Source organism: Quercus robur, chromosome 2, assembly GCF_932294415.1.
Source record: "Quercus robur chromosome 2, dhQueRobu3.1, whole genome shotgun sequence".
NCBI lineage: Eukaryota > Viridiplantae > Streptophyta > Magnoliopsida > Fagales > Fagaceae > Quercus > Quercus robur.
This window is the reverse complement of record NC_065535.1, coordinates 31,624,094-31,687,797: the sequence shown is the minus strand read 5'-3', so window position 1 is coordinate 31,687,797 and position 63,704 is coordinate 31,624,094. Positions and strand designations below refer to the sequence as shown.

The 63,704-nt window shown below is 35.0% G+C and overlaps 1 protein-coding gene, 1 long non-coding RNA gene and 2 pseudogenes across 2 annotated transcripts; 2 read left to right on the top strand and 2 right to left on the bottom strand.

Moving 5' to 3' along the window:
* Positions 1-5,164: 5,164 nt before the first annotated feature.
* Positions 5,165-9,785, top strand: LOC126713343 (uncharacterized). The gene is made up of 3 exons (XR_007651323.1): positions 5,165-5,558; positions 5,763-5,905; positions 9,423-9,785. It is a non-coding gene; the product is annotated as an uncharacterized LOC126713343 (long non-coding RNA).
* Positions 9,786-19,024: 9,239 nt separating this feature from the next.
* On the bottom strand, positions 19,025-35,113 carry LOC126697558 (anaphase-promoting complex subunit 4-like; annotated as a pseudogene).
* Positions 35,114-38,808: 3,695 nt separating this feature from the next.
* LOC126697548 (hydroquinone glucosyltransferase-like) lies at positions 38,809-40,546 on the bottom strand (annotated as a pseudogene).
* An 8,701-nt stretch (positions 40,547-49,247) lies between these two features.
* On the top strand, positions 49,248-57,545 carry LOC126713342 (protein SEH1). The gene is made up of 8 exons (XM_050413079.1): positions 49,248-49,464; positions 53,711-53,828; positions 54,183-54,283; positions 54,610-54,687; positions 55,348-55,503; positions 56,321-56,433; positions 56,684-56,810; positions 57,274-57,545. The coding sequence occupies exons 1-8, from the start codon at positions 49,300-49,302 to the stop codon at positions 57,403-57,405; spliced, it is 990 nt and encodes a 329-aa protein (XP_050269036.1). The 5' UTR covers positions 49,248-49,299; the 3' UTR covers positions 57,406-57,545.
* Positions 57,546-63,704: the final 6,159 nt, after the last annotated feature.

Genomic DNA, 63,704 nt, shown 5'->3' with positions numbered 1-63,704 from the left:
TTATTGATATTAAATTTTTTACCGACTATTAATAATTTTGAGATGGGCAGTTTTTTTTTTTTTTTTTTTTTTTTTTTTTTTTTTTTTTAATGTTTCTACAACTCTCTCTGATGAGAGTCGTTGATAAACGTAGTCTTGTGACATGAGTCACATCTATCACGTCCAAATTCCAAAGAATCGGGTCCCAGTTTATAACTTTCTCTAAAAAGAAAGTGAAAAAAAGAAAAAAGAAAAAAAGTATTGGGTCCCAAAGCGCACTAGTACTTACCAAAGGTAAGAAAAAAGTTTTTACAAAAAAATAAATTAATTAATTAAATATATTAAAAGTTCGTCAAAGTACTACTCACAAGTAGCGTTGAATCTATAGAAAATGGAATGCCCTTGCCAAATTAGCTAGATAACCATAGGGATTAGGGACAAAAAGGACAAGAACTCGGTGGTAGACATTGGTAAGCAAAGTCATGAACATACTGCATGGTATCGGTAACAAAAAGAAGGCACGGTAAGAATAAAGTATGGGTTATAGAAAACTTTTAGGGTAAAAACGGGAAATTAACATTAAATTTCAAATATTATAATTAGTAAGCTAAGTTTTCAAACTATATTTTTTACTAGCATCTCGAGTCTAAAAGACTCGATTTAGGACCTATAAATCGAGTCTTATAGACTCGGTTTTTATAGTTTGATCATGTCTGATGTGGCGTTTTTTTCACATGGTGCACACATGGAAATCGAGTCTTAGACACTCGATTTATATACCCTTTACAAAACAAATATAATGGCACACCCTTTACAGTTTACACCTTCTCATTAGAGAAGAAAGAGAGGGGAAAAAAAAAAAATCCCAAAAACAGATCGGAGTGGGTGGCTTCAGATCGGTGTTGGACCATTGGTGGGTGGCTTCAGCTCGGCATGGGCCGTGTGTGGTCGTGGGGCGTGGGTGGTTGTCGATGCTCGTGGCTAGCCATGGGTCGAGTCAGATCGCCGTGGGTCGCAGGTCATGGGTCAGACCGGCCTCTCCTCCACCTTGCCCGCACCTCATCGGGCTGTAGATTACACAAACAAAACCCAGAAATCACCGACCTCTCCTCCACATGCGTTGCCACTCGATCAGCCTCATTTTTCACCCTTCGTTGTCACCAACAACGGTGGGATTGATTGGTTTTCTGGGTTTTATTTTTCTAGATTTCTGGGTTTTATTTTTCTAGTTTTCTAGGTTTCATTTTTCTGTGTTTTCTAGGTTTTATTTTTCTGGTTCCTGGGTTTTATTTTGTGGGTTGATTAGGTGGGATTGAATGTGATGGTGGTTGGGTTGTGGTAGTCCGGTGGTGGTTGGGTTGTGTTGTTTTAGCCCTAAATCTCTCTGGGATTTCTTAATTTTTTTTTTCTGGCGAGGTGAGGTGAGCTCTCTAAGATTTCTTAAATTTTTTTTTGGGTATTTCTAGGAAGACTTGAGACTTGAGACTTATAATTTGTTTGGTTTATAAATCGAGTCTTAGAAACTCGATTTTCATGTATGCGCCACATGGAAAAAACGCCACATCAGATGTGAACAACCCATGAAAATCGAGTCCCAAAGACTCGATTTATAGGCCCTAAATCGAGTCTCTTAAACTCGAGATGCTAGTAAAAAATATAGTTTGAAAACTTAGCCTACTAATTATAATGTTTGAAATTTAATGTTAATTTCCATTTTTCTCCAACTTTTAGCAAACCATTTTGAAACTCTTATGGAAAAATAAAAAAGTGGTCAAGTGTTTTGATAATTTTTTCAATTTTATATATATATATATATATATATATTTTTTTTTTTTAATTGATGATTAATATATGTTTTAAGAGCATACATTTATCTAACCTTTATTTACCAAAAAGAGTTTTAAATAAAGTTCTTCAATGTACCTCTTGCAAGTAGCATTGAATTTGAATCTCATCTCAAATTATATAATCTTAGAGATTTAAAAGAAAACTTGAATTGAAATTCCCATCATTAAAAAGAGAAAACTACTAATAATGTCAATTCATTTGCACTTATGACATAAAGTTTATTAGAACTTTGTCCTAACTCCTAAGTGCATTTTTTAAAAAAAATCTTTACTCTTTTTCTTATTCCCAAAAAAATTTCTTATATTCTCTCTTTTTAAAATCCAATTTTCTGGTCTATAAGAAAAAAAAATTACTAATTAAGTTGTTGGGTTTTGATATCATTAATTTTTTTTTTCAATTAATAATATGGTTGATCCACTTATTCTTCTTGTGAGATAATTTTGTGATATAATTGATTTTAAGTAGAATCTAATTATTTTTAATTTTGAAAAAAAAAAATTGTAGATTCAATTGTAACAAGTATTACATGTCAAATTATATAAACAATCCATGCATTTGAAAAAAAAAAAGGTCTTTTTATATAATAAAAATTTATCATTATGATTCTTATATTTTATTGTATTATTTCATTATCTTCTAAATCTTTTTGATAAAATTTTTGTCCATTTGAAATATTTATCATGTAATTTTTTTTATATTTCTAGTAACAAATGTATTTGGATATCCTATTTGATATTCAGTTAATTCTCTCTCTCTCTCTCTCTCTCTCTCTCTCTCTCTCTCTCTCTCTCTCTCTCTCTCTCTCTCTCTCTCTCTCTCTCTCTCTCTCTCTCTCTCTCTCTCTCTCTCTTCAAATCTTGGCCTTAGGACTTGAAATGAGCGCACAGAGGTTTATTTGGGTTGTTGAGAGTCCACATGAAAATCAACCAATGCCACTTACTTTAGTGTCCATAGCCTCTGCAAAAAAAAAAAAAAAAAAAAAAAAACCTGCCTATAGTGGCGTTCATAAAAAATGCCATTATAGGTACCCTATAGTGGTGCTTTTTAAAAACACTACTATAGGCTTATCTATAGCCACATTTTAAGGGCTTTATGGTGGCATTTTAAAAAAGTGGGCCTATAGCAGCGTTTGCAATGGCCTATAGCAGCATTTTAAACACCACTATAGGTCTCGGGTCTTACAAGGGCCTATAGCAGTGTTTTATAAACGCCACTATAAGTCCATGAAAAGAAAAAAAAAAAAAAAAAAGCCCAACCCCAAAAAAAATAAAAAATATATATTTTGGAGGACCTATAGTGGTGTTCATGATCATTTAAAAAAAATTAAAATTAAAAAATGACCTATAGTGGCATTTATAAATGGCACTATAGTCATGGGTCTAACAGGGGCCTATAATAGCGTTCACGAATGCCACTATAGATCCTTTAAAATAAATATATAAAAAAAGTCCAACAAAAAAAAAAATTAATTCAAAAAGGACCTATAGTGGCGTTCATGAACGCCACCATAGATCCTTAAAAAAAAAAATAAAAAAATGACCTATATTGGCATTCATGAATGCCACTATAGGTAATTTTTTAATAAAAAAAAGCCCAACATGGAAAAAAAAAAATTTTGAGAACCTATAGTAGTGTTTCAAACAACACTATAAGCCCTTGTATGAACAAGGGCCTATAGTGGCGTTTATGAACGCCATTATAGGTCTTTTTTATTTTTATTTTTTTCGGTTGGGTTTTTAAAAAATAAATTAGGGATTTTGTGTTACAACTTTCAAGTTTCAATCCGCTATATAGGTTGAAAGTAGCTCCAAAAAAAAAAATTCTATTAAATTAATTTTCAAATATTTAATTAAGGGTTTCAATTAAAAGTTGATCTTCCCAATTTGGTCAGATTTTAATCGAAGTGAGGAGATAAAAAAAAACATGGGCTTATAGGTATTAGATTCTTATACCTCTTGAGCAAATTGCCTATAACTTGTTTGATCATGTTTTTATGTAACATTAACTGAATTATTTCCATGATCCATAATTATTTATTTTTCAAGCATCCTTCTATCTTTTATATTTTTCATTCTAATTCAATGTTTCTTTCATTTGGTGTATATTTTGTTCAATTAGTTATGGTTCTGTTAATGGTGGATGTGAAATGAAACCCTAGTGCATAAGGACTTTTGGCATAGTTTGAAATGGAAATTGTCTTTGAGATTGATAAGTAAGCAGGAGTTTAGTTCTTAGTAGGTGGACACTCATAGAGTTAGTTCTTTGAGAGAAATATATGTTAAGGCCCTATTTGGATGCACTTTGTTGTTTATGGGAGGGAGCTGGTACTCGAAAATGGAGAAAATTGATGATACTGAATGACCGGGAACTGTAATTATACATTGGGTGAGTATGTTAGGTCACTCATTAAGTAAATTAGATTGTGATTTGGTTGATGTTAATACCATTGCATATAAAGTAACATAGTGTTTGTTGTTAATTAAGAAAAGAAAAGAGAAGTGTTTTGAAGTTGGGAAACTAAATTTTTTTTTTTTTTTTGATGAATGATGAGGGGGGCGGGGATGACCATGTGTGACTCACTCCCTTGGGCGTGACCATAGGGGCACCCCCTGCTAGGGAATGTTAGATTGAGCCATAGCTACTGTGACTAGGGTGACACAGACCTCACCCTAACACCTTAAGAGAGCTAGCAGTAAGGTGCAACGCGTGAGTGCTCCCACCTCACATCCCTAATACTCGCCAGGGTTCGAACAAGGGATCATTGTGCATGCACGCGGGATCCTTACCGCTAGGCCACCCCTCCTGGGGCTTGAAGTTGGGGAACTAAGATTAATTATTTAGTTCTCTTTAATATTTGCCATTTGGAGTTGCAGCTCAACTCAGATTGGACTGTTTCCAAGTTTTGTAGACAATATATAACGTACCCTATGATACCATAAACTTGCCAAATATGTTGGCTTTCAGAAGTTAGATTACAATTGTGGCCCATGGTTCTTAGCTTTTGAATCTGGATGAGCTGAAAAAGAAAAATCAGTGTATTGCTATTTACATATGCTGCTAGTCTGATTATTAAGAAGACTTATATTAAACTTCGTAATCTATAATCTATAATCTATAATCTATAATATATATAAAAGCAAAAGCTGAGAAAAAGTGGATTCCTACATTTAAGGAGGCATTGACAATTAGGAAAAAAGACTCCTTAAAATGCTGTCACGTATATCGCTTTTTAGTAAAACAGTTGCACGTTACAACGTTTGGCCTTTCAAAACTCTGCCACGCTTGCAATTAAAAAACCTGTTAGAAAAAAACCCAGTTAAAAAAAAAAAAAAGGCGTTGCAATTAAGAAAACCCTACAGATTTCTTTTCATCAGACTGCTTAATATTTTCTCTCTCTGAACAAAAAAAAAAAAAAAAAGCGATACTACGATATAGAGAAAGGGAAGGAGAAAAAAAAAAGTTGCAATCCAGTGAAGAATCATGTGATCAAACGTTCGTCCCAGAGGTATTGAGAGAGAGGCGATGAAATCGAGAGAGAGGCTATGAAGACACGGAGAAAGAAACAGAAAAAGAGAGAAGCGATGAAGACACAGTGAAGCAAACAGAAAAAGAGAGAGGCGATCCTGGTACACGGAGAAAGAAGAGATTGCCTCTCTATTTCTGACAAAATGGCTCTCTGCCCACAAACAACGCCTCTGATGGGTTCTATTCTTTTTCTGATTTATTTATAGGTAAATTAGATCTGTTATATGCATTCAATTTTTTCAATTTGGTTCTAGATTTGGATTCAAAAATTAGGGCTAAGGAAATCAGGTTCTAATATGTGACTATTCTTTTTTTAATTTTTTTCGGTAATAGAATTTTTTCAATTCGTCTGTTTTGGAATTAAATCATTCAATTTCAAAAATTAACCGGTTAAAATACTATGCACACAGAGATAGAAATAGAGAAAGAGAGGCGATGAGGCCTGGGACATGGAGAAAGAAACAGAGAAAGAGGCAAAGTTCAGTTTCCGCACCACCGTCCGTTCCCTTTCCAAATTTAGACCACCAGATTGCTGGAACCGACATCGACAATGGTACATTTTTTTTTCTCAATTTTGTAGGTTTGGGTATAAAGTTTAGATTTGATTTGTTTTTGTTATGGGTTTTTGGATTCTCTATCAAAATGTTTGTTTTCTCAATTTTAGATATTTGCTTTTGTTTTGTATTTTTAGATTACAGATATCACTAAAAATATTGATTTTAGTTTGGGTACTTCTGTTTCTAATCTTAACGGGATTAAATAAGTATAGAGTTGAATGTTGCATTGATATTTATTTTAGGTTTTTTTGCCATATACCCATAACCAGTAAAGTTATTTATTTATTCAAATCTGGGGATTGAATATGATTTAGGTTTGAATTTTTTGGTTGGATTGCTTTACTCTCGCCAGACTTAGACCACCGGAACCACAATCACAAATAGAAACAGTTCTTAAGGTGCACATCGGAATGAGAGAGACTAAAAGTTTTAAGGAAATAAAATCAGTTCTAATTCTTATTTTTAAGATTTGTATATTCCTTTTTTTTGTTAATGCTATTGTTCTCTTCTTTCTTTCTTCTAATTCTCTAAATTCTATTTGTTTTTTCTTTTCTTTCTTCTTAACTTTTTTTTTTTTGTCTGCAACCATTCTATGGCAGTTTCTGTTGAAAGGAAAAACCTCAGTTGCTGTAAAAAACTGTTTCAATATCAAACAGGAAAAAATTCTGGCTTTTAGAATAACGACGTAGAGATTTGAGATTTTAAAGTAGAGAAAGAAAAATCAAAGTCTTCACACATAGTCAGATTGCCAAAATCGTTACCTGTAAAGTTTTGTTTTTAATTCTTAAAATCTTTGAAATACTTTGGTTGATAGGGGCACATTTGCATTAGACGAAAATTTTGAAGAACGAAGTGGATTTTAATCAAAAAGTGTTGAAGCCCAACTGAAGATTTTTGGCAAAAACAAGTTTGAAGAGAAGCCACTAAGCACCACAATTTTGAAATGTTCTAATTTGCATTTTTTTAATAGAATAATTTGCATAAGTTCATGATTTGTTTTTAGCATGGCTCTTCATTAAAATTTATCTTTATACTGTTGAAAGCAACAATGTGTGCTAATTAAAAAGTAGATTTGGGTGTTTTGTTATTTGATGAGTTGCCTTGAATGTGTTTGATTATAGTTGTCAATCGGACTCACATTAGAGTTGTGACTGAGATTTATACTATGAATGAATTATGTAGACTGCTTAAACTATCTTTTGGAATTGTCTTCCCAGTTTTAGGCTTCTTTTTTTCTTCTTCCTTGGGTAAACCATATTGAACTTCTTCTTTTCTTCGTTTGCAGTGGCTGAAAAGCACTTAGCATCAAAACTTTGGTACTTAAGGACTAAAAAAACTTTATTTTATTTTTTTGTGTGCAATATTATAGATCCATATTTCAAAATTTCTTTTCCTTAAATCAATGGTTGTGTTGTAATTCTTAACTAAATTATTTGACCCATGAAATTTATGACTCTTTATGTTTTCTATGTTGGTGTTTTAGCTATGCTTGAACTTGCAAGAAGGATAATTTCAGAGATATCTGAAGGCTTAAGCCAAGGGTTTGCATCTAAAAGATATAATTTTTTTTTCTCCCTGTGGGATCTAAACGATCACATAATAACTTTTAAAGTGGAATATAGACTTCACAAGTCTATTTGCTCAGTGCTATATACCTTAAGTGAACAAATATTGGTTGCCTTAGTATAAATTTTAAGTCGAAAAGAAAAAAGGTATTCTGCATATGCGTAATAAATTAGATAGATAGTTCATTTTCTATTATATATATGAGGAAATAATCTCATTTTAATATATATATATATATATATTTCTTTTTTCTTTTTTTGGAACTTTAATGTTTAATGTTACAAACTTCTTCATCTCTACCAAAGCCCCCAACTCCTTAAAGTCTGCAACAATTTCTATTCATATGAATTAAATATTCTATACATTATCTAAAAAAGAAATTTTGAGCCACTATAATGAGAATTGTTTTGATACTTATTTATTTTTTGTAGCTATGATCATATATTTTTGGATGGTGGGTCATCTTTGTTTACTATAGGTTTCATGCCTCCACAATGCATGTCAATACCATGTAATGCTGAAGTAGGTATCTTAATTCTTTAATTTTTAGGTGTTAGTTCTAAATAAGTTGGCTTCCTGTCAAAATGATTGGATATGGAGTTATATGGTTTTTATTTTTATTTTTATTTTTTATTTTTTTTTCAATTCGTTAATCAAGATAACATTAAGTTTCATTTTCATTGTCCAAGAATATATACTCTATTTTGTGACTTTAGTGTTCTACTCTAATATGTATGGACTTCATTATAACCACTATGTTCCATTTTATTGATCACTTATTGATAGATTTTGTAGCTATCTGAAATCTAGGTTGTACATGAACCACTAACAAATGCAGAATCAAAGTTTGATTAGTCGTGGTCCAAACCTTCATTTTTCAAATTTAAATTTTCACTGAACTGCTGCATTGCTTTTTACAATTCAACCCATATTTTCAATGTTTTCTTAGGTTTCGTTTGCAGTATTTCTTTCATCTTTCTCTACTGCAATTTAAAATTGCTATGCTTTTTTTTTTTTTGAGCAATCGGAAATAATGGCTGCAATTATATGGATTGCCCTCTTTGCAGTTTCACTAAGAATAGTTAGGTATACAAAAGTGCTCACCACAGCCAAGAAAGAAAACCAAAAATCCATAAACTGATACCAAAGCAGTAGTAAAAGTGTTATACTTGAAACTAAAATCTTATGAATAGTGGAGCTAAGCAAGATGTTTTGCACAGATCATGCACCTGTAGAGTAGTAAAAGATAGATCACACCAGTTACACATCACACGCATGATACAATGCACTTGAAATTCCACTAGACATGAATTGGATCTTACCTTCTATTGTAGGACTTTAAAAGTAGGAAGTAAGGCTACAGCATTTGATGCAACATGAAAAATAGTTTGCAATCTCTGCTCTAATGGTTAAGAGATGTCATTTTTTGGTTTCACATGCTGTGCAAACCAAAAACCAGCTCAGCTAGATGTTGCATAGATCACTGTTATCCATAGAAACATCATGCCAAGTTAAATTAAATTAAAGGGAGTAGATATGTCATAGAATCTAAAGAGAATAATTGCACAGATCACTATTACCCATAGAAATCCTTGGGTAAAGTATAAGCGAAAACTAGATTTCACTTATACTTGAGCTCACTACATTTTCTGTTTTAGAGCATTTTGGTTTCTTAAGTTATATTTAAACTAAATTAATCTATGCCTTGCTACTTTGTGTTTTGTCAGTTGGGCATGAAATATAGAGGTGGTTTTGATCTTTGCAATATGTGATGAGCATGACAGTTATATCATTTTTGTGAAATGAAAGTTATGTTTTTCTCACCTCTTAAGTTTGACTACTTGATTGTCTGGGTGTTTCTTTTAAATATTATTAAATATTATTCTCATATACTTTAAATGAAAACATGACAAATATTAATGCCTAACTGATTAAAAAAATTTGTAGGTAACTATCGACTGTCATTCACATAGGCAACAAAGCTCTACATCAACTTTGACATTCCAAAAGTCACAAAGGAAATTATGCCAAAAGGACGTCCTAAAGGACTGGATGGATAACTTTCTTACATAATAGAAAAATAGTTGCTGAAATAGAAGACTTGGAAGCATAAAAAATGCTTAAGAATTATGCACCAAGTTCTATTCTTCATACCCTTTTCTTATTTACTTAATTTTCTGTTTTATTTCAGATTATGAGAGATTTAATTTTCTGTATTTAGGCTATGGTTTTGTAATCTGAGCATCCTAAGACTCTTATATCAACATGAATTTAAGTTTTGTAATATATGTGATTCTAATTTTGAACTTAGTTATAATTGTAGATTGTAATTCATTTGTCTCTGTTAGATGGCCGCATTGTTCAATGCAGCCTTATTTTGGGAATACAAGATTGATGAAAATTGAGAATGCTATGAGTATGCATTTTTATAGGTGCTACATTAAAAAGCTTATAATTTCAAGTAATGAATCTGAGTCCTAATTTTAAGTACTGAGCTTGATTGTTGACCTTCTACGTTTATATTATACAAATAACAACTGAAGACCATGAACAAGGCAAATATTTGGAGTTGAGAAAATCAAAATGCAAAACATTACAGGAGATCTCCAACTTTTGGAAAACTAAATATCAAGAAACCTATTAAACTATTGTGCTTGGTCTCTTACTTTTTTCCTTTTTTGAAGTCAAGTTGTTAAAGTAATAGGAAAGCTGTTAATATGTTAAATAAATAAAAAGGAATAGCATAATCTTAACATATGTACAATTTTATCACAGCTAGATCAAATTAATTAGTGACATGCAAAGCCAAGATTGTTAATGTTAACAACAGATGGGGTATTATTTTTGCATGTCTTATATGCGACACAAAGGTCAAACCTATCAAAGGAGTTTTGTGGTGTGAGTGATGTAAAGGTGAGCCTAAATTATAAAATGATCCCGCGCATTGCGCGGGTTAAACACTAGTGATAAAATAAAAGGTGATGTCTATCTGCTGCCTTTCTAATCTTGTCCAAATCATGAAATCATAGATGTGCTCCACTTCATAGGCAACCAGAGATTGCATCCCGAAAGTTTAGTTGTGGATTAATGATTCATCAAATATTTCTCATTTTGAGTAAATATGTCAACCCAGGGAGCTTACCTACTGATCTTACCCTCTTTCAATGTAAACCAGATGGCAGCAGAAGTATTGAAGATGCTTTCTGACATACCCAATTTTTTTTTTAATTAATAAAAAAATATGGTACAACAAGAAATTTTAGGACATTATTGTTCAACCATTCATTACGTTTTGACTTTTGCTAAATCATTATTTTATGTGCTTGAATAAAGTCAATAAACTTATGAAATCTTTTGCTCTTTTGTTCATGTTCTCTCTTTAAGCTCTATTTTCTTTGACTGGGAACAATATTTTACTCATGTTCATTTGCAATTTCAGTTTTTAAAATTTAAAAAAAAAAAGTCAAGAAATTGGTTGTAGTGAGTCTCATGAATATGTGCCATATATTGATATGCTTATTGAGTGAGCAAACCGTGCTGCACAGGTCCTTGCATGTTCAAATTTCTATATGGGGCCATTTAAGGGGGCTATGTTGCCTACATAATCATGCTGGGGATTATATAACCTTTAGTCCTTTTTTTGAGTTAATCCATTGAATCTTTTTTTGTTTCTCAAATTAGAGGCTCTCATTAACCACTATAGTTTCCTGTGATGTATTATAAATTGCTATCCTGATTCCTATGTTTTGCTCTTGGCAGGAGTTCATCAAGCGTAAACTCATAAATAGTTCTTTTAGCCAACAATATTGATGGCAATTTCACCTTGTGGAAGTACGTGGGTTGCTCAATGGGGAATTTGCCCTCAGTGCATGCTGAGGTCTTATGTCACAAACAAGATTACAACATCCCGACATTGGTGAGTATTAGTCTATATGTCTAAGTTATCATCAATCGATTATACTTCCTAGATAATTGTATAGAAACCCCTTTCTTATTATATTTCTTCAAAAGTAGCTTAAATGGCACCCTCTCCCCTTGCAAGTGCAAGGTGGAGGATGAGATCATGGGTTCAAGAGAAACTAGGTTCATGTGTAATTTACGAATTAAAAAAAGGATTTCAATGTTAAGGTTCTGCTACAAAATAGAAGAAACATACTAGGCTACTAGCTAAGTGCGAATACAAGTTGTCACTCCTAACATCCCTAAAGTGTGAAGCAGCAACTTGCAGCTAATTTGAAGAGAATTTGAGTCTGTGATGTGCTGATGAAAATTAACACACTCCTAATTTTACATAAAAATTGTCATAATTTAGATTCTTCTTCATAAAATCTTTTAGTCTTAAATTCTTCTTAGAATCTTCACAAAAAGGTCTTCGAAGTATAATGAAGGAGTTCTAGATGCACCATTAAAGTTAGCACAAAGGAGTGCAGTAATTGAATCGTCTTGTTTTGGTCATATACTTGTATTAGTTTAGCTGAACCATACCTTGGTGATTTGATAAATTAGTGCAAAACTTATTCTTGTAAAGAAATTATTTTGACCTTCCACCTTTCCTTTAAGCAGACAAGCTATCTGTTTGTAGGTGCCTTTCCTTTAAGCAAACAAGCTATCTGTTTGTAGGTGCAGGGCTTTCAAAGAGTAGTTTACTAGGAATTGTGGTTCAATTCAAGATCCACCATCTACTTTGCAGGAGTACCAATTAAAAGGATCCTAATTGTTTCTATAGGTTTGGGTTTCGGATCATTTAGATCTCCCTAATGAATTGACTCTCTTGAGGGAATGAACATGACCCGATAAATTTTAGGACACCTACTCTCATGTATCTACTTCCATGAAGAGAGGCTTTGGAAAGCAGTCCTTGGGAGGAGCTTTTCCACTCCACCAACCCAACCATAATCAGTTTTCCATTCTTGAAAGGATCATCATTTCTGTTTGATATGCATGAGGTTGGATGGGGAAAATTATGCAATACTTAGTGTTACGATTCAAGGAAAAGTGCTAGCCACGTCTCTATACTCTAAAAGGACTAGTCTAGTCACAATTAAGACTCCTTGTAGACTCCAAAAGTATCTCATTTTTATTTATTTATTATTAAGTTTAATTTTTAAGTCATATATTTGACTTGTATAAATTTGGAATGTTTTGACTGCAACAATGAAGAGATAATAACGGAAGTTGAGTTGTTGAGTGATAATTGCTTGTATGTTAGAATGAGGATCAACTTGTTTTCTATGTGTGATTATCCCAGTGTGTGTTTTATAACTGTAAATTGGTTTTGATCTCTACTCTCTCTCTCTCTCTCTTTGAGACTCTTGTTTGAATTTGACGTGTGATTTTCATTTTTGTGGAGATTTATTGTTTGAGTTTAGTGTTAGATATTGCTGGCTTATTGTGATGGAAATTGATTATTGGCATGCTCTCTAATATTTTTATCTGAGTGTTTATATATATACTTTAAAATTTACTTGGTATTTGTTCTCCATGTACATGCATGTAGTCTTCTCTTCAAATAAAATTTTATTTACATGTCAAAAAAATGTTACTGACATTTTCAGATTTAGTAAACTGTGGAAATGTTTGATGTGCTTATATCAACTTCTTTGCAGTACTACAAGTAGTATAAGCTTTTTATCAGCACCAAGTTCAAGCTTATTTTCTCGCAGTTCCTTCCTTGTGGTATCATATCCAGGTTCATCTCTAACTTCACAACGTCGTAGGGGTGCATGTTTCACAGTTAGAGCAGATTCTGTGAGTGTAAAATTGTTTTGTTTTTTCTTTAAAATGATAGTTGGGGCTAAATAGTTTTTCAAATTTTTATTTTAATTTTAAAAATAGGGTATGTATGTTTCCATATTTATTTATTTGAAATTCATTTGAAGGAATACTCTATTTGAAGTAATATTTATGCCTTATGTGGTGTGTTTGGAGAGAAAAAAAATGTTTAATGCTTCAGAGGTTGTGCCTCTTTTCTGATTGACGAAATATTTCCATTGTGTTCTTTTCATTGTATTGTCACCAAATTAAACAAGCACACACACACATATATATTATTTTTTTTTTTTTTAAAAGGCCTATAGCAGCGTTTTAAAAATGCCATTATAGGTCAATTTTTTTTAAAAACTTTTATATGACTATATTGGCATTTTAAAATGCCACTATAGGTCTATACTCTATTCCTTCTCAAAAAAAAAAAAAAAAAAAAAAAAAAAAAAAAAGGTCTATACTCTATAGTGGCATTTGAAATGCTGCTATATGTCAAATTTAAAATTTTTGTTATTGGCTATAAAACGCCACCATAGGTCTATACCCTATAGTGGTGTTTAAAACACTACTATAGGTCAATTTTTTTTATTGGCTATAGTGGCATTTTAAAACGCCACTATAGGTCCATACCCTATAGTGGCGTTTTAAAACACTACTATAGCATACTTTTTTTAATATATATATATATATATATATTCAGCCTATAGCAATGTTTTATAAATACCACTAGAGGGTATGGACCTATAGTGGCGTTTTTGTAAAATGTCACTATAGGTCTATAGTCATGGTACAATAATGACGTTCATAAACGCCACTATAGCCTAAAGGGACCTATGGTGGTGTTTTTAGGACTTCTAATGGTGTTTTACGAATTCTACTATAGACCAAGTTTTTTGTAGTGCTCGAGGATTCCTTTGGTTTTCTTCCCAATGGATTCTTGGAAATGACCAAAGGGGTGGGGTTAGTGGTGTCCTCTTGGACTTATCAAATCAAGAGGGTTCTTGACTCATTGTAGGTGGAACTCAATTACAGAGAGAATTGTGCAGGGTGTGCCTATGATTGCATGGCCATTCTATGTGGAGCAAAAGATGAACACTGTATTGGTAGCAAATGATTTGAAGGTTGCAATGAGGGTCAAAGTGAATAATAAGGGCCTTGTGACACAAAGACATCGCAAACTACGCAAGAAGCCTAATTGGGGGAGAAGAAGGGAAATTGATCTGGAGCAAAATGAAAGAACTTAAGGATGTAGCTGCAAAGGCTTTGAGCCAAGAAGAATCGTTAGCAAAATCACTTGCCATGGTGACTCGGTTATGGAAGAGACACCAAAAATGATGTACTTACGTGTAGAAATGACAAGCATGTGTTCTTGTGATTTGTCTTGAATTCTGTTCTATTAGAGTATCTATTTTCCTTGTTAAATGCCATTCCATCTTATTTGTAAGGATATAACATTTGTGGTTGGAATGAGGACAATAAAATATTGGAACCCTATGCCAAATACTTAATCTTGTGGATTTGGACAAATTTTGTTATATTAATTTGTTAAATTCTTTTTTTAAAATCTAAAATTATTCTCTTTCCTACAAGCTAAACCATATTTGGATTTAGGGCTTAAAAACATTAATTGATGTGAAGAAAAATTATTAGAAAATATTAGTTTATATTAACAAAAATAAATAAGCAATTAAATAATGGAGTCCTCAAACAAAATGTAATATAATATAAACATAAATTATAATTTATTTTTCATACCTAGGTTAATTTACTTTGCTGCCCTCAACGATTTTCTATATTTTTAAAATGCTTCATATTTTTTTTGGTCCTAATAGTTTTGAATATATCTTTCTCAATGTATGTGAACAAACCATCATTCATTTTACCATCTTTTTGATAGTTGTTGCAATTGATAAGATCAATGTCAAAGTCTCTAATGAGTAAATCAATGGATATAAAATATTCATTTTCACTTCTATCATCTTTTCAGCAAGCTACTCAATCCCTTTTTAAGTGTTGAAAACTTATCATTGGATCACTTGTTAAAGATGCATGTCTCAAGCATAATTAGTATCGTATGATACGTGATACATATTGTATTGTATACAAAAACTTCTGTATCATAAGGGTGTATCAAAAGTGCTCATAAATCATATGATTCATATGTGTGTATTAATCATATAGTATTGTAGAATCATACATATTGTATGATGAATAGGCAAATGGGTTTAAAATATATATATATATATATATATAATTGTGCTTTTATTTGAATCCAACAGGTTGTTAGACTTTTTTTTAAAAATACAAAATTATTGGGCTACTTAGTCAAGCCCAATAAAATAATATTTCCATGATTTTTCTCCCTTTGTTCTCTCTTTCACCTACAAAATTTGGACTACACACTTAACACTTAACTTTCATATTAGCAAATATATTTTCTATATAATGAATAAGGCATTAATTGACAATATAATTATCTTTTATTTTTGTTATTATTGTTATAAGTCTAAGAAGTTAAAATGCCAAAAAGAATTGTTAAAATAAAAAAAAGATTAGATGATATAGTAAATGCTAATGAGGATAAATAAAATGTTAATGAAGAAATAATTTTATATAAGATGATGACATTGACTTAGATGGAGTTGATTAAGCAAGATGATGAATATGATGAAAACAAATTATTATTTTGGCTCATATGTTATGTATTATCACTTTTGAATTTCATCAATTTGAATGTGTATGTTACAAATACATGTTAATTTGATTTATTTAGATAGCTTTGTTAGATATTATTACATACGTAATGATTAAATTAGTCATTAATTAAATATATTTTGAATTTATAATGAATATATCTTTTATATGTATATCTATAATTTCTTATATAAATTTTATTAGATATTTGTGTATCTTACAATATACAATATGATACAATACACGATACAGAAAAATAAAAAATCAATTCACAATACAATTCACGTTTTGACAGCCATGGTCTCAAGCTGGTTATCCAAAGTAGTAATTTGAATTACTGAAAAAATCATTTGGATAAAACCGAGCAAGCTGAATATATTTCTCCTTTCTTATTTAGGTTCAAGCATGCAATATAGAGTAATAACTCATAACTATTGAAACAAATATTAAGTTATTGGAGTTCATCTGTAATAGTATAAAAAGGCTTCATGCAATAATTATTTGAATTTTTCATGTTTTGAGCTTGTTTTTGTTGCTGATGATGATACAGATCATCCATATCAATGATTTTACTATTATTTTTTGCACAAAATGTAGAAAGCTCTTCAACTGAAGATTTTCATTCATCATCTTTCATGATCTGTAAACCTTGTTTTGAAACTTCAACCAACTTTATAGCATTCTCAATATCTTGATATTTTCATTGTAATGCATGTAATAACTCGTTACTTATGTCAAGAGCACCTTTTATCAAATGAAAATTAAACATGAATTCAAATGTTTGGAGTGAATTAATTAAGATATTTACCTTTTCTCTTTATTCTTAATATAAATCATCTTCCACAATAGTTTCAATCACATCAATTACAAAAGAAAACATGTGAATAAGACTAATAAGCACACCATCATGAAAACTCTAACATGTATATCTAGGTCTTTTTAGATTCATTTCTTAATTCAAGCCAAAAATAAATTTCTTCATTTTGTAGTGGTTCTCCCCAAAACATATATAGATTTTTTTTTCCTTCTACACAATTAAATCTAGGTAAAAAATGAAAGAAGTAGATGTTAGTCAATCAATAATATAGCATAAAAGGGAAAATTAATTAATAATGAATGTATAAAAGGAAAACTTACTTTTGATGGATTTTTTTTTTTTTTTTGAGAAAGTGATGGAATTGTTTATACGTGTCTATAAGTGTAAACCGATCAAATATATAATTTAACATTGTATAATTAACTTATAAGGTACTTAATTTGTATATGGAATTGTGTTTATAATATTATTTTAATATACTATATATAAAAGAATTATAATATATATTGAGAGAAAGAAAATATTTAATCATCTCAATATTTTATTCCAACCACACTCACATTTTTCTTTTCTCTTTTTTGGCTCTGCCACCAGTCACTACAAAAAACGTAGCTATAGACCCTAAAAATGCAACTAGCCACGTTTACAAACACGGCTTTTACTGCGCGACAATAGCCCCTACGGGGCCTATTGCCACTTTTTTTTAAACGTGGATATAGGTCCCCTATAGCTGTGTTTTTCCACCCCCTATACTGCGTTTTTCCACTCCCTATAGGCTGAGACTTATAGTTGTTTTCTTTGGTAAAAAACACAGTTATAAACCCGCTTTGGGCTTCGTTTAAAACAAGGTTATAGCCTGTAGGCTCAGGCCTATAGCTGCATTTTTTAAAACGCGACTATAGATCATCTTTGGCTGCATTTAGAAACATAGCTAAAGCCCCCTACATTGGGTTTTTCTATAGCCGCGTTTTTAAAAACACAGCTATAGGTGTTTTTTTTTCCTTACTAAACCTGTAATTCTTGCCCAAAACAATTGCCAACACTCAACAGATGCAACCAATTGGAACCAACAAAACAATTGCCAACACTCAACAGTTCCCAACCAATTGCCAGCAAACAAACCAAGATCATTGCCAAAAGATTGCATTGCCCAAATAATTTACATAAACAAATAATTACATAAACAAAACAATTCCCAACCAATTGCCAACAAACAAATAATATGATCAAAGATATATTTATGAAAAGGCAATTGTGTTTACTAGCATAGGATGAAATGTAATTTCCATTTGTATGAACATTTTCACATATTTGTATCAAGGTAAGCAAATCTGACCCTTCTTATGCTAATATTTTATTAAATATACAAAACTATAATACCTTAATACTAATGACACCAAATACAAACTTTTTCTTTTCTAGATAGGTGCTGCAAAACAAAGATAACAGTTTTTTTTTTTTTTTCCAAGTTTTATAATATATACAAGAGAAAAAACTACAAATTTGACCCAAGTGTACTTGTGTTAAAACTTTAATACTAGATTGAGAATCAATCCCATATCATTTAATGCTTCTAATTATACGTGCACTCCAATTGGCTTGGGGGATGTGAACATAACAGAAGGCCTTCAACCTCCACTTTCCTAGATTGTTACATGGTATATAGCAAAGGAAACATGGATATAAACAAATATATATACACACAACCATATTATGAGACCACAAATATTCTTTTCCCAAAATAGAAACAACACTTCTGCAAAGGGTACAAACATCTTAGCAGAAGTAGTGAAATTTCCAAGTATGTTTTTTTTTTAGAAAATAGAAAATACACAGAAAGAAGTGAATGCCTTTATGTATTTTTTTTCTTCTCTCTCTCACTTTTTCCCTTAGTGGTAACTTCTCTCATGCACCCAATGGATTTTGAATCCATGATCAAACTTAATGGGAGTTGCTAATATTTCTAACGTTGAAAACACTTGAGAAGTATAGAAAAGCTTCACAGAAAAAGCAGGTTTCAAATGCCTAGTAGAAGTTTGACTCCAATAAATGAAATGTCACAAGTCCTACAAGAAACCAGCATCAATAGTGCAATGGCCAAAATGTTACGACAAAATGGGATAGAAGTCCTTCAGAGAATGTTCCCTTGTTCTCTGAGCCAAAATTCCATAATGCTCACACTTACTACAACACCCCCACAATGATGCCTCTTCAATGAGCAGTCCTAAATGCTTAGGTGCTTATCATCTTCTATATGTGTTGTTAAAGTAAAAGATCATAATGGAATGCTTTCAGATGTGCTGTTTTGGAAGCTATATACCAAAAACGCATGTAAGGCAATAAGCTTTGACGCAAATGCATAGATTGTAATTCTTGCCATACTATAATACGCAATGCATGGGAGGCTCAAACTTAGATATTTCGAATACAAAACAAACTCAGTCAGAGATCAGTTGGACTTATCTTTGTAAGGAATTTACAGATGTGCTAACAAGGCATGCACATAGGCACAATAGGATATTGAGAACATTTTTTTTTTCTTCTAATCTTCTTCAATTTAAATTTTTTATTCCCATACAGTCCGTGAAGCTTATTCCTAATTGACTAATTTGTTTCCTCTAGCCGACCTTCCTCTTTCCTTTTTTTTTTTTTTTTTTTTTTTTTTTTTAATTATATATATATATATATATATATATCTACGTGTGTGTGTTCTGGTTCTTAATTTGTTGTGTTTCTTTTGCCCTTGTGATTTTTTGTCCGTGTCTTTGCAAAAGCCAAAAGAGAATAAAGAACAAAAAAAGGTTCAACTATGTTAATCTTGTCTTAAGATGACCTCTAAAGTCAGTGGTGTAGCCTGTAGGGTAAGTGTTGAAATATCGCAACTAGTATAGAGGATTGGAATTAAAATATCTTTGAGTACCAATTACATGATTTAGTTATGTTTACTACATATTCTTTTATTTCTCAAGGATAAACTAGTTTCATCCTTCTAGAGGCCAGCAAAAATGGACTAACTTTTTACATTAAAAGAGGCGAGAGATGGGGGAAGAAAAGTCATACACAAGATTGAAGATAATTTTAAAGAAAACCCTGCTTATTTTGAAGGATATAATAAGAAGACATAGCTTACCATGATCATATATATATATATATATATAGTTTTCTTAAGGGATGCAATAAGAGCTCTCTTTTCATACTTGTTGAGATTCTCTAAGTCATAGAATGAAACTAGTATTAACACTACAATTTGATGGAAATGAGAAGGAGCAAGAAAGAAATACCTAGATTCCATCTGCTGAAATTCTTTAGCAAGTGTCCTTCACAGATATTCACAATCTAAAAATCCCCCAAAATGAACTAATTCCTTAACTCTTTGCATTGTTTCCCTAAAGAATTTAGCAACATCAGATTGTTTGAAGAGCACTGCAAATACATATTGACATATTTGATAACATGCAGAGACATGAATGCATGTAACCATGTGTAAAGACATGCACACACACATCTGCTGCAAAAATGAAAAGGCTTTCTAGAGTGTTAAATATTAGCATTGATACACCATGTTGAATATGCTAGTATAGATGCGAAAGCGAAAGTATAAAGTATAGAACACAGTAACACACGAGGGTTACGTGGTTCAGCCTAACGGCCTACATCCACGGAGGAAACCCTAAAGGGTTACATCAATAATATATTAGAGTGTAGTACAAATCCTGTGTTACAATGAATCATAACATGTGTATATATAGTAGACTAAACCCTAGACTAATAGACTTCTAGTACAAGTAGGAGACTTGGCTTGCACACAAAGTAGAATTAGGCTTGGGCCTATGCTAATGGGCTAATATATCTCTAACATAGAGAACTAATGGCATTAGTTCATTAAGTTGAAGCAACTTTAGAATTCCTATGTAAAATAAACATATTTGAAAACATGCAGAGAGATGCATTCATGTAACCATGTGTAAAGATATGCATACACACATCCACTGCAAAATGAAAAGGCTTTCTAGGGAACTAATGCCAGTAGTTCATTTGGATCTCATTAGAGAAGTTAAAGTGACTTAAGAATTTCCTATGTAAAATAATAGTGGATTTCTCAGTAATATAACCTTTTTTTTTGAAGACATACATAAGTCACAGACCCGTATGGAATTCAACTGTGACCTTTCCCCCCTGCCTGTTATGTATGGTGGGGAGCAGATCCCATTTGGTCCAAAGACCATGAATTTTGTATAAGAAAGTAGTTCAGGAGACTCATTCTTACATGTTCATTGATAATCTCAATCTGCTTTCACACAAAAACAATCTCAAATGTCAACCCATATGCAATTACCATGTAAGTTATATGTAAGCCAAAACTATAATATGCCTAAATGATGTCAGATAAGGCTGTAAGTGACAGAAGTTAAGGACAGATTAAACCTTTAATTGTTGAAAACTAACTTACAATTCAATTTCAATATCGCAATCAGCCTCAGATAGCTCCAGCAACTTTCTAACAGGATCTTGATCATATAAAAATTTCAAAAATATTACAGCAAGTTCACTACCAAAATAATAAATAAATAAGATGACAGCAAAATATTTGCCCCTAACCAGATGGAACAAGAAGGAAAATCAGAAAGGCAAACCTATTGTATAGTAGAAGCTGATCACTGGGTTCTGACATTAGTAGCTTTATACATTCTAGAAGCCAGTTGAAGAAATTAGAAAACTGAAGGAAAAGACAAAATTAGAATCAAACACAAGATACAAATCCAAAAGGATTGTCCTGGTAGTTATTTTGGCCAGTTTTCAAAGTAAAGTAATTATGTTCCTAAGCCCATCCAACAATTTATAGAAAGTCCTTTTGGAAGACAAGTAATATCAAAAAATAAATATTATTTTAATTTCCTAATTTCACAAGCACCAAGTTTCTTGCTTCTTGAGATGTCCATTCACTGCAGCCTTATTGGTGATTGGGATTATATAAAGTGAAGTTCATAAATTTATGCAAGGAAGAAGCCAAATTTTGAGAAACAGCTTCCATAATCTCATGTAGAATATAGGCATGGTCATCCATAAAGATCAGAAAGTTCACTATGAAAATTGTACAATGTTTAGTAATATTTTTCATTAGATATATGATAATGGTGAGATGGAGGAAAAGAACACACCACAGGCTAAAACCAACTCTCTAAATTAACAAATTGCACTTCTGATACAATCTCTCCTCCAACCTCTTAAAGCAGAGGCAATGAATAACTACTTTTGACTCAACTAAAACGAAATACACTGACCAAGTCTCATCAATTGTTAAGATTATGCTATTCACCTTAAGAAACCATCCAATTTTGTCTAGTTTTTGTCACATAACTAAGTCAAGCAAAACCTTAACTAGCCATCGAGTCGAGTGTTCCAAGATTGAATCCATATTAGTAAATAAGAATAAGCAAAAGTTTTAAATGCACATACTATAAAACAGAAAGCCTACAAGTTGGGAACTAAAACTTGTTTAAGTGATTCAGTTGTTTCTAATCTAGGTTTTTTGTTTTCCTTCTCAAGTTTAGGTATTGCTTAGGAGTTAATGATTCTGACTACAATTTTGTCATTAATATATGGTTAGGAACTTAGGAAGAAAGGAATAGAGAATTTGAATGTCAATAGTAGTAGGAAGCTACTGCATAAATCAAACAGTTATATGTCCAAAAATACTTGTGCCCAAAACAATAACTATGGAAGACAAAAGGATCCCAAACAAGCATACATGCTGGACCACAGATGAAAGCACTCTCATAAACCGTTCCACTTGAACAAGTAACATACCAGCTTTTTCTGTCGCGTTATTGATGAGTGTCTCGTCCAAACCAACACCCTAATAGCATGCACGCCATCTTGAAAGGCCCCTTAGTTCCCCCATCCTAAATCCAATAATTTCTACAGCGGGCTGGAAAATAGATATCTTTCTTTTAGTTTCCAATTAAGCGTCTTGTTATAAGGAACATGAAGAATCAGGCACATAGAATTTAACCATATAATAACTAGAAAAAATTATTTATAAAAGAAAAATGCCTTGGAAAAAAAAAAAAAAAAAAAAAAAAACCTAATTACTTTGTAACTTGTTGAAGAAGGTTATAATGCAATCAATTTCAGTTTTTACATAACAAGCATTACTTTGCACTTGCATGCAGCTTTTGACAACGATATGCTATAAAAAGATTTATCTTGGTTTTAAATTTTAAGATGGTTATAAATTCTACTGGCCTTTGACTATTATATTCATGAAATTAACTTTTTCCTACTAAAAATTAAAAGAAAATTACACGGTACATCTTTTCCCTGTTGATGTCTACATACAAAATAAAGCATTTTGACACTAATTCATGAACTCAACCAACTCAATTCATAGGATTGCTTATATATCAATTTGAAAGAATCAGATATACCAGTGAAATTTCATGAATGGAAAGTACCAAGCAATAAATTGTTTGTTATAAGTAAATAACACACCTGTAGATGATTAAGGACAATGAGCTGAAGTTCTTTTCCAGCACCACAAACAACCTTTGACACACGCTTGGCACCCTATTGAGTAATAAACTTACCATATCAAATACAAAATTGCAATGTCCTTCATGAAATAATAATAATAATAATAAAATAAATAAATAAATAAATTTACACAAGGCTGAGCATACCACTTCACCGAGAGAGTTAACTAGAAATTGATGAACTGGTGGACTGGTCCAAGCACCTCCTAAAAGGCTAAGAAACTCCTCTTGGGGGGATGAGTCAAGTCCTATGTACAAACGGTAGAAACCAGTAAATATAAAAAGAAGAGATAAGATATACATCAATGAACTGTGGTTTTGTGTTATTATTAGTAGCTGCCATGGTCAATAATCAAAGTAGACAAAGGATTAAACTTCTCATGAAAAGCGTGCATAGCATCAAACCACTGCTTACACATTACTGATAATGATGCCCGGATAACCTCTGTTAGATACTCAATATTAGATGCTTGTTGAGCAACCTGATGAAGCTCATTTTTCCTACAGTGAGGAACAAATAGAGTGAGAGAGGGACGTAGGGGCCAGATGGATGCAGGGAAAACAAATGCATAGATAAGTAATTGCATTTTCTACTGCAAAGTTACCTCTTCCAAAATATAGTAGTATCGAGCATTAAGGAATGCAAGCCATGCATACCATGTCCAACTGTTCTTCTGTCTCTTGATGCATCATTATCTTCAATAAGTTCTCCCGAGCACATGACTATCAAATGACAAAGATCTTTTGATAAAGCAACCTAATGACAACAATAATGTAACAAGATCAAATTGCACTGATAAACTAGATCTGTGAGCTTTCAAAAATGAAATGTATAAGAGGATTTTTTTTCTATAAACATTACTAACACTAGAACCCTACATGACTATTTAGTTTGATAGAATATAAAATAATTCCCACGGCTGGAATTTGCAATTAAAGAGACTGAAATTTGCTACTGCAGCTGTTATTATTTTTTCTTTAGCATTAATCTTTTATCCATGAGAGGCAACTTAACATGAAAAACTAGTACAAAAATTCCTGGTTCAAGATATGCAAGACTCTCAAAACAATGAGCATCTGATTTATATGTCAATCTTCTAAATCCATACTGAGTAGAATATATTAACTTTTATAGACACCAAGAGCAAGAAGTCCCAATTGAATTGGTATTTTACAAAATAAATTAAGCATAATTCTCCCAAATACTTGAATTGTGCGGAGAGGGGCTTGGCTAAAGCAATAAAAATCTCATTTTGGTTAAAAGCAAATGCTGATAAAACCTTAAATTCCAACAATTTAGTGTAATACAAACTCTGAACCAGAAATCGCAAAATTGTAGTGTTAATAGTCCAATGTATAGAATACCAGCACATGGACCTGACAACATGCAATAAGAGCTCTCTTAACAAAAAATGCTAACTGATGAAAAAAAAATTCATCTTTTGTCTGGTAAATATCCCATCAACATTTCACTATTAAAGAAAATTATAATCATGTGTTTCTAAATCAGCTGAGCTAATAGGTCCCACTCAAGTTTCACGTCTCACATCCCAAACTCAAAAGTGTAAAGATTAATTTGTCCAATATATAAGAACCGAAACTCAAACAAAACAATAATTGCTACCTGAAACCCAGCATGACTAATGATAATAAACCATCTAGCAAACACACAGTGGGTGTGCTCAGTATGGTAAACTATAAGCCATCTCTTGATATACAATGGCAAACTCGCCCCCCCCCCCCCCCCCCCCCCAAAAAAAAAAGTCAAATTTAGTTATATTACAAATTGGTAAACCCTGAAAAATTTAAAGCCTCATGACTTAATGATGTTTACAGCAAATCATGGGAATCAAAATACAATTGAATTGTATTTGTATCATAGTTTCATAGGAAAATGGGCAATGGATAATTTATCAGATTTGCAGATTTCAAATCTTTTGATTTGATACTTTTTAGCAAGTATAATTTTTTTTATTAGAAAGTCCGTAAGAGGACTGCTCTAGTTCAAATTACATGTCATTTACCAAGTGCTTACATAGTAGAATCCCCACAACTTTCTTCTGATTTTCTTCTTTTATTAGTCCAGAATTAACACAAAATTCAAATAAAAAGCCCAAGCATATGCACGCACCAACATGTTACACAGACTGATTTTCATAGCAAAATCTTTTCAAATCACAACTATCAATAGGGTAAATTACAAAAAATAACATGATAAGTGTATAGGTAGGAACCTGTCCAGTGTTGGCTTCCTCCTCACCAACAACCAATTTATAGTTGTACTATGCTAACTGAGCTTCTCGTACCTGCAAGAAACCAAAACTATCAGTAAATGAATAGCATTCTCTTTCTTTTACCCTTATTGTAGAGAAGCAAACAAGTAAAATAAAATAGGCGGTTTTTTTTTAAAGGCAGGCCCCACTCAAAACCATAATAGGGAGGCTCAGAAGGGAAAACAAAGCTAGTAAAAATTTTAAGCAAACACCATTTACAGGCAAAACAGTTGTTGGATATAGGAATCCAAATAAATAAATAAAACAAAGCAAGGCAGGAGATTAGTTGCAGCTTTTTCTGGATCTTTCTATCAGTTGTATCAATATCAACATGATAACCAGCTTTAAATATCTCATCTTACACCTGCAAAAACACAACAAAAGAAATTATAGATAAAAACAAAAGAGAGCCTCAAATATTTTACTCATGAGTGCCTCTCCCACTCAAGCAAGTGAACAATTTACAACTCTAAATATTAAATATAACACAGCTACTTAATATAACCAAGTAGCAAATTTTTTCTAAAAGCCATTACCCTTAGTTATGTGGACACACTATAATATACCAACAAATAATTAAACCTACTGCCAAAAAACTAAGGAAATCCATAACAAACTAACCCAGACTCTCATTTCAAGATCTCTGACAAACATGGAAAACAAAATAGCCCAGAGATCAATATTATTTAACATCCATATAATCCAGTGGGTTTGGATCGTGGTGCAATTAGCTCCATCCCCCTCACAATTTTTTTTACCATTCTCATTTTCAATTTTAAATTTTTACTTTTTTTTACTTTTTTTTTTATAATGGCTGATGATAGGCCACAAACTAAATGACTCATTGTGATAGAAATTAATTAATTAATTAGCCAAGTTATTAATTAAACAATTTATCATGCAAACGCGTGGTAGCACAAACAAATCATTAATAAACTAATTATGCAGCGGAAAATAAATAACACGGTGATTTGTTTACGAATGGGGAAAACTTAACGGCAAAAACCCCACAGAGTGATTTTTAGGTCACCACTCCTGAAACTCCACTATTATCACAGCAAGCGATTACAAGTAAAGGAATCCCAAGTATCTCACCAACCTACAGTTGAACGCTTACCCCAATACCCAATTGGACTTGTTCTGTAGTGACAGTTTCCCTTTTTGATGCACGACTCCCAAGTATGTGACTAACCAATTGCGCGGATCCCAGTATGCGACTTCAATCATCAACTAAGAAGATTGTTGGTTGTAAAATTCTTCAGTTCATCCACACAATGAAGATCAAGAAGATGCTTGGTCACAAAACCCTACAGTGCACATACACAGCAACTTCTTCAAGAGAAAGAGATGAACTAGGGTAAGAACTTCGTCTCCGATCACAATTTGCTTGAACAGAATTTGCTCAATGCTTGTGCAACTTGTGAATTGTTTGACGGCCCTTAAAACAATCTTTTTATATGTCTAGGGTTGGGACAAAAGAAAACCCAAAGACATATTCACGGATCCCAAGAAAATCATATCAAAATTCTGACATTCTTAAACCTCAACAGATAGTAGGTGTCGAGCAACTGTCGAGAAGGTGTGGAGTACACGGGGCTTGAACAGCTTTCTTAAGCTCGATAGATGCAGCTGTCGAGCTAACTGTCGAGTTTTAATGAATTTGCACTATCAACTTGTTTTCTTGGATAGACTTGAAGGCTTCAACACTTGATCTTAAAATATAGTTTCTTGAAGTATTTAAACACATCCTAAATCTACCCAAATACAAGTAAAGTGCGTTTTGTCAAAGGATAAGTCAATTACATAAAATAGTGACATATGTTCCTAACAAGTGAAACACATATGTCCTAACAATCTCCCCCTTTAGCAATCCGTGACAAAACTACAAATAACAAATGAACATATAAGAGAAGTCAAAAATCACTCAACTCATATTCACTTGTTGAATATAATAAAATCTATCCTAACACAAACTCTTGAAAAACTTTGCAAGAAGAGAGTTTATGGCAAGTAGACTTTGACAACCTGTATTTCTGAAACACTTTAAACAAAACTCATCAAGGCATATTTGTGTGAAACAAAAATAATAGATTGCATATAAGTAATAAGAAGCATGTGTATAAAGGGAGAAAAGAAACAACACATGAACGGATAGGTGAAAGAAAAATATACATCAATATAAATAGGAGTAAAGTACAATGTATGTCTATAAATGGTCACAAGACCTCATGTACAAGAATAATGTATCTAAAAAGAAAGAAAATAAAAGATACATAATATCCTCACTACATCCCTCAAAACATATCAACACTCACCCTAACAAAATGGTCCTATACTAACTCTCTCCCTAAAAATGACTACTCTCATATCCAAAACTACTCCCCTTTTTTGTCACGAGTAACAAAGGGTAAGAGTGTCAAGTAGACATCTCATCGGTAGAGCTAACATCTCCATCAACATCATCCGAAACATCATCCTCATCGCCATCATCATCATCCTCATCCTCAGAATCAGAAGCCACGGGAGGAGGTGGTGGAGGAGAAGCCTCAGAAGCAAAACCACCCATGGACGCCTGTCGCCGTGCAATACGACCAACACGAACGTTCACCTGATACAACTCTGTAGAGAGTGTATCTAGGCGAGCATCCATGCTCTACAGCTGCGCCATGATGTCTCCTAAAGTCACATCGCCCGAAGAAAAGGAAGGAACGGATGTGGATGGAGCAGAACGGGATGGAGCTAAACGGAAGGGAGGAGCTGCTGAATCCGACTGTCTCGACTGTAACTAGGCCTCGCTACGTTTAATGGTAGCGTAATCCATGGTACACATGATGGTGAAATGGTCGGAAGAGAGAAAAGGAACAGAAAAGTGGAGTAAGATCCTCATGATAGCGGAAGGAAAAATGAGCTTATCACAGGACGCCGAATATAAATGAACATCTATAATAGAAAGAATGAAATGAGAAGGGAAGTCTATAGTAAGATGCTCAAGAAGAGATAGCAAAAATCGAGCACGAGGCTCAGTAATGGAGTTGTAGTGAGAGAGTGGATGCAAAACAAAGGTCATCACCATGTTCATGAATCTAGGACCTTTAGCAAAAGGTCTACATGGTGTAAATTGACGCTCACCCCAAACAGAAGGGTGCTCACAGAAAGAAAACATGAGCTCATCCCTGGACACAGTCCTCAAACGCTCACAACTAGGATAGTCAGGAAACTCTATCCTAAGGACCCGAAGCACATCCACAACAAGTTGTGGTGTGATAGGAATGCGCATACCTCGAACGCGAATGAAGAAAAGAGGTACTGAACAATCAATCTCATGCATGTTGGAGTAAAACTCCTGGATAAGTACGAGAGGACAGGTGACCGGGACGTCACACAGTGACTCCCATCCCCGATTGTGAATGACAATGGGAAGGTCAGTGTCGGCAAAATCCGACAAAATGACTTGGCATTCCGAATGAAGGCCTCGTCTAGAAAGTTCTCCGAGAATGCCTTGAAGGCATCATCATCACGGAACTGAATATGAGACAAAGTAGGATCAAAGGAAGAAGAAGCTCCGGAACGAAAAGGGTTCCGAGCTGGAGTAGATTTACGCTTAGGTGCCATAGACATGACTAATCGTAAACAGAAAGAGAGGGAGAAAAAGAAAGACAATCAGAAAAGTCCCAAGCAATTTCAAATATAACAAGTATATTGAAAAGAGAGTACGTATGCATGGGAAATGCATGAACATGTGACATGCAAAAGAAATTTCATCATGGGTTCAACCTAATCCAAACCTATCAGCATACAAATATATAGCACACATCTAAATGCATGACAATACTATTATAATGCTAATGTGATGCAATGTATGAGGTTTTAAACTCATTTAAGTGAAAACTCATCCCAAAATTTCAATAATAACTCATCAATTTTGAAAAACCCTAAAATTTTTCAAAAACCCCAAAACCTAGGTTTCAAAACATGAAATGCATGAATATGAAAAGATTAGAAGCTTACCAAGTGAAGAAAATCTTAAAAAATCTGAAGAAACCTTGAGGAACAAAGATTGGAGTGAGATGAGATAGTTTGGGAGAGAAAACAGAGAAGTATCGAGAGAGATAGATCGAACAAAAATCAGGTTCGGATCGCACAGGGAGATTAAATAGTGCATCAGTAAATCTCGACAGATGAAGGTGTCGAGAGGTGTCGAGACATCTGTCGAGGAAGGTATCGAGAAAAATGGTCTTCGACAGATACAGGTATCGAGGAGGTGTCGAGAAACAAATCATCAGATACAAGAATAGAAGCTCGATCGATCTACCAAGTGTCAAGAAGCTATTAAGGAGGCAGAAACATTCTCGATCGATCCACCAGGTGTCGAGATGCTATCGAGGATGCAGAAACATTCTCGATTGATCCACCAAGTGTCGAGATGCTATCGGGATTGCGATAAGAAAAAGCTAAAGAAGCTCAACAGACAGCAAGATATCGAGGAGGTGTCGAGCTAGCTTTTTAAAAACAGTTTTTCGAGATGTGAAAAACACAGACATGAATGCAATCCAACATGCAACTCAACTAATGATCCAATCAACATATTAAGCTCTCAAAATCATCTCTCAATAAAAATTTTAAGCACATGGATCTTCAAAAACACACACACACACACTAAACAAGTCTAACCAATTTTATATTTCAAAAATAAGTCAATACAGTTTAGTGAGCATACATTAATACATATAAAATCTTGTGATGACCAAATCACATTGTACCTACACATGTATTAAGAATAGCAAAGAATATGGCATATTGTGTGTGAAAAACATTGCAAGATTGCATAAGTGTATACATGTTATGACGATTTGAGATATGAGAAAATCACTTTAACTCACACACAATCATAACTGCTTGATGGGGATTATCACCTTCAAGGTACATCCTATAACTCTCAAATCTCCTAGAATACACGCTTGCAATCATTTTTGAAACATTTTTTATCTTCTTGCTTTTGATTTTTCTTTTGCATGTATATATATATATATATATATATTAAGCATATCATGCATAGGCATATTAGAGAGAAAAGAAATACCCAATGATATTTGACATTCCAATTTTGCTATGCCTAAGCACATAAATGTCATTAACACTGCACTTTTGCTATACCAAAGTATACAAGTGTCATATTATGATTGGCGGGCAACAGTGATAAGATGGTTATTAATGCCTTTCTCTTAGGATTTTTTAGTCCTTCCCGTCAAAAAGAGTGATACGAGTGTTAAGTACAAAAGATAACTTAATCTTACTCGTCACTAACAAAAGCCACAAAGCTCACTTACTTAGTTGTGCATAGAGATGCTCATCTAAGTTACAAATGATACAAAATTTAGAAGACTTTGTTTTAATGGCCATCCAAGGTACACAAGTACTAATGTACACATAACACACACTGTTTTTGTATTTTTCTGATTTTTCAAAATTTTTTATTTTTTTATAAGAAAAAAAAAACAAAGCAAAACTGAAAAATAACCAAACAAAAACATGTTAAACAACCAAAGCATAAAAACTAGACTGACTCAAAACTTGAAAGCAAAACACATAAGTAATGCACACATAAAAACAAGAAGAATGAGAGTAAAAGAGAGAAGTGATAGAATCACTTGAAGCCATTTTCCTTCTACACCCTGGAAGAACCTTTCCTTTGATTATACTCTTGAATCAATGGTGAAGGGGAAGAATTAAAACCATTCAAGTTCGAAAGGAACATGAGGGCTTTGAAAAGATCTCCAAGGGGAGCAAGAGAGGATTGAAGCTGATTCTGGTTCCCAGATGCTATCATGCCGTTGCTCTGTTGAGTGGCAAGCCACTTGTAGCAATTTAATCGAGTATGACTGGCAACTCCACAATGATGACAGAGATTCTGCTTCTTTTGTTTAGGCTTTTGAGAGTTAGCCTTCTTAGCCCTAGGGTTTTTAACATCTTTCTTCTCAAGCTTAGGGGGTGCTCTTAAGATAGATTTACCCTTGTCTATGTTCTCACTAGCTAATTCAATTTTAATCTCATTGTTCTCAATTTTAACATTATTAGCAGGAGGAACAAAAACAGTAGTACTAAAAGAAACAATATTAGAGGAAGAGAGACTATACCCTAAACCTGTTCGGTCAGAAGCAGATTTCTGAAGGCTGAGCATCTCATCAAGCTTCGCACTTGAAGTCCTCTCTAATTGAGCTCTAACTTGAAATAGCTCTGCTTCAAGCTTCTTGGTCTTCTCAGCCAAGAAATTGTTCTCAAACCTCAGTGCTCCAATAGTCTGATTAGCCTCATCAAATTTTGTGGAAAGCTCCTCACGGTCAAGTTCCACATCACTGAGCTTTTTGGTGGTTAGCCTATGCAGTTTCTCATATTTCTCAAAAAGCTTGTACAGTTTTTCATAGGCTGTATGAATGTCATCTTGATCATCCATCTTCTCAAATATAGATTCCACAAATTCCTCTTCTTCAACCACATCTTCAACAATCCCATCAGTAGGATTAATAGTGGCCGTGAAGGCATTTAAGATTCCGTCATCCTCATTGTCGGAATCATCCTCAAGCTCAGTGTCACTCAAGGTAACAGCAAGTGCCTTGCTCTTCCTAATGCTCTTGAGATATGTAGGACACTCATGTTTCATGTGACCGAAGCCTTGACACCCAAAGCACTTATGTCCTGTGGGAACAGTGTACTAACCACCTTCCTTAGCATCCTTTTTCCCTTTGTCTTGGCCTTTAAACTGAGAAGAACTGGATTGCCTGCGGTCCTTGTCAAAACCCTTTCCATTTACGTTCTTCATAAACTTCTTGAACTGCCTGGTGATGTAGGACTTCATCTTGGAATCTTCATCATCGGAAGACTCATCTGTCTCATTGCTCTTGGCCTTTAGTGTCATGCTCTTGCCTTTACCCATCTTGCCAATCCTTGTCAATCCTAGCTCGTAGGTCTGCAGATTTCCAACCAGCTCAGTCAAAGGAATCTTATCAATATCCTTTGATTCCTCTATTACAGTGATCTTGGCATGGAATCTCTCGGGTAGAGATCTGAGTACCTTCCTTACAATCTTAGGTTCAAGAATGGTTTCCCCAATATTGAAGGCTGAGTCACTATGTCTTTTAGCTTGGCATAGAACTCATCAAATGACTCATCCTCCTCCATTTTTATCTCTTCAAAGCTTGTAGTGAGCCTCTGAAGTTTTGAATCTTTGACAGCCTTTGTACCCTCATAGGTTGTCTAGAGGATGGTCCAAGCCTCCTTGGCAGTTTCAATTGAGGATATCTTCTTGAACTCCTCATTAGTGACTGCACTGAACAACGCATTCAATGCTCTGCTGTTGAAGTTTGCCGTCTTAATCTTGGCATCATCCCAATCGGCTGGCGCTTCTGTAGGCTTAGTTCAGCCTATCTCCACAGCTTGCCACACTTTCTCATCTAAAGACTGCAAGAAAACTCTCATGCGTACTTTCCAGTATGCATAGTTAGTGCCATCAAATAAAGGAGGTATGATTAATGATTGTCCTCTATCCATGACAAACAAGGGTCAATGGATCAACACAGCAAAGATTAAACCCTAATCAAAGTGTGTCTGCTCTGATACCACTTGATAGGCCACAAACTGAATGACTCCTTGTGATAGAAATTAATTAATTAATTAGCCAAGTTATTAATTAATCAATTTATCATGCAAACGCGTGGTAGCACAAACAAATCACCAATAAACTAATTATGCAGCAAAAAATAAATAATACGGTGATTTTTTTATGAATGGGGAAAATCTAACAGCAAAAACCCCATCGAGTGATTTTCAAGTCACCACTCCCGAAACTCCACTATTATCACAACAAGCGATTACAAGTAAAGGAATCCCAAATACCTTACCAACCTACAGTTGAACCCTTACCCCGATACCCAATTGGACTTGTTCTGTAGTGACAGTTCCCTTTTCTGATGCACGACTCCCAATTTCGTGACTAACCAATTGCGCGGATCCCAGTACGCGACTTCAATCATCAACTAAGAAGATTGTTGGTTGCAAAGTTATTCAGTTCATCCACATGATGAAAATCAAGAAGATGCTTGGTCACAAAACTCTACGGTGCACATACACAGCAACTTCTTCAAGAGAAAGAGATGAACTAGGGTAAGAACTTCATCTCCGGTCACAATTTGTTTAAGCAGAATTTGCTCAATGCTTGTGCAACTTGTGAACTGTTTAACGGCCCTTAAAACAATCCTTTTATATGTTTAGGGTTGGGATAAAAGAAAGCCCAAAGACATATTCATGGATCCCAAGAAAAAAATCATCAGAATTTTGACATTCTTAAACCTCGACAGATAGTAGGTGTCGAGCAACTGTCGAGAAGGTGTCGAGCACACGGGCCTTGAACAGCTTTCTTAAGCTCGATAGATGCAGGTGTCGAGCTTTAATGAATTTGCACTATCAGCTTGTTTTCTTGGACAAACTTGAAGACTTCAACACTTGATCTTGAAACATAGTTTCTTGAAGTATTTAAACACATCCTAAATCTACCCAAATACAAGTAAAGTGCGTTTTGTCAAAGGATAAGCCAATTACATAAAATAGTGACATATGTTCCTAACAAGTGAAACACATATGCCCTAACAGCTGAGATTTAAAGTTGCTTTTTTCAACTTTAAATCTCAGCCATTCACAGTTTTTGCATCTGATCTCAATCATAATTCAGCAACCTACCGCTTATTTGTAGGGCATATGAAAAAAACTAAAGCAACATACTACTTAACTCAACTGGACCTTCTACCATAAGATTTCCAGCAACTCAAGTTTGATGTGAGATTGGCCCATTAAAAGGTGCAAAATAGCAGTCTAAATTCTCCCTCCATCACAAATTATTGAACCCCTATTCCATTTTGGGATGTTCCAAAATGTAGTCCTCTTTGAAAAGACAATAAGTGATTTCCTAACTAACCATTTACTTTATTCAAAAAAAGTCAAGACCATTCTTCCGCTAGAGTTTAAATTAATGAGGGTACTATTGGAAACTTGTACTTTTTTGACTAAAAGACAACGGATTAAATGATGTTCCATTAAAAAAAGGGGGTGGGGGTTTCTAACAAGGACTGACAATATGGGACAGATGTAGTAATAACTTGAGTCTGAGCTCATCACCACTAAGCACAACCCAGCTTGTTCGCATGGGTATTCAACCACTACACAAAATATCTAGAAAAATAATTACTACTGAAAAGAATACGGAAAAACTACCTTTAGTGCATATGGCTGAGATTTCTCTAACATAGGGCAAACAATTACTTGGCGTGGACTAAGCTAGAAAGGCCATTTTCCTTTGTAGTGCTCCAAAAATATAGCAAACATAAGCTCAACAGACCCAAGAATGGCTTTGTGTATCATAACATGTGTCTCCCTCTTGGCTTCATCCTCTGCAGTAGGGCAATCCACAGGTCGGGCCGGGTTAGTTTTGGACCCAACACAAACTCGACCCGCCTGTGTCGGGTGGAAAGGCGAAGGAACCCGAAATTGACCGCCGGAAAAATCGGTCATGTCAGTTTCAGGCGAGGGTGAGCATCGGTCGGGCTAGTTCAATTGTCGGAATAAAAAACGGCATCAAAATCTGAAAAAAAAAAAAAATGTCACCAGAAACTGGAAAACCCCACCGAAATTTCACCGGAATCTACATTTTTCGCTAAAAATTGCTTGGATTTTTCCGGATTTGGTCGAGATCTCACTAGATCTAGTCAAGATCTCGTCAGATTTGGCTTGTTTTTGCAAGATTTGGTCGGATTTTTTTACAGCTCCAGTGAGGTTCGGGTTGCTCGGGTTTTGGAGATGCAAACCCGTCACTCGACCCGCCAGCGTCAGTTTTTGAGAAAGGAAACTCGCTGCCGACTGATTGGACCTTCGGTTCGAGCCGAAATCGGGTTGGCATTAGGCGGTTTGGCTGGGTTCTCAAGCTCCAGTCGGGTCTAGATAGCCCTACTCTGCAAAGTAATACAATTCAAAATGAGCAAGAAGTTGGAAGTTGAAAGTTCAAATAGTGTATAAAACACCTTGAACGTTTAGACCCCCAATTTACAAATTACCAATTCAAGCTTAATATCAAACAATTAATGTGTGGAAAATGAATATAAGCTTAATACAGAATTGATAAAATCTGTATCAATATGAAATTGGTCCCTTCTTAACTGCTTCCCAAACACCAAATGACCTCCTCACAGATATGGGTATGGTGAGAAAAGGTTTTGGTAATGTACCTCTCAAGGATATGATGATGGAGAGGAAGAGAGTAAAGGAATTTGAAAAGTCTCTATATGAAGATTGTGGATGAATCGATCTTATTTTTCTCTAGGGTTTCTCTCTCAAAATTCTCTCTGGAAGCTCTCTCAAAATCGTGGGTATAAGGGTATATATATAGTAGGGTGAGAAGGAATGTGAAAAGTTAGTTTTTCCCAAACATGGTGTTCTGGCGACTTGACCTCGCGACTGGGTTGAGTCGCGAGTTCAAGCCGCGAGCTAACGGCCTGGCCAGCCTGGGACTTTTGTCATGTAGTGCAACAACTGGCGCGACTCTTCAGCTTCTGGCATGCTTGGCACATGTGCAACTATCTAGCGGCTTGCAAGCCACGAGCCACCCGCGAGATCCAGTTGCGAGCCCCTGCTTCTTTGCACAATCTTGAGCATTTCTTCACACTCTCTCACACACTACCCTTACATGATTCCCACCTAAATACAGGGTTACTAATTGCTAAAATATAAGCAAATTTGGCACTGAATAAAGCCAACAAGATGGTTGATAAAATTCAACCTTACAGAAGTCAAGCTGCAAACATAGAAATTCATCTATTTAGTGATAACTCTGCATTATAACATAGCTGTAGGAAAGACAACACAAATAAAAGTGAACACCATAAACCTATAATGTTGCACACTGGAATTTCCTATTCAATGCATCAGATACACTAATATCTATCTTTGGACCATAAAATGCATCGTCTCCTTCATTTTTCTGCACAACATGACTCATAGCATAAGCATTCAGAGTTAAAGTGAACAGAAAAGGGGGATATAAAGGATATGCTTAAAACAAAGATCAAGAGATAAATACCAACGTCAAATCTGTAACAAATCAGATGTTCTATAGTACGGTTTTTGTGAATGAAAATTAGTCATATGTTATATTTGAAAACACCAAAAAATAGAAGCTAGATGCTTAGGTGCATTTATAGTGTAAGTAGAAATCTACCTGCCATGGCTTCCCAAACTCATCCAATGCTTCTCCAAGAGCAGTCTCAACTTTCTCCTATGTAGCCAAGTCTCCTAAGTATTTCTCAGGCCTCTACAAGATTGATACCAATAGAGATATTGTCAATCATAGTATAAATAAAGTCATCTCCACTATACACATCTACACACACACCCAGAGGAAGAGAGTTTCAAAAGAGAAAGAGTACATGCAACAAAAATAAACTGCCACCACATCTCGCACCTCACAGGAAAAGCATCACATAGCCATATATCCACACTCGATGAACTGTGCATATCCCAACCTTTGGGTTAAAAATCAAGGGCTTCTAATCATCAAGTAAAAAAACTGCAGGCATAGAAACTTACAAAAAAGCAAATAAAAAAGAGGCGTCCAACAAAGAATTCAAATTATGGCTAGACAAACAAGAAAAGATTTTCATATTAGTGGTGCTGCTCCATTGAGAAACAAGAAACCTTTGATGCACAATCTGCATCTAGTTCATTACAAATTCATTGAAAGGTGGTACATGTATAAAGTTCCTCCTCAAAAGAAAACCCTTCGAAATTTACAGTTTCAATCATATTTTAAAGAAATTTGCCATATCCCAGCAAGAATACTGTGCTCATATTTTGACCAATAATTCTTGACTAGCTACTTTATAAAAAGATTTATAATAATAGAGATCTTTTTCTTACAGGTAGTAAACCATTATTGAAATTATAAACTATTCATATTCAATCAAAGAACATTGTATCCACCAGCCAATCATTATTGAGAAAAGATTCATTAACGAGAAACTCCTAGTTGCTTTTTGAAGGCCACAGAAACTTTTACTTAAATGTCTTGTGAACTTCAGAAAGGATATTACACAAAGTCAATATTGATAAGAGAACAAACCACTCTCCCTTTTTCTCATTTGCTCTCACTCTCACCTTTCTCCCTTTTCCTCATGCCTCCACTGCCGTTGGTCAAACCATGCCTCCATTGCCGCCAATCATCAAACCCTCACTCTCACCTCTCATCTCAAATATGATCGGAAAAAAATGTCTTCTTCATCAGGTTTCAGCGGCGATGAAACAGCCCCACTCTTTGGCTTCCTGAACACTGCCGCCACCTTAGTCTTCTCCTGTAATCAAAAATTTCAATATCTTACAATTCGGGTTCTGTTGATGTGGATCTCATCGGGTATGGTATTGATCGGGTGACTTTGTCCCTCCATTTTTTTTTTCAAGTATGGGAGCAACATACGGAATGGCGAAGAGCGGAGTTGGGGTGGCATCAATGGGTGTGATGAGACCAGAGCTGGTGATGAAGTCGATCGTGCCGGTGGTCATGGCTGGTGTGTTGGGTATATACGGTCTCATGATTTGGGTTTGGGATTGAGTGGGTTTCGAAGTGTTTGTTTCTTGGTTAGTCTTAGAGTAAAACGTTTGCAAAAACACAGCATAGACATGCTTGAAGTCGTGTTTATAGAAACGTAGCTTTATGGGTGCCTATGGCTGCGTTTGACTCTTAAACAGGCTTTAGGACAAACTTATAGTCGTGAATTGTGTAAACATGGCTTTAAAACATATTTAAAAAAAAAAAAAAAAAAAAAAAAAAAAAAAAAAAATCAGATAGGTCCATAACTGCATTTTTAAAACGTGGCTTAAGCCCAACCCAGCAAAACGTAGATGAAACATCAAGGAACGCAGCTATAGAGCTGATCTATAGTCGCGTTCTGTACACGCGGCTATACTTCTGGTGCTGTAGCTGCGTTTGTGTCAAACACGACTCAAAGACACTCTATAGCCACGTTTTTGTAAACGCGACTGAAAAAAACGCAGCTAAAAAGCACGTTTTTTGTAATGGGTACATAATATGAACAACCAGAGTAGCTGGTGCTGGAATTTGACAAACAAAAGAAAAATACAATAATAACAAGGAATTCTAGAACTTAGCATAAATCAAACCAAATTAGTCATATTTTTCTTAACATTTTCTTATAAGAGGATCATTTTTGGCTCTTCCAAAATTGAGCAACTTCAGCCAATGACTTTGTAGAGGAACCTTCTTTGCTCAAATCCTTTTCAGCTGCATGCTTAAGTTCTTTCATTTTTTTTCTTGTAGCAAGTTCCCTTCTTCTCCCTTAATTAGGCCTCTTGCATAGTTTACAATTTCTTTGTGTTCCACTAGGCCCTTATCATTCACTTTGACCCTCAATGCAACTTTCAAATCATCGATCAACTAGCAATACACTGTTCACCCTTTGCTCTACAAAAAGTGGCCATGCAATCATGGGCAAACCATGCATAATGCTCTCTAGGATTGAGTTCAAGCCACAATGGATCAAGAACCCCCCAGTCGAGCCATGACTCAGGACCTAGATTTAAGGAGCCCAAAAGGGCACCACTAGACCCACCTCTTTGGTCCTCTCCAAGAATCCCTTGGGAAGAAAATCAAAGGGTCTTTGATGAATTGATGCTCTGGACACTAAAATAAGAGGCATTGGCTGCTGTTTCGTGTGGACTCTTAACAACCCAAAGAAATCTTTGTCCACTCATTTCAAGTCCTATTGCCAATTCGTTTAGCTACTGATTTGAAAGAGTTCCACCACTGTCAAATGAAACATATAACACTGACTCATTTGGTTGTTTATCCAACCACCTCAAACACTCAAACTCATCAACCCCACGATCTGAAACAGACCGAATTAGTGGTCCAATGAAGTAAATCGGTGGCTTGCCCTTTCCTCCTTTCTTCAAATCTTCAAAAGCACCAGGCTCCAAATCCATAAAGCTATCAACTATAATCCCATCTGCAACATGCAATCGTTGGCTACTAAATACAAAGATTTTGTAAGCCTCATTCCTTCTATCTTGGAAATGGTTCGGAAAATCACTCCCATGGATCGACACACACCCAGGTAATTTGACCGGTTCAAGCAAGTCTCTATACTCATAAGAGAATTTTTCATCAAGCTTATGTAAATCAAAGGTCAAAGACAAAACCATCGCAGTTGTAGGAAAACAAAAGAAGGAAAAAACACCAAATTCTTTAGCCACATCAAAAGCATCGATACGAAATAGATCAACCACCAAGGCCACAAGCCGAGTTGTCTCAGCTAAGACCTTGAATGCAGTGGCAGCTCCAGGAATTTTTCTTAAGGTGTTCCTTAAGAAGCATAAATTACACAATCTAATAAAAAGATAAATTCATATATTGACAACAACAACAACAATAAATAAAATAAAATAAAATAAAATAAACATGCAAATACATAAAGTTTACAATTACCTTCTACGAGTTTTCATATTTTGAAATCATTGCATGATAATCTCATTATCAATGCTACAAGCTACATCTCTTTCAATATACACAATTAAGCAACCATTCATCCACTAATCTCCCATTTGATTGCGCAGTTCATTCTTTATATATTTCATTGCTAAAAAACTTCTTTCTAATATTCCAGTAGCGACAGGAAGGGTCAAAACTAACTTCACAAGCAAATAAACTAATGGATAAGTCTCATGCTTCCCTGTGTTCACTAACTTTTCAGCAAGTTCACTAATTCCTTGAAACTCTAAAAACAAGTCATTGTTGTGCATATCAAAAATGTAATTCTGAAGATGAGAGTCAAGTGCAAAGATATCTATCCCAAGAAAATCAAATGGATAGAACTTTTCTAGGCGTATCAAATTTTCCTTATCAAAAGCCACAAATGAATCACTTGGATTCAAGCAAGCCATACAAAGTAGCAAATCGGTATTTGCCTCTAAAAAAAAGTTGTTAAGCTCTTGAAATTGCATATCTATGACTGTGTAGAATAGGTCAACACGATAATGATGTAACTTTGTATTTTGTTGGGTGTTGCGTCGCGGCCTCCCACTAACTACAAATATTTCATCCATGTTCAAGATAGGAATATCATGTGTGGTACAAAATGAAGACACTTCAGTCAATAAAGATATCCATTTATCATCTCTCATCAATTGCAATCATTGCTTAGACACTTTAATAAGATCCATAGCATTTACTATATCTTGATTTTTTTTTTTTTTTTTGCAATGCTATTGACAACTCATTGTGATCCCTAAAATGTTTTCCATCAAGTGTAGAGCAAAGACAAATTCAAAAGATAGAATTGACCTCATAATAGATCGAGCTTCAACTTTTTGGTCGGAGAGACCATCTTCTTCAATAATCTCAAGTACATCAACAACAAGAGAGAACATCAAAATCAAGTTGAGAATAGTCCCATAATATGATCCCTAATGTGTATCACCAGGACGTTTAAGATTTGTCTCTTGATTCAAACCTTGCCCACTTCTTCGTACACCATTCTCTAAATCTTCTTTAATTTTGGCAAATTATGCATCTCGAAGAGCATCTCATCTCTTACAAGAGACTCTAACAACAGTTACTAAATTACTAACCACATAAAAAAAATTCAGCAATGTTAATGTGATTTTTAGCAACGGCAACAAGTGTCAATTGAAGTTAACGAGCAAAATTATGTTCACAAAGTAAACACTCAATAGCATATTTGAGTGACAAAGCGGTGGTACTTGCTATATGTACAATACCAAGGAACCGCTCTATAATAATTCATTTTTTGTTCACATAACAAAGAATGAGGGCCATTTGTTCTTTCACTGAGATATCACGTGACTCATCAACTAATATTGAAAAGAACCCATTGTCAAGATTCTGGATGATGGCTTTGGATGTTTCACATGCAATTGCATTCACAATGTCTTTTTGAATATCATGGTGGGTAAGCTTGCAATTTTTCGGAATTTTTTGCAACACTTCATTGATAGATTCATTGTGATCCCCCCAAAAATTGTAGAAGCTTAAGGAAATTTCCTTTATCATTTGAACCTTGAGATTTATCGTGACCACAAAAAGCTAATCCCCGGCATAAAAGGAATCTTATGCAATCAACTATTGCATTTAATTGAACCTGATATTCAATTTTATCTTGATTTGATTGCTTAACCAAAACTCTTTGAATATGTTGCTTTTCCTTCAGTAGATCTTCACTCTTCTTAACAGCTTGGTTATGAGCACTATTAACTCCTCCAACATGGGAATTTAGCTTCACAAGCTGATTCCAAAGTTTGAATTTCTTCGTTACAAAAGTCTCAACTCCTCTTTGCTTACCAACATGTTGCCCAAATAGGTAGCAATAAAAACAAAATACTGCATCCTTGTCTATACTATATTCCAACCACTTTCTATTTACATATTATTTGGATCTAAATCGACGGGGCTTTCCAGAAAAATATAATAGAGGGTAATCATCATGGTGTTAGAAAACAGGTTGACAAGGGCCTTTTTGTAAATAATATCTTCTTATTTCATCATGATTATTAGGATGATAAGATGATATCTTTTCTCGTAGCCCAGGATCTGTAGGAAGATTTTCTAAGTTAAAGTCAACACGAATTCTCTTAGAAGATGAAGATGAATCTTGCACAGGAGATGAATTTTGGGTACGTGATTTTCTTATCAAATATTTGTCCATAATTCTAGCAAAAGAATAAACAATAAACTATAAGTTCATTTGAAATATTAATAAAATTATTAATTATTGTTGTTTAGTTGTTTCATTAATTTGTTTGTCTTTTATAAACTATAATTTGTTATATTGTTGTTTCATTAATTATAAAATTATTAATTGTTATTTAGCCTAACATAATTTAATTTGTTTGTCTTTTATAATGTATTGGTTAATTAAATTATTAATTATTGTTTATTAGTTGCTTCCCCAATTAATTATTGGTTAATTAAATTATTGTTTATTAGTTGCACTAGCACACATCCCATGTGCACATTACACTGCTTTAATTATTGGTTACCCGGCCCCGTGTGCCCATCCACCCTCTACCCCACTCAATAGACAAGCCTCATGCCTCATGCCCCCAATCACAAGAGCCAGCTGCCAATCAGAAAATTTTACAATCACAAATCACAATACACATTACACTAAAAGACAATTAATATCTCACCAACACCAACACCAACACCAACACACACCAACACCAACGGATAAGATAAAGCCAAAAAGTCAAAAAACAGGCAAGATATTAATAAAGTTAAAGCTTCAGCCAATCATAGTTCAAAAGAATCAGATAAAGTTAGTCTTCAAGAATAAAGAGAGAGAGAGAGAGAGAGAGAGAGAGAGAGAGAGAGAGAGTCTCATTCATTTCATTTTAGTGATTTCAGATAAAGAGAGAGAGACTGAGAGAGAGAAGTTAGTAAAATGAAATACCTTAAGGGAGCATCGGAGCAAGGAGGCCTGAAGGTTGAGGCTGAGGTAGTGGCGAGCGATCTCCGATAAGGGGCGAGCAACAAGCGATCTCCGATCAGCGAGCGAGCGATGTGACCAATCTCCGTCTGTTGGCTTGAGCCTAAGGCCTGAGGCGTAAGGCGTTTCTCTATTGACCTTTTTGTCTTTAGGTTTTCTTTAGTGATTTCTAATTTAGTGATTTGAGGTTTCTAATTTAGTGATTTGCTTAGTATTGGGGTTTTTTTTTTTTTTTTGAGAATCTGTGGGCTTGCCGCTTGTTCTATTACAATTTCTTTTTTCTTTCAGATTTTAGTTCAAAAAATTTTTTTGGGCTTTTTATTTATTTATTTATTTATTTTTTTAATTTGAGGGTGTTCCTAATTTTTTTTTAAGGGAAACAAATAAAAAAAATTAATTATTATATATATATATATATATTTTTTTTTTTTTCAGGTCAGCGTGTTCTTGGGAACACCTTGAGCTGCACATGGTGCCGCCACTACTTGAATGAATCTCGTAAAGCAGGGAGGGACTGAGTCATAGTGAGTGCAATCTACGTCTCGATTCTAACGTCCTAGGGGAGGTCATTATAGTTCACTGGAGGAAGAAAGATGGAGGATATGGAACTGGGAAGAGCTTCAAGGACAGCTTTTTGAGGTTTTATGGATAACCCATCAGTGATAATGATGATGAAGGTGACTAAGAAACCATGGTCGTGGACGAGTCGCTTGGCGAGCTCAACAACTGGGAGGAGGTGACCCATCCCTGGACTGGTCACAAAGACAACATGGGGTAGTTTTTGTTGGGTAGTTTCCATGGTAGGTTTGGAAGTAAAAGGTGATGGTAAACATTACGTTTTTACGAACTATATATATAGATTGAAAAGTACTAATTTTTTTTTTTTTGCCATAGAAACATATGCATTGAAAACATGGGAACATCAATGCATGAACTAAGTAATATAATAATGGGAATCTAATGTGAGTGAGAAAGGTGGGTAAGGTGAAGTGCTTTGACGTCAAAATATAAATGGAAAAACCATGTAAAGCTAAGTTCTAATCCCAAATTCAAGGGAAAAAAAAAAAAAAAAACATAAACCTATGGATTAGAAATGAATATAGATTTAGATGGGATTAAAGGATAATTAGATAATATTTATTTAGTAATCAAATTAAAATGATTTAGAATGGACATCATAAACTTATAAACTTTCTTTAAATAGAGAAACCATAAAAAAAATTAACACATAAAAGTTTCATGAAACAGTAAAGTACTAGTAGAAATGGTCAAAGTCAAAGACAAATTCACGTGAAATTCAGTGACTTAAAGGGAATCGTCATAAGGATAAAAAATTATTGTCCTATGGTAATGACCTGTTGCTGCTTTTCGAGTAAATTCCTCCATAGACCTTTAAAAGTCTTTTTTTTTTTTTTAATGGTAATTTTTTCTTTTATTATAACTTTCAATGTAAAAGGTATAATAATGTCTCGTCTGTTTTAAGATGTCTCTTAGAGACTATAGATTTTGATTTTGTAATTTTTTCAATTTTGCATTTTTGTTTTGGTAATATTTCTTATTTTCTAGCCTAATTTTGTGTTTAACAAGAAATAGGGTTTTTAGGCATCTCCTATTTGCCCTAGGTGCACGTTAGGGTTTCTAGTTTTATTTTTCTATTTAAACACAATGTAGCCTTAAAGGCAATTTAAAATTTGATTAATAAAATTTCAAAGATTTTTTCCTCCAATATATTTTTGGTGGATAAAGAAATTCTCCTTGTGGATTCAAGGGTTTTCATTTGGAAGCAAGTGTGTTATGTTCCCTAGGGAATTTCACTTGCATCAGAAAAAGTAACAAACCTGTTCAAAAATTATACAAACATATGGGATGCAAATGACCATATGTATTAAAAAAATGCATAACAATTCTTTATACATAAACAATTTGAATGGGTAAAACACAACTATGAAATAAAAATAATCACCGCATCCACAATCCAATGGAATAAAACAACCACAAACCATCAAATTTGCACCAAACAAATCGAAGAAGATCAATCAAGCAGAAAATATGAAAATAAAATAAAATCACCTCAAAGGGACTTACCAATTCTTTGCATAATTTGGCAATTTCTATAAAGAGGAAGAATCGAAAGAGAGACTTAAAGGAGGGCTGAAATGGTGAGTTTGATTTAAAAAAAAAGAAGATAAAGGGACAAATTTTACCATTTATATTTAATGGGGGCAAAACCATTTTGGTCTCCACATTTTGGGGTTACTACCAATTTGATCCCTATATTTTGTAGCAGTTAACTTGGTCCTTGTTATTTTTAATTTGCAACCAATTTGATGACCCATAAGTGGTAATGATGAAGGTAACTAAAAAATCGTGGTTGAAAACAAGTCACTAGTCAAGCTCGATGAGTTGGATAAGGTGGCATATCCCTAGACTAGGCACAATGACAACATGGGGGTAGTTGCTGTTGGGTATGTTCCATGGTGGGTTTTGGAATTGAAGGTGGTGGCAAACATTATCTTTGTATGAAATATATAGATTGAGAAATTTGATTCTTTTTTTTCTTTCTTTTTTTTTTTTTTTAAAAAAAATCTTTCTTACTGAGAAAAGAGATGCATTGAAAATAAGTGAACATGTATGCTTTGAGTAATTTAGTGGGATTCTTACATGAATGAGGAATTGAGAAAAGATGTGCATTGAAAGCAAGTGAACATATTGTGGTGGGCCTTTTTGCGACTGAGGGTTGGGTTTCCTCCTGCCATGCTACAACTCAAAGGTTTTAGGTAGGAGAGTCAGGATCAGCTTGGCTACAACACACCCTAAATCGGCTTGTGCACAAACTAAGGCCCCTTTGCTAAAACTTTGGTGACATGCCCATGACAAAGGAAACTGTTACAAAAGGGTTATGGCAGACAGATATAATATAACAACAATAAAAGGAAGTATGCTTACTGTCAACCGGAAAGCAGAAAATATTGAATGAAATAAAAGGTAAAGCAATGCAGCAATATAAATGCAATATAAATAAGATGGTAATAATAAGAGAGAAATAACACCAATGCTTAATCAATAAAATGAAAGAAGAAATGGTTAGTCTGCCATGCTTGATTGTCTTACGGAGCTAAGACCAAGGAGGAAACCACTTCTTCAATGCGGGTAACCTCACAGGGAGATCCTGCCACAGAAATTACCCACTTTGAAAGAATGGGCCTAAATGGCTTATGCTCAAAGTCCTTAATCCTTAATAGAGGGTAGGCTTTTAGAGGAAGAGAAGGGATTAGCCTATTGATGCATGCCTACTATCACACTCTTGCCCACTTTCTGTTTTTCTTTCTAAGTTTTCTACTCTATTTTATTTATTTTTCTTGTTCCCTTGTAGGGTTGTTATGTTCACTCTTTCTTTCCTCTCCTCTTCTCATGTTCTCCTCCTTCCTATGCAATGTGGAGGGCCCTTTTTATACCGCCTGCCATGAAGGGTTTTTTACTATTTTACCCCTTAACCATTTTTGTCTGGGCGTGGGTGTCCTTCCATACCACCCACTGGTCTGTTAGCTGCCCAACCACCACCACTTACCTATGCTGGCCGTGCCACATCCCATTACCAAACAAAGAGTCTTATTTTGTTTGCTTGCTCACCGTGGCATTCCCATTCAGATAAGGGTGGGCATTCTTTCTCACTATCCATCATGGTATGCACCTAGTGATTCCAACTCATCTTTTCCTCTTTTGGGTGGTATGTCATCTCAATAGGATATTTCTCCCAAAAGAGTCTGAGCAGGAACCCCAAAATAGTGGTGCATGGGCCTTGTGCGTGCATGGCCCACCACTCCTGTATTGGCTGGGTACAGGTTAGTGGTGCATGGGCCTTGTGCGTGCTCCACTTCCATATGTGTCTATGGCTTGTCTATTGCCCATGCGTTTGCCATGACTTGAAGGCTTGTCTGTACACTCTGTTGCTCATTCTTAACCTCTTGTGGTGTGAATGGTTCTCTAAGCCTTTGTTTTTTTATATCTCACTTCCTTCTTGGGTTGGGCCTTGCTTGATTGTGAGTTTTTCCTTCTTTAATCCATCCTTTGCCCCTTTCATAGGTCTGCTAGCACTTTTGCCATGCCATTCTGTCATTCCTGTTGTGCAATTGTATGACCCGTGCTTGCTGGGCTTCTTTTGGGCCTGCTGTATACTTTTCCTTTGCTTAATTCCCGTGGCCCAGTATTACCATTGGACTAGTATTCATACTATTTTGGGCTTCCTTGACCCATTCCATTGCTTTCGGGTTTCCATGGCCCATCTCATCCTTTTGGGCATTCTCGGCCCATTCTAATTCTTTGCTCCCATGGGCCTTTGCTAAGTCTTTTGGGCTTCCCCGGCTCAAATTACCATATCCTTTACTTTCGGGGTTCATGGGCTTTCCATCAACCCCTTACTTACTTAATTCATTACTTCGGGCATCTTTGGCCCATTCTTGCTTGCTTTCTATTTCATATACTACCCATGGGTTTACTACTTCTTTTCTCTAAGCTCCTTTAGGCCTACTTGCTTTCTTTGAGACTCATTTATTATTTTCTAGGCTTATGATCCATTATTCCTGTCATTCAAGTTTAATGGTTTTCTTCTCAATTTACTAACTTTTTTCCTCTCATACTGTTGGGCTTCTTCCTACTATTGGGCCTCTCTACCAAAGTGGGCATCAACACATATGCATGCTAGTGTGAGTAATTTATTGAGGATCTTGGGTGAATGAAGAAGGTTGATAAGATGAAGTGCCTACCAAAAAGAGTAATGAGTTTGTGCACTTTTTGTACTTGTAGGAGATTTAGTATGTTACACATGAAGAAGAAAGAGTTAAACTAGTTGCAAATTAACAGTTTTACTTAGTCGCTTTTAGGAGTGTGTAAAACTATATAAAACAGTTTGCATATAATAAGCACTAAGAATAATTATTTTCACAAGTTTCCTCTCTTTCCCAAATAACCTAGGGTGAGAATGTACATAAGCCAAGTGTAACCAAACATTGTAGTCAAAGCCTTGTACATGTGTTTTGGTTTACATGTGTAGAAGAGAAATATCTCGTGTCATTTGGTAGGGTATGCATAATTCTACCTAACATTTTTCATTTTTGTTTGGTAAAATCATTGTAAAAGAAAAAAGTTAGGTAAAACCGATTTCAAGCTTTTTTTTAATTTCGCAAAAAAAAAAAAAAAAAAAAAAAAAAAAAAAAAAAAAAAACCAATTTATAAAACTAATTTTAGGTGACATTCTTTTCTTCTTTTTTTGGGTAGAAAATTTTAGGTGACATTCAATAACATACATGAAGAGTTATTTCAAGTAGGGGTATATGGTTTTTTTTTTTTTTTTTTTTTTTTTGGGTTGGGTGGGATGGGTTTTCAAGTGAGTTAAAGATATAATGTCTGGAGCAATGGAGCTTAGCTCTTGACACACATCCTTTTTGGTTGGCCTTATTTCTCTCCTCCACATCATAGTTATTAAAACCAAGCTATGTGGTTTTGTATCAATAAGCAAAAAAGCATGATCGGGTGTTTATTGGGACGTTGTTCAATACAACATTTGGGACACAATTAATCCAATTAACATTTATAAGACCATGGACAAAGTACTCCTAAATTGTAGCTCTAGCCTCTACCATCTCTATTGTTGCATCTAGTAAAAGGAATACCTGAAAAACTCATATATAAACCAAATTACTGTCCAAACTTACCTGTTGAAGCATTGCCAGGAGGTCACTGAGCTCCACTAAATTTCTCTTGCACATAAAGTATTTCATCGAAATCTCTAACACATAGCCAAGGAAAGTCAAGTTGATTATGCAAGAAGCATAATAGAGCCCATGAGTTCCACTATTATGCTTGTATGAGCCCACTTGATTAAGAGTTGACAACGGAAATGGGCTCTAAACTAAGTTGGGTTTCACAATTTCCACTTCTTTCTTTGAGCTTAATAGGCATTGGGCCAGGCTACCCTGTAATATGGCATTTTGGGCCTTCCATCAAACGACCATACGTTGATCGTCATAAAATGGTTCAATTAAGTAATACGGCCCGCCGTTTTCCCAACTTTTATTTCCCTAAAACGCTGCGTTTTATTTATCCCTAAATCACCGAACTTTGCTTTTTAAAGTTTAAACTTAAACCCCACAAAAAACCCAAAAGCTCACAGTTTCAGAAAATTGTACTGACATGGAGAAATCTTTGGCGACCTTTGATAATGGCACAACTTGCTCCGCCTGGAACCACTGTGGCCAGAGACTCGCCACTGGCTCCGCCGACGGAACCCTCTCCATATTCGATTCTCAGGACCCAGCTTCTACTTCTTCTTCCTTCACCTGCACTTCCAAATCTAGGGTTTGTGATTTCACTCACACCTCTCACTTTATAAATTTGCTTTATCTACGAATTACCTTCACTTCGTGTGTATGTGTGTGTGTTGGCTAAGTGATTGCATTTTGGTCTTTGTTGTGTGCACGCTCTTTTAAATCGTGCATAAAGTGTGGACATTGTGTGAAATAGTGTACATTAGGGATCGTGAAACAATAATTTCCCTAATCCAAAAACGAATTTCCGTTCAAGTTAAATTACATATTGATATAGGCATTGGTTGGTAATATTCCATGTTTAAACTGTGCTAAGTGTACTAATGTGATTCAGTCTAGGGAAAGCATATGATAGGGTCCGTATAGAGGTTATGTGGTGGATTTTGGAAAAGAAATAATATTAAGTTGATTAAGGATATGTACGGCAGAGCTGTAATTAGTGTGAGAACAAGTGGATGAATCGCAAGTGAGTTTATTATCACTACTAGAGGTTTGCATCAAGGATCAGCACTAAGTTCATATCTCCTTGCACTAGTGATGGATGAGCTCACTAAATCGATCCAAGAGGAAGTGGAAGTTCCCTGGTGTATGCCTTTTGCAGATAATATAGTTTTGGTGGATCAAACTTTTTTTTTTTTTTTAATGACAAAGAACCCCCTCAAGGTATGGGCCAGTGGGAGCTCCCTTGAGGGGCAAACCCTGGATGCCTACACATCCCCACTGAGTAGGCATCGCATAAATCGCAAAATGCCTCAGCTAGGTGTTGAACCAAAGACTTCTGGGTTTATAGTTAGTGTAGGCACTCTCCATTACCATTAAGGCAACCAAGGTGGGGGCAGTTTTATTGGATGAAACTAGAAGTGGAGTTGATGCCAAGTTTGAAATTTGGCGAGATGCTCTAGAATCTAAACACTTTCAATTAAGTAGGACTAAAACAGATTTTATGGAATGTAAGTTTAGTAAAAGTAGAAACAGAAACGAAGTGGGGATGGTCAAGAGATATTAAGATCAACAACTCAAAATATCTTGGATCAATAATTTATAAAGATGGAGAAATTGAGGAGGATACGAACCATAGGATAAGAGCAGGGTGATAGGATAAGAGCAAGGTGGATGAAGCAGAGAAGCGCATCAAGAGTGTTATGCTGGGGGATTGTTAAGCCTGATCTCATGGTTGTCTTTCATCATTTTTTTGCCATTGGTCAATTTGAGAAAAGTTTAAATGCAACTTTTATTACTCTCATTCCTAAAAAACATGCGGCTAATGAGATTGGTGATTTTCGGCCCATTGTTTGGTTGGAGGGTTTTATAAAATTATTGCTAAAGTCTTGGCTAATCGTCTCTGCTCGGTGATGGGGGATTTAATCTCAGCTTCTCAGAATGCTTTTGTGAGGGACAGACAGATCCTTGACCCTGTTCTTATTGCTAATGAATGTCTTGACAGTAGATTGAAGTCTGGGATGCCGGGGCTGATTTGTAAGTTGGATGTTGAGAAGGCCTTTGACCATGTAAACTGGAATTTTCTGCTACAGATGTTAGAAAGAAGTGGATTCTCTACCAAATGGAGACAATGGATCCTCTTTTGTCTATCCACTATCCGTTTCTCCATCTTGATTAATGGCTCTCCTTGTGGATTCTTTGGTAGCACTAGAGGCTTGAGGCAAGGTGATCCGTTGTCTCCTTTGTTGTTTGTCCTGGTGATGGAAGCTCTTGGAAGAATGTTGGATAAAGCTGTTCATGAAGGTCGCATGTCGGGTTTCAGTGTGGGTAACTTGGAGGGAAGATCCAAGGCGGTGTCTCATCTCCTTTTTGCGGATGACACTCTAATCTTTTGTGAGGCTGATTTAGATCAGATTTTGATTCTTCGTATGATTCTTATTTGGTTTGAGGCGGTGTCAGGCCTAAAGATTAACCTAGGCAAGTCAGAATTGGTTCCGGTTGGGGTAGTCAATCATATAGACCTTTTCTTGGTTGTTCTTGGCTGCAAGCAGGGCTCTCTCCCAATGAAATATCTTGGTCTTCCTTTGGGTGCTAAATTCAAGGATAAGACTATTTGGATTCCAATTCTGGAGAAAATGGAGAGGAGATTGGCGGGTTGGAAACGCTTATACTTATCCAAGGGAGGTAGAGTCACCCTAATCAAAAGCACCCTTTCTAATTTACCCACTTATTTTCTATCTTTATTTCCTATTCCTGCTAGTGTGGCTAACCGAATTGAGAGGCTCCAGCGGAATTTCTTATGGGGCAGTTTTGGCAATAATCCTAAAATTCATTTGGTTAAATGGGCTACTGTTTGTTCTCCTATTTCTTCGGGTGGCTTAGGGATAAGGAAGATAAGACTCTTCAATGAAGCTTTGCTTGGGAAGTGGCTTTGGAGATTTGGGATTGAGGAAGATGCCCTTTGGAGGCAAGTGATAGAGATAAAATATGGATGTGTGTGGGGGGGGGCTGGTGTACCAGAGCTGTGATTGGCCCTTATGGTGTTGGTTTATGGAAAAATATCAATCAGGGATGGCCTTCCTTCTCTCGCCATATTCTATATGATATTGGTGATGGGTCTAGAGTGAAGTTTTGGCAGGACCGGTGGTGTGGAGAGACTTCTCTTGCTGTTAGATATCCGGACTTGTTCAGATTTTGCAGGAATAAGGATGCCAGTGTGGCTGAGCTTATGATGTCCACCAATGGTGTCCGCTTTTGGGATGTGAGATTCGTTAGGGGTGTGCATGCTCGGGATCTAGAGGCTATGTTTGATTTCTTGGAAACCATTTATGGTTCTTCTATAAGGGGGCTAGGTGAGGATAAAATGTGTTGGATTCCTAGCAAAGTTAAGGGTTTCTTGGTTAGTGATTATTATAGAATTTTAGCTGGCTCCGCCTTCTTTGGGTTTCCTTGGAAAAGCATTTGGAAGCAGAAGATTCCCTCTAGAGTTGCTTTCTTTGTTTGGACTGCTGCCTTAGGGAAATGCTTGACGATTGATAATTTACGTAAAAGGAATGTGTGGATTTTGGATTGGTGCTACATGTGTAAGAGAAATGGTGAATCGATTTACCATCTATTCCTTCATTGTCCTTTTGCTTCGGATCTATGGTCTATGGTTTTGGGTCTTTTTGGAGTTTCTTGGGTTATGCCACACTCTGTTTTGGGGCTGCTGCGATGTTGGCAAGGCAGCTTTGGTCGTCATCGAAATGGTTTTATTTGGTCTATCATTCCTCATTGCTTATTGTGGTGCCTTTGGAGGGAGAGGAATAGTAGATGTTTTGAAGATTCTGAGAGATCTATTCCGGACCTCAAGCTTCTCTTTTTTAGAACTTTAAGGGATTGGTTGTTTGCTTTGCAAAATAAATCTTTCCCTTCTTTTATTGTTTTCCTAGACTCTTGCAATTTTTGTATTTGATTTCCTTTCCCTTGTTCACTTCCAATGCACTTGGGTGTTCCTTTTTATCAATATATCTTATTATTTATCAAAAAAAGAGTGTTATGCGATCGTAGAATACCTCTTAAGTTAGAGGAAAAATTTTATAAGACTGCTATATGACCTGATATGCTCTATGGTACCAAATATTGGGTTATTAAGAAGCAACATATTCATAAAACGAATGTATTTGAAATGAGCATGTTAAGATGGATAAGTGGAAATACAAGAAAAGTAGGATTTGAATAGAGGAAATTCATTTAAAGATAAGGGTATCCCTTAGTGATGAAAAGATGAGAAAAGTTGCTTAAGATGGTTTGGTCATGTTCAAAGGAGAGGGACTAATGCACTAGCAAGAACGAGTAAGTTGATCCAAGTTGAAGAAACGAAAAATAGTAGAGGAACACTAAAAATCACATTGGTAGAAGTAGTTAAAAAAGGACACGTCAATTAAGAGGGTAATAGAGAGTATGATTTTAGATACAGTAGAATGGAAGAAAAGTATACATATGACCGATCCTAACTAATCTATTAAGGGTCCATGTCCGACCTCAAAATTTTGGGACCAATGCTTTGTTTGTTGTAGTCTAGGGAAATTTTGAAATTTGATGCTACTTTGAAAGTGCATTTGGTTTGTGAAGTTAAGATAAAGGACTAGGTTTAGTAGTCGGATGTGCCGTAGAATTGGGATTGAATTTTAACTATGTTTAGTGTAAATGATGTGAATTGAAAGTTGGATGATAGTTTATGAGTGTCTTTCGGGTTCAATGAATGTTTTGCAAGTGTGGACTGCACTAGCTTTGTTGTGTCGCTATAGCTGGTCTTCAATTGATATTTATGACTTTTCTTGTTGAACTTTTTGTAGATACATGAGGCTCAAGCTGGCATTGTGAGGGTTGTTTGGGTTCCTCCGGAATATGGAGATGCAGTTGCATGCATTTGCGCAGATGGAACCATGTCATTATGGGAGGAGGTCGTAGAAGGTATCTTTTTAGTTTATTATCTTGTTTGGCCTAGTGTGATGAGTATCATGATTCATGCCATGGTTATGTGTTGGATATATCACTAGGATGTGCAATAAGATGCTGTCATCCTTATGGTTGACACAAAAACAGTATGTTTTAAAATTTGTTTCTGACCCAATTACTGTTTTTTTTTTTAATTGTTAGACTTTCTTAAATGTGACTTTTTTTCTTTTCTTTTTTTTGGGTTCTTTGTTTCCATTACATTAAGGCTATTGCTGTGAATTGTGATACAAAAAGTTGTAGAGTTTTTATTTAAATGAATGTTAAAAGGTTGAGCTCATTTGTTTTCTTGTGCCTTTTGTTATTCGCTAGATGCGCAACCTCTTAAATGGAAGCTGTGCGAAAGCTTTAAAAGAAATTCATCTAAAGTGCTGGATATCCAATTTGGAATCTCTCTGACAAGTTTGAAAATGGTGAGCTTCAAGTGCTGATACAGCTTTTCTTCACATCTAATGTATTGCTTATAGTGGTCAAAACTTGATTTTTAATTTCTGATGATGCTTGTATCATTTGGTTATTTCATCTGATCCAATGTAGCTTTCAATGTCTATCCGGCCCCTTTCTCCCAACATATTTTTATGAACAATCAGTGCACTTTGAGGATGAAACATTATGAATTGTGGAATATTAATGTTATATTACAACTCAACAATAGCTGTTATCGTCTCAAATGAAAATGAAGTAGAATATATCGCTGAAATATTGATTATAATATGCATTGTTTGAATATACAATATAGGTTGCTGCACATTCAGATGGCCATGTGAAAGTCTTTGAGCTCCTGGATTCCTTGGAGATGAAGAATTGGCAACTTCAGGTGATTATCTTATTCAATTCAGCCAGTTTTTATTATCCACAGTTCCGCCTTTTAGAATTGCTAATGATTTGAGGTTTTGTACAATCTGGAAAACCATTTTGTTTAATTTTTCTATAAAAATTTTCAGTATATTTATACATAGATAGATAGTAACATTCATGTCCTTATGCTCATTTTATATTTTTATTTTATTTATTTATTTATTTTTGTAGTCTTCATTTCCTGTTATTTATCATCAAGTCCTTGCTTTCTCTGAAATGCCTCCTGTATATATATATATATATATATATATTTTTTTTTTGGATGATTGGAATGGCTAGAAAATGGAAAGTTTTCTCTTTTGTTTCTTCTCGTTTTGATGCTATAGGAATTTGAATTTTTCTTTCTTTTTTTAATCTAATGAATGATTGTTCAATCATCTCATTGTGCTGTTGAGTTGCTCCCATTCTATGCACACATCGACACAGGAAGTTGGGTGGATTCTACAGTAACAATTCAATAATTCATTCATGATACTTGGAAGTGATTGTATGAAGGTCTTAGATTGCATTAGAAAAATATTTTGTCTAACATTTGTATTAGATATTTTAGCAATCAATGATTGTTTGAAGTCCGTACTTTTATCTTTTCATCAGCAACATCATATCATTCTTTTGGCAGGCTGAATTTCAGAATGTTATTGAGTCAGTCTCTACATTTGGTAAGGCTTCGTGCATATCTGCATCTATATCATGGAATCCACACAGAGGTGAAAGCCAAGATTCAAGTTTCGTTTTGGGTTTCAATTCAGATACACCCCAACTAAATTCCTCCAAGGTATGCTTCATAGTCCAGCTTTCTTATGCATGTTATGTGCAGCTGTAGCCTATTATGTGTTATGGGTACAATTGATTCTTCTTATCTTAGGCGTGACTTTCTTCTCTCTTAGCATAATACTTGAAAGGTGCTGTTTGACCTTCATGAATCTTATGTCAAACTTAAATTATAGTCTTGAAGCCCCACTCATTAAAGTATAACCTGAAGGTTGTACATTTCAAAAGTTTTGAAAATACAAAGATTGTACCGTCAAATCCAACAGGGATAAACTTTTTGTTTAAGTGTAACCAAGAGAGAGGGGGCGGGGGGGGGGGGGGGGAGAGAGATTTTAGTGTAACCAAACTCTTGGATATTGATGCAATTCAAGTCTCCAACACATGCATTATATTTTCCAACAAATGCATTATATTCTAAGGTTTAGACAAGCAGAATTGTGGTCTTTGAATATGTGACTTCATCACTTTGCTAGTGCAATCATTGTTCTGTATCTTTGGTTGGACTTTCCTATTTAGTGCAACTATATTAAGAGCAATGCTAAATCTAAAGAATAAAAATAGAAAGTCCTTAGTGAGAAAGTCATCATCATGATTGATGTGGTTCATTATTTTTCTTATCCTTCAAAACAGAAAACCATCTATGTGACACTTATTTCATGAAGTGTGCTTTTGGAGCCAGTTTTAAGAGATATATTCTGCTTTGTAAAACAGGTCTTTATTAGTTGGAATCATGTTAAATTTTAGTGATTAAGCTAAAGTGGATGAAATTTCAACATGAAGTTTGATAGTTCATAGTTAATCACAAAAGTAGGTTCCTGCAGGTATGGGAATTTGACCAGGCTCACCAAAGATGGCTTCCAGTTGCAGAGTTGGCATTGCCTGGGGACAGAGGTGATCAAGTTCATGCTGTCGCATGGGCACCAAACATTGGCAGGTAATATTGTTTCTATTTTCTAGTGACACTGCATATTATACCTAGTAGTCCAAACTTCCTGATAGGTTCATATGATTGAATGTGACGGTTAGCAATTTCATGTGACGTGATTGGATGTGAGAAAAAGTTCAAACGAATTGGTTCAAGTTGCCTTCACCTCTGATGCTGCTAGTATTCCTTGGTTGGTGGAACAACAAAGCATAGCTAATTTATTCTGATTAATGATGTTACTGGTATAATTCTCTTTCAGACCATATGAAGTAATTGCTGTTGCAACTCTCAAGGGAATTGCAATATGGCATCTTGGGTTGGACCCTGACCTAGATGGAAGGCTCTCAGTGGAGAAAGTTGCATTGCTTTCTGGTCACGAAGGGGAGGTATTAATAGCATCTTTTTAAATTTTTTCTTACTACTTTTTGTACAATAATTCTTGAACTTAGATAAGATGGTTGAAGCTGCATTCCCACAACAACATGCATACAAGGAGCACGTAGTGGTTTTGAACAAATATAATCATTCCTTGTTTGTTTTGCACATAATTTCGATGCACAATTTTTTTAACTTGAAAGTATGAATGCTGTAATTTTATTTTGGAGCCTTCTCAAAAAAGGAGGGTGACAAATGTGAATGATGTGTCAATATTCTCTAGCTCAAATGGAAATTCCTTCTCCCGTAAAAATGGGTGGAGGGTGCGTGTATAGTTCACCAATATGTGTGTGTGTGATGTTAGAAAGCAATTGAGAGTCCTAGGACAATAGTTTGCACCTTATTTTGTATTTTGAGAAAAGGAATGTGAATGATGTTTGAAAGCAATTGAATGTTTGTCAATTTTGGAATCAGGTATGGCAGATGGAATGGGACATGAGTGGGATGACCTTGGCAACCACAGGAAATGATGGCATGGTACGATTGTGGCAGGCAAACTTAAATGGAGTTTGGCATGAACAGGCTGCCTTTGAGCCCACTTCATAGTCCCTTGCGTATTGTCTTCTGTTTCCTAGCTGTTGTTGTAGACTTGTAGTTTTTATTTCTTGTATTTATTAAGAAATAAGTAATGCCAAAACTGTGTAAGAATTCAGAGTTTCAAATGCTATGGTTTGCCTTCTCTTGTAGTACTTTTTCCTTTCGTCTTAGATTTTTTTTTTTTTTTTTTTAGTTTAGCGAGGAGAGATTTGAATCCTTGATGTCTCTCAAAAGATGTCAAAAAGTTGAGTTACGAAATTTTTGACATCATTTGTTAGATTTCTTACCCAAAATATTATTTTGTAGTTATATAGTGCCTCTATTATGAGTAAATAATTATTTGATTAGTAATATTTTATTTTTTATGATATACAACAGTGATATCTTGACAGGTAGTCAAATACGATAGATTTAGTGCGGTAACTGAGTAAGGTTATAACTAATATCATAATATATATTTGTGGTAAAAGAGGATGCTTATATTAATTCATAACAGAAACACTTGAGCATTGTCTCTCTCAAAGTACATGCCAATAGAGTCAATAAAGTCATAATACAAGACAGAATAATATCCAGAGGTTCAACAAAACACACAAACTCCTGCTGCTGGAGTGCTTTTCCCTTGCCTAGCCTATCATCACATTCATTGGCTTCACAGAAGTAATGCCTTATCTTTACTCTGGGGATTTGTCTTAGTAACTCCCTGAAATCCGAAATAAGTAGACTGGGCAAAATTAAGGGAAGTAGAGTCTGATACCCATTAGAGCATCCATAATTGTGGTGCTAAATAGTTATTTTTAGCACCACCATATACAAAAAGAGTGCTGCAATGGTGGTGGTATAGGTAAATTTTTTACCTACATTCTACAGTGCATAGCCATATATAGCGGTGCACTGTAGCTGAAAGCTAAAATAAAAAATTATTTTTTTATTCTACCTCCTATTAAAATATGATTTATTTGTTTCTTTTTCTTTTTCTTTTTTTATTTCTTTATACTCAACCAATCTATCAACTCTCACCTTTGTCTAAACTCTCAACTCTCAACTCTCTCACAACTCTCACCTCTCTCTCTCAACTCTCACCTCTGCCGAGAGTCTCATCGCCGTTGGCCCACCCAAAGCTCAACGTCACCAGTCCACCCAAAGTTCAATGTCATTGGTCCACTCCCCCTTCCCAAGCTGCTGAAGTCCAAAGTTGACCCACTCGGTCGACCTATGCCGCAAACCCATCTCGCCCAAGCCACCGACCCACGCCACCCAAGTCTCAAGCCGACCTAAGCCCCAAGTTCGAAGCTGACCCACGCCAACTTGTCTCGCCTTCTCTCTTGTTTGACCCATCTCGGCCTCTCTGATCCAGCTCGGCCTCTCTTCTCTTCTATCTGACCCACCAAGTCCGAAGCTTGCTTGCTGATCAAGTGAGTTGTCTCTGTCTTCTTCAACATGTAATGCTTGGGATTTTTTATTTAGGTAATTGGAATGATAAACTTTTCATGTCAGTTGGGAATTTTCTGTTCACAAGGAATTTATTTTTGTTGATTGTAATGATAAATTTGCGGAGAATTGGAATGTATTGGGAATTTTTTGTTTGTAGGGAATTTATGTTTTTGTTTTTAATGTATTGGTGTAAATGTTAGTTCAGGAATTTTTTGTGTGCAAGGAAGGCTACATTTTTTTGGTTTCTGTTTTTGCTTCTTGTTGATTTTTTGTTTGTTGATTCTAATTTATTTAGGAATGGCAATGGGTCAGGTTCGGGCCGGGTTTTTCCATATCCGGACCCGGCCCGTTTACTAAACGGATTTTTTTTCGGGACCCGAACCCGCCCCACGGGCCCCGCGGACCCTGTCCCTCATGACCAGTCCAGCCAAAAATCAGAAACAAATTTTTTTTTTTTTTTTTGAGAGAATCAGAAACAAAAATTTTGATTTATGATTTTTCGGCCCAAAATCACAAACACAAACACAAACACAAATCCAAACACAATCACAAACATAAACACAAAAATCACAAACACATATTTCAGATCTACAATTTTCCCTTTCAAAATCACAAACCAAACACAAATTTCAGATCTATGATTTTCATTTTTCCCTTTCAGAAATCATAAACACAAACACAAACACAAACTCAAATGATTGAGGCGAACTGAACCCAGAAAAAAAAAATGGAGAATGAGATGGAGTGAGGCCGTGTCATGCTTGTGGCCATGGGCAAGGAAGATGAGAGGGGCAGAGGACTGTGCGACAGTGCGCGATCGGCGATGGCGAGGACAAAATGAAGTTGAGAGAGTAGAGAGCCTGTGTGGTGGCGGCTTGGGGTAAAGCCTGTGCAGCGGCGACGTGAGGAAGATGAGAGGGGCAGAGGACTTAGTCTGCTTATGGCCGTGTGTGTGTGGGCTTGTGGTCGTGTGTGTGAGAGAGCTGAGAGATGAAGAGGGAGAGGCAGAGGTGTGAGTTGAAAGCCTGAAATGAGGAGAGGAGTAGAAAAGTTTAGGGTTTTTAACTATATATATGTGGGGGTAATTTAGTAATTATATATTTATATATATAACCAGGTCTTACCCGGATCGGGTTTCGGGTTTTTTTGATAAAACCCGGACCCACTTCGGGTTTTTTTTTTAAAAACCCATACTCGACCCTATTCTTTATCGTGCTGGGTAAAATTCGGCCCATTAGGGTCGGACCGGGCCGAGTATCCGCGGGTCAGATCTAAATTGACATCCCTAAATTTATTACAATAAATGTCATGTTGGAAATTGTTTTGGGAATTTTCTGGTTGCAGGGAAGTTTATGTTTGTTGTTTCTAATGTATTGATGTAAATGTTAGTTTGGAAATTTTCTGTGTACAGGGAAGTTTACATTTTTTTTTTCTAATTTATTACAGTATTGGTCTTTACTTTCAGTTTTCTTAGAAGTATATATTGCTGTTTCTAATTTTATGGAGTCACAATGAGACCTACCATATTACACGGGTATCATAACCGGGGATATCGAGATTGACTCACAACTTTTGGGAACATCTCAAAATAATCCTATGTTAGTTTTTGATTATCCACCTCAAGTTGAGAATGCCTCTTGTACGAAAGGAAAATGGGGCATTAACTTTAGTGTAGAGGAAGATCAAGTCCTAGTGTCAGCATGGCTCAATACTAGTGTTGATGCCATACACAGTAATGAACAAACACAAAATACATTTCGTCAAAAAGTTTGAGAATACTTCACACAGTACAATACATCTAGTACCACTTGTACTGCTATCTCCTTGATAAGTCATTGGACAACGATTAACAATGAGACAAATAGGTTTTATGGGTTCATGGCTAAAGTTAACGCATGTCATCAAAGTGGTATAACCGAACAAGATAAGGTATAAATTATATTGCAATAGTGTTAACATACCTATTCACCAATAGTTTGAAGATACTAATCATGTTATATTTCTTTTAATTTTTTTAGATTACCAATGCGAAGGCTTTGTATAAAGAGACCTTCAAGAAACCCTTTCATCTTGAACATTGTTGGCTCATGTTGAAGGATCAACCAAAGGGGGCCAATCCTAATGAAAGATCGAGAGCATCCATGCCTCTAACTCCGAATTCAACATCTATTAGCGAGGGGGATTGTGGGTCCGGACTTGGTGACACTTCCAATTTTTAGAGGCCAATTGGTAGGAAGGCCGAAAAGGCCAACCGAGAGAACAAAGCCACGGGAAAAGATGTAGGGGAATATTTGACCAAGAAAATGAAATTTATTGAGGAATCACAAGAGCAAGAAAAAGAGAGTCTTAATATCAAAGTGGAGAAGTTGCGCTTGGGAAAGTTAAAGGATAAGGAGAGAACTCGATTGGAAGAGGAAAAAAATTTGTATTGAGAGGGAAAAACTTAGGATTGAGAAGGAAAGAGGTGAAGAAAAATTTAGGATTAAGAAGGAAAGAGTCATAATTGAGAGGAAAAAATTTGAGATGCAACATATGTTAGAGGAGGAGAGAATCATGATGAAAGATACAAGTGCCTTGATTGGAGCACAAAAAACTTTTTATGAACAACTCCAAAAGGAAATCATGGCAAGACGAAGTTCACGTAATTAATGGGTTTGATTACATTTTGGATGTAGCTTAGGCCTTCATGTATTTTGTAATGTTAGGAAAAGGTTGGCATATTTAGATGATGCTTGGTATAATCTTCTTCTTCTTCTTTTTCTTTTTATTTTTATTTTTTTTATGTAGCTCATGATAGGCGTTCATGTATTTTGGTAGTGGCTTATGATAGGCCTTTATGTATTTTGGTAGTATCTTATGAGAGGCCTTCATGTATTTTAGTAGTGGCTTATGTCACTTGACTTTAATCTTAAACTAGATGTATGTATAAACTTTTAAATTTATTGTTCATCTTGTTTGTGTTGTGACTTGTGCGTGTGTGCTTGTGGGCGTAATGATTGCTTATGGCACTAAAAGCATGGATTGGTTATGTTTCTTGCATCTATAGTAATAATTGCTTCCCAATTGTCTTAAAGGTTGCATCCATGGATCGCTCTTTATTTCACAAGTTGCTTCTTGATGACTCAAATAAGGATGAGATAATCGAATAAGTTGTCATGGAAACATCACAACATAAACGTTATTGCTATATCTAACGTAATCATTTGGCAGGAAATGAGAGGCTTTTTCTTGACTACTTTGCTCCCACACCAATATATCTGCACGCTTTATTTAGTAAGAGATTTCGGATGAAGCGTTCTATTTTTCTTCGTATTCAATCTAAGGTAGAAGCTCATGACTCTTACTTTGTCCAAAAAAGAGATAGTGCCAACAAACTTGGTTTATCTTCATTACAAAAGATAACTGCTGCACTTAGAATGCTTGCGTATGGAGTATTGAGTGATTTGATAGATGAATATGTGCAGATTGGAAAAACTACTGCATTACAATTTTTGAAAAAATTTGTTATTGCAGTATTTGATGTTTTCTTTGAGGAATACTTGAGAAAGCCAAACAACGAAGACATTGTTAGACTGTTAGCTCATGGCGAACGTCGAGGTTTTTCAAGTATGTTAGATTCAATTGATTGCAAGTATTAGAAATGGAAAAATTGTCTAGCTGCATGGAAAAGTCAATATTATGGTCATATTCGCGAGACGACTATTATTTTGGAAGTGGTAGCATCATATGATCTTTGGATATGACATGCATTTTTTGGGTTACCTAGGTCAAATAATGATATTAATGTGTTTGAGTGGTCTCATATATTTTCTGATCTTGCTGAAGGACGTGCTCTTGCAGTACATTACTCAATCAATCGTCAAAACTACACAATGGGATATTACCTTGCTGATGGCATATATCCAAAGTGGGCTACTTTTGTGAAAACAATCCCAACTCCATAAGGACAAAAGCGAAAATTATTTGCAGCAGCCCAAGAGGCGTATAGGAAGGATGTTGAGCGTGCATTTGGAGTGCTTCAAGCACATTTCGAAATTGTTCGTAAACCTGCATGATTTTTCCATCTTGATACACTCCAAAAGATCGTGAAAGCATGCATAATTCTCCATAACATGATTGTTGAAGATGAGTAAGATAATAATGAAGTGGTAGACTTGGATTATGAACAAATTGATGGAGTGGATAATCCTCCTATACAAGTGTCACGTGAACAAAATGATGGATTTATGGCATACATACAAAGTTATGGTCGCATTAGAGACCGAGAAATTCATTCTCAACTCCAGTTGGACCTCGTTGAATATTTATGGCAATTGCAAGGCAAGTCATAGGAACTTATATATATATATATATATATATATATATGTTGAGAAGCATGAGTCATAGGAACTTGTGCGAGTGTGTGAGTTTTATTGTAATTTGGTTTGAGTTATGTATGTGAGTAATCTATGAACTATATTGTTCCAGCTATAATATGTGTTCCATATTATGTGTTTTCTTATAAGGTTCCTCCATTTCATAGTTCACATTATTCCAAGATTGCTACCAGACAATTGAGACAATTGTTTTAGGGAAAAAAATTGTATATATATAATTTGAGGTTAAAAAAAAAAAATTTTGTTAGACTAGATGATTATTTGCTATCACGACAATTGAGAAAATTTTTTAGTCAAAAGATAAATTTGTATATATATAATTTGGGGTTAAAACAAAATTTTATTGTTACACTAGATGATTATTTGCTATCATGATAATTGAGAAATTGTTTTAGTTAAAAAAAAAAAAAAAATTGTATAAATATAATTTGGGGTTAAAAAAATTACTTGTTACACTAAACGATTATTTGCTATCATGACAATTGAGAAATTTTTTTA

Coding starts and splice junctions, on each gene's coding strand:
- LOC126713342 (XM_050413079.1), top strand. CDS start 49,300: ATGGAGAAATCTTTGGCGACCTTTGATAATGGCACAACTTGCTCCGCC. Junction 49,465..53,710: donor CCTGCACTTCCAAATCTAGG/GTTTGTGATTTC, acceptor AACTTTTTGTAG/ATACATGAGGCTCAAGCTGG. Junction 54,284..54,609: donor CTCTGACAAGTTTGAAAATG/GTGAGCTTCAAG, acceptor TATACAATATAG/GTTGCTGCACATTCAGATGG.